The sequence below is a fragment of the Humulus lupulus genome, chromosome 2 (assembly GCF_963169125.1).
Source record: "Humulus lupulus chromosome 2, drHumLupu1.1, whole genome shotgun sequence".
NCBI classification, from domain to species: Eukaryota; Viridiplantae; Streptophyta; class Magnoliopsida; order Rosales; family Cannabaceae; genus Humulus; species Humulus lupulus.
In genome coordinates, this window is record NC_084794.1 from 6,840,578 (window position 1) to 6,912,666 (window position 72,089).

The following is a 72,089-nucleotide window of genomic DNA, read 5'->3' on the forward strand; positions in this document are numbered from 1 at the left end:
GTGCAAGACATGGAGGGATAGAGCTGTACTCATCACTCAAGAATGTAAGCAGCTTACTCTTGACCAGACTGGCAGTAGGGAGGAGACGAAGAGACTCGAGGGACGGGTGCAGGAGCTTGAGGGGCGCATTCAGGAGTTTGAAGGGAGCGCCCAGGAGCTCGAGGAGGACGGGGCCAGAAATTTAAAGAAGTACAAGGAAGCCGCCTTCCTCTCTTTTTATGATTTCTGGAAGCACAACCAGGGGGCCAAATTTAACTATCTCTCCGAGCGGTTGCAAAGGACGCTGATGGCGCAGTGTGCTGCTTGGTTGGAGGCAGAAGAGAAAGCTAAGGCCAAGACCCCTGCTGCTGATGCTGAAGCTGGTCCTCCGGTTGATAAGAGCGCTCCTAATCCAAAAGACCCTCCTGCTCCCTAGTAATTCTCTTTTATATTTTTATCTTTCAGTTTTTATGGCCCACGGGCGTACTTGTAAAGACAATTTATCTTTAATTGCTGCGAAAGCAGCTTTTTTACTTGCACTTGAACAATTACATCCGAGCAGTACTGCTTGCGGTGTAAAGGCTTTTTCCTTTTAATTTCATATTTACATCCGAGCACTAATGCTCGCAGTGTAAACGATTGCCTCATTGATATTATAATGTTTCTTTTATTATAATACCTGTTCGCATGACCGAACTTAGCATAGTACTTTGGCTTGATTTAACAAACATAAATTTTGAAAAATACTCTAAGTACCGTAGCATGCTTTCACTTATTTTGTTCATGTGTTTACATACCTCATGACATGCTTTGCTATCGATGTACCTTATATGCCCCCCAAGTGATCGAGGAGCTTTAGGTCCTTGGTCACTTGCCTTGACCACGACCTGTTCGAACATTGGTGCTCGTTATGACATTCAACACTTGTAATGCAGCAAAACAACACACGTAATGAACAAATACTTGTAAAAATAAATTTACAAAGGTCGGCAAGAATGACTGGCTGCGCATAGTCCCTTATAATCTCGTATTAAAATGGACTAAACATTTCTGTACGAGGGATCTTAAAAAAATCTTACACTTATAAGCGATTAGCCATACAACGTGGCTAACCCTTTTTCGAAACTTGTAAAAAGTAAGAATTAATACAAGCTAGTCCTTTAAGAAGGACTGTTCATTGGTAGTACTTGCGCAGGTGTTCTCCATTCTAGTAGCGTGGAACGAGATCTCCATTTAAGCGTGCAAGTTTGTAGGTGCCTGGGTGAAGGAATTCTTCGATCTTGTACGGTCATTCCTAGTTTGGTCCGAGTACTCCAGCAGTAGGGTCGCGGGTATTCAAGAAAACTCGTCGTAGCACTAGATCTCCGACGTTGAATTTTCTTTCCTTCACTTTTGAATTAAAGTATCGGGCGACCTTTTGCTGGTATGCAGCTACTCGGAGTTGGGCTTTTTCTCGTTTTTCTTCCAGCGAGTCTAGGGACTCCATCATCAGTTGGCTGTTCTGGTCCTGGTCGTATGTGATTCGTCGATGCGAGGGCGGATCTAACTCGACGGGCAACATGGCCTCATACCCGTATCTTAAAGAAAACGGAGTATGAGCTGTCGCTGTTCAGTGAGAAGTTCTATATGACCAGAGGACTTCAGGCAGCTGTTCTGGCCATGCTCCTTTTGCGTCTTCTAGTCTTTTCTTCAACGTGGACTTGAGCGTTTTATTCACGGCTTCTACTTGCCCATTTGCTTGCGGATGCACGACTGAAGAAAAGCTTTTAATAATTCCGTGTGTCTTTCGCAGAAGTCTGTGAATAAGTCACTGTCAAACTGGGTTCCGTTGTCTGAGACAATCTTACGAGGCAAACCATATCGACAAATAATGTTCTTGATGACAAAGTCAAGAACTTTCTTTGTCGTTATGGTAGCGAGTGGTTCAACTTTGGCCCACTTGGTGAAGTAGTCGACTGCTACAATTGCGTACTTTACCCCACATTTTCATGTTGGCAGTGATCCAATCAAATCTATGCCCCATACTGCGAAAGGCCACGGACTCTGCATCTGTGTCAACTCGTTTGGAGCTGCGCATGGAATTTTGGAAAATCTTTGACACTTATCGCATTTCTGCACGTACTCCGTAGAGTCTTCGTTCATAGTTGCCCAGAAATATCCCTGCCTCATAATCTTCTTTGCCAAAATTTGCCCCCCAGCATGATCTCCGCAAAAGCTTTCATGTACCTCCTTCATCAGCTCCTTAGCTTTCTCTGGTGTAATGCATCTGAGGAGCGGCATGGAATATCCCCTTCGGTATAAAACACCGTCGACCAGTATATATCTCGCAGCTTGCCTTTGTAGAGTTCTAGCTTTGTTCCCGGCAGTGTACCACTGTTCAGATATTCCAAGTAGGGTGCCATCCATGTATCTTCCATCCGGACTTCCATGCTAGTCACATCTGCTCGTATGCTTGGCTCGCTCAATCTTTCTACTGGCATAATATTCAAAGTGTCAGCATCTTTCGCGCTTGCGAGTTTGGCTAAGGCATCAACGCTTGAATTCTGATATCGAGGTATTTGCTGGAGGGTATACTTCTGGAACTGTGCCAACATATCTCTAGTTTTGCTCAAGTAGGCTCCCATCTTGAGACCCCGTGCTTGATATTCCCCTAGAACCTGATTCACCACCAGCTGTGAATCACTGTAAATATCGAGCACTTTTATATTCATGTCTTTTGCCAATCGTAATCCAGCGAGGAGGGCCTTGTATTCTGCTTCATTGTTCGAGGCTACGAAGTCAAACCTAATGGCGCAGTGAAATCGATGCCCTTCTGGCGTTATCAATATCACTCCTGCTCCCGCGTGAGACTCGTTTGACGACCCATCCGTAAACAACTTCCATGAGGGAGCTTGATCATGAGGCTCAGGCGCATTAGGTTTTTCGCATTGCTCGTCGTCTGGGAGTTCGGTAAACTCTGCAATGAGATCGGCCAAGACTTGTCCCTTTACTGCTGCTCGCAGTGAATATGTAATATCGAACTGCCCTAGTTCGACTGCCCATTTTAATAAACGCCCAGCCGCTTTTGGTTTTTGGAGGACTTGCCGAAGGGGCTGGTCAGTTAAAATTGTGATAGGGTGGGCTTGGAAGTAAGGACGTAACTTCCTTGAGGCCAAGATTAAGCAATATGCTAACCTTTCGATGGGTGGATATCTTAGCTATGCTCCGATTAGCCGTTTGCTTATGTAGTAAACCGCTTTTTGTACGCCTTCTTCCTCTCGTACCAGTACCACACTAGCAGCAACTTCAGTGATCGCCAGGTAAATGAACAAAGTTTCTCCTTCGACTGGCTTTGATAAAATGGGAGGCTGTGCCATATGGGCTTTCAAGGCCTGAAAAGCTTGCTCCCAGTCTTCTGTCCATTCAAATTTCTTATTGCCTCTAAGTAGATTAAAGAAAGGGACGCACTTGTCTGTTGATTTGGAAATAAATCTACTTAGGGCTGCAATTCTCCCAGTCAAACTTTATACATCCTTAATCTTTTCTGGCGATTTCATATCGATCAGGGCTTTTATCTTGTCGAGGTTGGCCTCGATTCTTCTTGAATTAACAATAAACCCCAAAAACTTCCCTGATCCAACTCCAAAGGAACATTTGAGAGGGTTTAGTATCATCTGGTACTTGTTCAATACGTTGAAACACTCTTGTAAATCATTCACATGTCCTTCTGCCTTTTTAGATTTTACCAGCATGTCGTCCACGTACACCTCCATGTTTACTCCGATTAACTCTTTAAACATGTGGTTAACTAGTCGCTGGTAAGTCGCACCTGCGTTTTTCAGTCAGAAGAGCATTACTTTATAACAGTATAATCCCATATCGGTCCGAAAGCTGGTGTGATCCTCGTCAGGGGGATGCATGCGGATCTGATTGTAGCCTGAACATGCATCCTTGAAGGAGAGGATCTCGTGTCCTGCAGTAGCATCGGCCAGCTGGTCGATCCTTGGGAGTGGGAAGCAATCCTTTGGGCAAGCCTTATTGAGATATGTAAAATCCACGCAGGTTCGCCATTTGCTGTTAGGCTTAGGGACCAACACTGGATTAGAGACCCACGATGGATAGAACGCTACCCGGATGAATCCATTCTCCTTTAGTCTCTCGACTTCTTCATTTAAGGCTTTCGATCTATCCTTATCGAGCAGCCTTCTCTTTTGTTGCACTGGTGGAAAACTTTTGTCTATGTTCAGGACATGGCTGATAACTGCAGGATCTATTCCAACCATGTCTTTATGTGACCAGGCGAAGACTTCCTGGTTCTGCCGCAAAAATTCCACCAGTGTATGCTTCGTGATTGCTTCCAAATTTTTCCCAACCTTTACTACTCTGGTCGGGTCTTTTTCATTGAGTTGGACCTCTTCCAGGTCCTCAACGGGTCCAACAGTATTTTCAAAATCCCCAAAGCGAGGATCTAAATCTCTATCCTCACTTTGGGCAATACCCTATTTGGTGACTTCTTCACCGGATTGGGCTTGTGTATCAACTGCCATTTGCAACCTATCAGGGGGAGTGCTTTTTGACGTTCCTTTCTTTGCCTTCGTGACCGAGGCGTTGTAGCACTCCCTGGCTTCTCTTTGGTTTCCTAACACGCGTCCTACCCCTGCGTCTGTCGGGAACTTCATGGCTAAGTGCCATATGGAGGTGACGGCCCGTAGGTCAACCAGTATGGGCCTTCCAATGACCGCGTTGTACGCCGAGGGACAATCGACCACTATGAAAGTGGTGAGTAATGTCCTGGTAGCAGGCGCTGTTCCTGCTGTCACTGGAAGTCTGATTGACTCTGCAGGGGAGAGTCCCTCGCCAGAGAAGCCGTATATTGTTTGGTTGCAAGGCTCCAAGTCCTTGACGGACAACTTCATGCATTCTAGAGAAGAATTGTACAGGATGTTCACTGAACTTCCTGTGTCGACCAGCACTCTCTTCACCATCATGTTGGCCATTTGGATGTCCACGACCAGCGGATCGGAATGTGGGAACCGGACATGCTGGGCATCGCTATCAGAGAAGTTTATCTCACCTTCTTCTGATCGAGCCTTTTTTGGCGCGCGGTCCTCCATAGTCATCATCTCGATGTCCTGGTCGTGGCGCAGGGTCCGAGCGTATCGTTCCTTGGCCTTGACGCTGTTTCCCGCGAGGTGCGGGCCTCCGCAGATGGTTAATAAGGTGCCGGCTACGGGATCAGGCTGCAAAGGTGGTGAGCGTTGGCGTGTGGGCGCTTGCTCGTTGCCACCTGAAGCTTCTCATTGGGAATTTCCCGAGGCCCATACATATCTTCTCAAGTGTCCTTGTCTGATAAGGAACTCGATTTCATCCTTCAACTGGTTGCATTCATTGGTGTCATGTCTGTAGTCGTTATGATAACGACAGAACTTGGTAGTGTCTCTTCTCGAAATATCCTTTCGAATGGGGGCAGGCTTCTTGTAAGGCACGCTGGAACTCATGGCCTGATATACCTTTCCCCGAGACTCAATAAGGGCAGTATAGTTAGTGAACCGAGGTTCATAACGATTACCCTTAGTCCTTTTGTTGTCAGAGGTGGAAGGCTCGTTGTGTGGCCATTTTCCACCATTCTTGCCATTGCCATTGCCGTTGCTGTTGGGTTTGGACCCATTGGCAGCTTTGGCGGGCTCGGCTATCCCCTTATCTTTGCCTGGGGGCTTTCCTGCATTGGCAATGGCGTCTTCGAGCTTGATATAAGGATCAACTCGATCTAGAAATTCCTGGGTTGTCCTAACCCCATGCTTTCTGAGGCTTTCCCAGAAAGGGGTACGACGCTTAACCCCTGCTGTTATGGCCATCATCTTTCCTTCATCTCCCACCATTTTTGCTCCGACGGCTGCTCGCATAAAACGCTGAACGTAGTCTTTTAGCGATTCTCCATTTTGCTGGCGTATCTCGACCAGCTGATTTGCCTCAGTAGGGTGCACACGACCCGCATAGAACTGTCCGTAAAAATCATTCACGAACATTTCCCAGGAAATTATACTTGCAGGAGGGAATTTGAAAAACCACTCCTGTGCAGCGTCAGAAAGTGTTGCAGGGAAGATCCTGCACCGAGCGTCTTCGGACACTTTCTGAATGTCCATTTGTATCTCAAACTTGTTGACATGAGATATTGGGTCACCATACCCATCAAAGTTCGGAAGCGTAGGCATTTTAAACTTGCTGGGAGTTTCTGCCATGGCTATCCTCTGGATGAAAGGAGTACCCTTTCTCCTATCATGGTTGATATAAGACGTTCTTCCCCCGACCAGCTGCTGCACTGCCTGGTTGGGGGCATCTATCTGGGCATGTACGGCGCTAGGAATCGCCGGGGCCTCTGCTGTTGCTGGGGGGACATATTCGTCGTGTCGCTCCCGGCGATCGTTGAGTATGTCTCGCAGATCTTCGTCTCTTCTCCTCTGCTTGCTAGCTCCGAGCCGATCAAAGACATTGTTTTTGGGCTGCCCCCCAGCATCGCGTCTTTCAAGGTAGTCATCCTTAAGTGGTGGGCTTCTGCCCCCTCCTCTTTGTTCGTTCCTCCGACCGGCCTCTGCTTGAGTCGGCTTCGTTATAATCGTGACCATCCCTAAATCTCGAGTGGTCACGATGGGATCGACCATTCCCACGATTGCCTTCTCGAGCTGGTACCTCCCGAGCGTTAGAGGGTGGCCTGCGCTGGTCGATAGGTCCCCGTGCATTATCATGCCGTGGGGGGGCTTGAACCGCAGAGCCGGACTCTGAGTTCCTTCTGTTACCAGAAGGATGCTGTCCTCTGCTCGGGGGATTTGGTTCATCACCCCTATGGCGTCTAGGACTACGGGGCTGCTGCCCGGCCCTATTCTGCCTTGACTGTGGAGGATTGCCACGACCAGCCTGCGAGACAGACTGTGCTTCAGTATCCCTTGGTGGGAGATCTTCCTGAGGCACCATCGGATGCTCGGGCCTTTGTGGGCTCGAGGGTTGGATAGGCGGGCTAGGATTGGGACCCATCGGGGGTGGCCCATCCGCGGGTTGATCAGGCTGCGAGGTAGGTGCAGCCTGATTCCTAGCCAACTGTAGGGCTTCTTCGAGGGCTGACATGGCCTCCCTCTGACGGCGATCCATTTCCGCCTGCCTCTCATTCAGCTCCAGGAGTTGTCGCTCAATTTCTTGTTGCTGTCGTGCCATGATTTCGGCAGCACTTTCCTGGCTTGCCCTCAGATTGGGCAATTCCTCATGTAAGGCTCCCAGGGTATTCTTCAGCGTTGCGTCGTCCATTTCTTCCTCATCAAAATCCAAATGTGGCTCATCCTCAGCCACGTTTGCAGGAGGAGGAGGAGGAGGATGAGATGGCGCAGCCCCAGCCGCCTGTCCAGTTTTCTTGGTAGTTTTCGCCATTGATCTTTCAACGATTACGTATCAAGCTCTCAATGAAAGCACCAGAATGTTGACCCAGATTTTGGCCAACTGACACGGAGTCAGAATGTGCTTGACGTGGACAATTATGTTGAAATAAATGTGATGACGAAAATAACAAGAACACAAGAGTTTATAGTGGTTCGGCCCCAAGATCTGGTAATGACCTACGTCCACTTGAATTGTTATTGAAATGAGATTCAAATGGGTGATCAAAGAACTAGGGTTCAATGAGTATCACTGACCTTCGAATAAGAAAATACAAATATTCTAGTGTAATTTCTCTCTAATCTCAGAAGATTTTCTAGCCTCAAGGAAAAGAAAGGATCGAATACCCTTCCTTGAGCTCTCCTCTTCTATTTATAAGCTCAGGGAAGATTTATATTGATTTGTTACAGATATCATTTCCTAAATAATCGGATACTCAGGAAATCATGGGAGATAATATCGGATTCCATCATAATTGTCTAAGATTTCCTCCGCGTATAATGTTCGTACGACCAGCCTGGTCGTATGAAGAAACTGATCGCATGACACTAGATGTCTTCCTGGTCGATAGTCGAGCATAGATTCTGCCGGGTGTCAGCCACGTGTAATTAATTCCTGCCATGTCATTCACTTCTGCTTTTTTTGGATAACACATATATAATAATTATATTAATATAAATTCAAATGTTATAAAATATCATTATTATAATAATATATAATACAAAACTAGATATTTAATAATTATATATTAATATAAATTTTAAGATTATAAAATATTTCGATAAAACACATGGACTAAATGAACATTTACCCTTCAATAAAATACGTAAATTGCAAGTTGCTTGTATCTAGTTTATATATATGTGAAGGTCAATACCTAATAAGGACGTGTTAGGAAGTAACTGTGTAATTACTAAGTCATGTCATTATTAGGGTAATGATTACATATCCTAGTAATAACACTAATATTTAAAATACAATGTGCCATTGGATATCAAGTGATAATTACTTATAAATTTTTATTGTCGTGTTTGGTAAAATAGTTAGTAATTACCTAGAAAAAAGTATTATATGATAAATACTATTTGAAATTGATAGTTTTTAGTAATTACATAGTGTAATTACACTCAATTTTTAGGGGCTATGAGAATTGGAGAGTGTAATTGAGACTCCTCAATTACCTCCAATTACAAAGTTCTAACATGGTTAGAAAAACACACAAATTTGAGTAATTACTCCAAATTACACTAAATTTCAATTACAGAGTGACTTCCTAAACGTAAATGTGTAATGGAGGAGTTAAATTGTTACAAAAATTAAGCTAGGGACCAATCTCGAAAATATATTACTTTCAATCTAGTACAAATAATTAACTTAATATAAAATAAAAGACGAGTATGTGAAAAGAATTATCTCCTAATCTGACCGTACATTGCACATATGGACCACGTATATATCTCTTCTATATATAATAAGTGTGTAGGTAACAAATTTTTTTGGTTTTAACAGTTTTTTATGTTAATTTTAACGGAATATTCTTATATTTAACATAATATTCTTATATTTAAAATAAAATAAAATAAAATAAATAATTAAACAAATTAAAATATGATATTTTTTAGATATTTTACAATAATAATTATTTAAAAATAATAAATAATTAAACAAATTAAAATATGATATTTTTGAGATATTTTACAATGATAATTATTTAAAAATAATAAAATTATACGTTTTATGACTTAAATAAAATTTAATTAAACTTAAACTCACTTATTAGAATAATATCATATTAAACATATAATATAATCTATTTTCAATTAGCAACAAATTACTTTTTTAAAACACATAATATAAAATTTCTTGTTGTCACTCCCAAATTAAAAAACTAAAACAAATATAAATTTAATAAAAATAATTTATAAATTCTATAAATAAAATTAAGCAAACGTGTATATTGCACGTTATTTATATCTAGTATATCTTCTATATAATAAGTGTGTAGATAACGGGAATTCTTGGTTTTAATTTTTTTTTTTTTAAGGTTAATTTTAACAGAATATTCTTATATTTAATAGAATATTCTTATATTTAACGGTAATTTGTAAATACTTACACTTAAATAAAATAAAATAAATAATTAAAAAATTAAAATGAGATATTTTGAGATATTATACAATAATAATTATTTAAAAATAATAAATAATTAAAAAAATTAAAATATAATATTTTTAAGATATTTTACAATGATAATTATTTAAAAATAATAAGATCATATGTTTTATAACTTAATTTAATTAAACTTAAACTCACTTATTAGAATAAGATCATATTAAATATATAATATAATCTACTGTGAATTAGCAAGAAATTGTTTTTTTTTTAAAAGTAGCAAGAAACTTAAATTTAAATTACACGCATAATATTTAATATTACAGTAAACATATAATATATGATATCTTCTTGTCTCTCTCAAATTCAAAAATTAGAACAAACATAAACATAAACAAAAATAAATAAATTATTTAATTAAAATATGATATTTATTTGAAATTTATATGACATTAATATAAATTTAATAAAAATAATTAATAAATTCTATAAATAAAATTAAGCAAATGTATATATTGCACGTTGCTTTTATCTAATATATATATATATATATATTTATATGCTTTCATTTCATTTTAATTATCAATGTAAACCTATGTGGAGTTAATATAACGAGTAAAACCAAGAATTACCATATAAATAATAAAAAGCATTATTCCAGCAACCAAAGGAAAAAAAATGGGGCATATTACTTATAATTATGATGATAATTAAGTTACATTATAATTAATAATCTATATTTGATATATGAAATCCTTCTAAGTTGTTTTTTTTTTATTATAACCAAAATGAAAATATATTAATTATTATATAATCTTATAGGGGCACTTTAGAGCTGGTCTCTATATCAAAGAGTGATAACTTAACCATATATATATATTATATGATCAAAATCATCAATTATATTGTATAATCAAGATTAAGATGGTCACCAACGAGTAACCCAAGAAAAACATTGGAATATAGGGCAACTTGGGTGGTTTAATTAACATATATATAATTATAATTATATAGTTAAGGACCATCACATCTGTCCTACTCAGACTGTACTAATCGAGAATATTAAATATTAAGGAGCTACTTAAAAATTCTCATTTGATTAGTAAAATATATATATTCACATTCACAGCCAATGACTCTAAGATGCCACACCATAACCCTAGAAAGTCACATATATACGTACCATTGGTTAATTAAAGTCTTCTTTTTCAGACTTCTTTTGTCCCTTAATTATTCTATTACATTATTTTAAACTCTTATTAATTATTCAGGTTTATGTCTTTTCAGTACTGATTACTGATTAGTGGTGGTGGATTTCCCTTTATTTATATTTCTTTTTTTTTTTCTTTTCTTTTGAAGGTGAGAGAGTTTATATATATATATTTGGTCAAGCTAGCTAGCTATTTTAATTCATAGCTAAACCTTAATAATTAGATTTTACACGAGGATTAAAGTTATATATGCATGGAGATTTATATAGCTAGGGCACAGCCTAAGATAATTAACCCTACCTACCTAAGATATCTCATACTATAACCTTAATATGATGAAAAAAAGATAGTGTTATATATATATATATAAATGGTAGGTAATCATTCGGTACTTTGTGTTTACAATAATGCTCATTTGATATTCTGTATTTTGAAATCGTACATATTTAGTACCATAAACTTAAATTTAATTAATAAAATTTTACTAATTTAATCAACTGCTCTTAATTATATGAGTTTCAAATTCAAATTTAATTGCTTAATTACATCTAACTAATGAATTTGAGTCTAGGATACTAACTATGTATAATTTTAAAATGCAGAATATCACATAAGTATTATTGAAAAAAAATGTACCAAAGCAATATTTTACAAAAATACCAAATAAGTAAATTCTCTCCTATGCAATTTATTTTTATAGGGCACATCTTAAATTAAGATTATTATTATTATTATTATTATTATTATAGCCCTAATCAGCTTTCAGAAAAAGAAGAGTGGTAATGTGTAGGACACCTAAACCTAACTACGAATATCAATACATTAATTATTCTCTTAATTGGTTCACAGCTTTTTAATTTATTTAAAATAAAAAATAAACATTGTAATGGAGATCAATATATTAAACAAACATTTATAAAAGGTTTATTTGCCTAAACTTTGTTGCTCTTTTTGGGGATGCTCACGTGTCATCAAGTGCCCCGAGAATGGGATTTTTATTTAGTAATAATAATTTAATTAAGTGAATAATTAAATAATATAATCTCTATTTTGCCTTTGAATAAATGATAGTGCTTTTGAGTGTCATTATACTATTACTTCCATCTTTTCGAGCAGTATATACCTCACCAACTCAATACTTTTTTTTTTTTACTTGAATTTGTTTGAAAGTAACAGTTTGATTTTTTTAAGCTTTGTTATATATTATATATTTATCTTTTGTTTTTAATATATGTGTATGACTTTTTAGAAGGACCAACAATATCAATTCACTAGCCAATAAAACATTTTTTTTAATCACAAAAAAGTTCCTTAATTTATGTGATTTTTTCTTTGTATATAATGATAACTTTTTTGTTATAATAAATATATTTGTTTATATATAATGATAAAATCTTGTCATAATTAAAAATATATATTATATTTGCAACATATATTTTTTATACGCAACATATATTTTTTATATTTTGTGATTAAATTTTTCAGATATGGATTTTTTTAAAAACAACAAAATGGTAATGTACCTGTCAAAACTTTATTTTATTTACTCTCTTGTAAGATTGAGCTCTGTTTAACGCCTAAAACGTGCATTTATTAAGCGGTGGTTGTAGTATAGATCGGACGCTCAATTTCATAATGAGGTAAAGAAATAAAGTTAATCAATAAATAAAGTTTAGAGATAAATAATATGGGAAAAATAGAACAAGTGACATTTTTCTTGTTTTTTAGATTTAAATATTAAAAATAAAGATAGACTAAAGTGTGATGTAACAATAGGTAACAAGAAGGAAGGATCAAGAGTCACATATATGCATACTTATTTATTTTGATATTTGATTCATAAAAATTACACAAATGAGTAGTTCACATCCCAACTATTCATTTGGAATATTTAACATTGAAGCACAAATATGTTTCACAAAAAATGTATTCAAGTGATTATTATTCTTTACCATGGAAAGATGAGATAAATCTTATGAGAAATCTAAAAATGACATTATACCATTGACAATAATGCAATAAAAGATTTGACATAAAACCTAACACATATATTACTTTTGACTATTTATAAAGTACATAGAAAAAGCATGACTAATTCTATATAGATTTTAACAAAAGTAAATATATATGAATGAGATGGAGAAAATAATAAAGATATTATCTATATTATTTTCACTAATTTGATAATACATAAAAAGTGCATGATAAAATCTATATACTATTAGTAAAGATAAATATAGATAACAAGATGAAGAAGTAGAGATGAAAGAAAATAAATCACTACAATATATAAACTTTAAGCACATGGTGAATCAAAAATACCAAACAAAGTTATAGTGCATATAGGATCATCATAACTTTCCTAAGAAGGTTAGCCTATTATGCTAGACATTCTCACGAAATTCTAAAGAGAAAATATGAGAAATGAGACTAAAGTTCAGTAAGTTTTGCTACCTAAAAATTTCATAGAAATTGTGAAGGAAGGGTTCCTATTTATAGAGGGAGAAAATGACTAAAAAGAAATTAAACAACAATTTGGGGTTTACAAAATAAATCTGAAATATTAATAATAAAATATGATTTTGAAAAATCAAATCTTATTATTAATATTAACCTAACTATTTTGGTGTATGGTCAATATGCATTTTTCTAAAATACCACAAAATATGAGCTTTAAAGCTCAAAAGGGAAAGGTGCAAGGCTCAAAGTGCACAAAAAATTGGGCCAAAGGTGGCTGGTGGCAGCTGGTCCATTGACCAATTTCCAGCCAATGAAAAGTTGCCACGTGGGCGGCTGGCTGAAGGGAAGAGAGGCGCCGAACTGGGTCGGCAGGAGGGTCGGGATGGATTGCTCACGGGTCGAGGACCGGGTCACTAGGTGGGAGGCTGGGCTGAGGCGTGGACAGGTGGCACACGCTGGGCAGCAGCTGGGCACCATGGGCGACGCGTGGCGGCCTCTGGCGATGACACCTGGCAGCTGAGCAAGGAGTAAAAATGGTAGATGTTGCTGGGCTTGGGCCTTCGGGTTGAGCCTTTTCTTTTCAGTTTTACCAATTTTCTTTCATTTGTTTCAGATTTAATTATTTCTTTCTCTTTTCATTTCAAAGTGTCAAAATACAACTTTAATTCATACAAAAAAACAATAAATTAAATCATAATAAAATATTTTCATTCATAAAATATATCATATTAATTAAATAAAAATAATAATCAAAACTTAATTTATTTTTGCATTTAAGATCAATAAAGTTGCACTTTTCACCTCTAATCAAGTTCAAAGAAGAAAATTATTTAAGAATCGTTTAGTTGAAACCTGCAATGCAATATTATTCAATGGTACACTATTTTATAAAAATATATCTAAATTAATTTGGTCAAAACTATAAATATTGTTAAATTGCCAAGATATACACCTTGACACTTAACCCAAATACTATTAATTAGTTAGTTGGAAAAAATATATTTTAAGCCGTATGAGAATATTCTTTACCATTATAACACTATTTATATATAAAGGGAATTCTCTTACAGAAAGATATGACAAGAATTGTCATATATGTAGGATAATTTTTTTATAGGGGCTTCACTTTAAGTCTTATCGGTGGAACTCTCAGTGTTCTTGATCGGTGAACAATTTTCAGCGCGATTTTTTTTATGATCGTGTATATTGTAGCTATTTAGAGCATCCTGCAAATTTTCAGAAAATTTTGAATAGTTTAAAGTGCCGAAAACTAGGTTCAAACATGTTGCACTGGTGACTAATTTTTTTTATACGCGTGGAAAACAACATGTTTGAACCTAGTTTTCGGTAATATAAACTATTCCGAATTTTCTGAAAATTTGTAGGATGCTCTAAATAGCTACAATATATACGGTCATAAAAAAAATTACGCCGAAAATTGTTCACAGGTCGAGAACACTGAGAGCCCCACCAGTAGGGCTTAAAGTGAAGCCCCTATAGGAGAATTCCCCTATATATATATATTTTTCAGTATCAGTGTTTCTTGACCTGTGAGCAGTTTTCAGCGCGATTTTTTTTTTATGTCCGTCTATTTAGAGCATCGACGTAATTTTTAGAAAATTCTGAATAGTTTACAGTACCAAAAACTAGGTTCAAACTTGTTGTTGCACACGTGACTAATTTTTTTTTATGCGTGTGAAAAATAACATGTTTGAACCTAGTTTTCGGTACTGTAAACTATTCGGAATTTTCTGAAAATTTGCAGGATGCTCTAAACAACTACAATATATACGGTCATACAAAAAAATTGCGCCGAAAACTGTTCACGAGTCGAGAACAGTGAAGAGTGCCACTGGTAGGCTTAAAGTGAAGCTCATATAAGAGAATTCTTCTATATATAAGAAGTGACTACAATATATCAACTTTTTTTATAACACCAGTGTATCATTTTTCTATTTTTCGGCACCTAGATAGATATAATTCCCAAAAAATGTATATAACGGTGTAGTTATTTAAAACATTCCGCAAATTTTAAAAAAAAATTATGAATAGTCTACGAAGCCAAAAACATGATTCAAACTGTCAAATTTTACATGCGTACACAAAAAATCAGGCACGCGTGCAACAAAGTAACAGACAGTTTGAACCTGACCTAGTTTTACTATCATAATTTATATATAGTGTATGTACCGGTGTTGTTAAAAAAGTAGATGCATTGTAATCGCTCCCTATATATAATTTTACAATATTTTAATATCTATTAAATTTTACTTTGAGAAATTACATGGATGTGTTTTCATTTATAAGTTTAAAAAAGGTTTATTATTTTTAGATAATCTGCATAAAATTATATATCATTATTACAAAGTTTATATACCATAAAAATATTCATATTTAAAAAAAACATAAAAAATATTAATATTTTATTTAATGATTCTTTCAATTCTATTACATCAAAATTAAAAAAAAAAATACACCATAAAAATTTATATAGTATTTACATCAAAATTTATATGCACCAAAATCTATATATTAGTATAGCTTAAATACCAAAATTGTAATTACATATATAAAAAAAATACCGAAACTCACACACACAGACAGAAATATATATACCACTACAATTCAAATAATTTATACCAATCAACTAAAATACAAAAATATATACACTTATATACGAATCTTATACATATCAACTATGATTATAATATTGCTAAAAAAAACTATGATTATAATAATTATATCTTTAACAAAATGACGTATATATATTTATATATTTAGAAGATCAGCATGAAATATGCAAGTAATATATATTATGACACACATGCACTAAAAAAATTTCTCAAAAACAAAAAACATATGCATTAAAAATTAATGCATGCAATGAAAAACATGTTGCCAAAAGAAACATGACGTGTTTCTATAATTAAATTAAATTAAGAAAAATATATATTTATTATCCCATGAACTATAACGTGTGACGTGTCTATTCCCACCTAATTCTTAAATTAATGTCTTTGAGAGAACAACTATTAATTTTCCTGATATTCACAAAATTTTAGTAAATGATGTTTAATTAACTATATTTTATATACTAATGATGTTCATCTTAACAAGTGTCAATTGGCTGCTAAAGTTAATTAATGATGAATAAAAAAACATGATTAGATTAATTAATGACTATATTAAAACGGAAAACCATATATAATTATATATATATATTTATTTATATAGGTCCACAATAACATATATATATATATTGGGAAGAATTATATTTGATTCCAACTGTCGACATTTGCTAAATGCAAGGCACCATAATACATTTATTTAAACAACATGACGTGTTAGCATCATTAACTTAACTAGCAAATATATTAATTATTGTTCATCCCTTTCTTATTAAATTTATATATATATATATATTTATACAATTTTTTTTCCAAAATCATCAAATTATTATACACTCAACTTCATTATTCTCCAATTGGTTGGGGTGTCTTTTTCTATTTTGTTATTTAAAGAATTGTAAATTTGGATGCATTAACGGTTGTTGAAGCTCGGTTTGTGTTTTAGAGGTTGGTCAATTTTATTTGAGTTATATTATTATTGTAACAAAAAAAAAAAAAGAGTATCAAGAATTTGGATTTAGATTTGAATTTGGGACCACATATTTTTTTATAACTATATTATCAACTAAGTTTTTTTTTTTGGTTCAAATTACTTCTATATATGTTTATTATAACCGAATAGTAACATTAATATGAAGAGTCTTAATAAGCTCAATCGGATCATATTCAATAAACATGCATTTTGTCTAGAATTCGTATCAAGAGTTGTTGACCTAATCAAATTATCAAGTCTTGTTTATTTATATGGATTTAATGAAATTGACTTGACTTTAGAGAAATATCTATTTATATTCAAAGTTTGAATTGACTTATAGTAAATAATCTCTAATATTTTTCGATAGTGATCAATTTTTTATATAAAAAAATATGTTTAATATTTTATTATAATATATAGTGATGGAAAAAATATATATTGGAAAAAATATGTTTGAAAAGAATAATTGGATTGAATAAGATTGGATTATAAAATATATAAAAGAATGAATGAGTTGATAATTTATTAATAGTAAATTATGAAAAAATAAGTTAGATACAATGTTATAATTTTGTTTTTTATCATTGGTATAGATTAATTAAGTTAATAATAATAATTATTATTATTTCAATAATCATTTATAATTTCATAACAAAAAATAACATGACAAAAATTGGCTAATATTATGCAATCGAATACAATTTTCATGTATTACAAGAGAAAAATTAGAAGAAAATAAAAAAAAAATTATTTAACAAGAAAGAAAAACGAGGAGAAACATAATGAGAGTAGAGTCTACTAAGAGAAAAGGTTACAAAAATAAATAAAGGAGAATACTAAATTAATTTTTTGAATAAAAAATTAAAAATAATTTTATAATAAACCAATTTATTTTGCTTAACCCATCTGCCGAACAAATAGAATTTTCTTTTTTTTGTTTGTTTTTGAAATCAATATAATTCAATTTTCTATATCCCCAAGCTGATTGAAAACGACATGTCATTCATTAGTTTCAAGAAACTACTACATCTCTTTCCTCTTAATTTAGTGTCGTTTTGTGCTTTTTTTGGATAAAAGGTGTCGTTTTCTACATTTTTTTGGGGTGGGGGGTTAAAAGGTGTCGTTTTTTGCTCGACAATACAAACGACATGTATTTAATTTCTTCATTCTATTTTGTTGACTAAACAGAGTCGGGTCAGTTTAGACCCGTACCCGTCTTATTAGAAGACCCACGACCCAATCCAATCCAATCCTATCCCAAAAAAGAAAAAGAAAAAACGAAATGGATAAAACCGAAACCAGAACGAGTGAGTGACAGACACAGCATTGGCCAAATCATCCATGGCTGCCTCATCCCCACTCAGTAACTTCTTCTCCTTTCTCTTACCCACAAAGCCACCGCCACAGCCCAAACTACCACCATTCCAAGTTCCTGTAACCTCTTCTCCAGCTGAATCCCAGGCCCAGAAGGCCAGAGATGGAAGGGTCTCGTTCGTGGCACAAGAGTCTCACTCTGCTTCGTCTTCACTGTCCTCTGTAATATGCCCCTCTTTGGCTTATTCGAACACCCTTTTCTTCAGATCGGCGTACAATGTGCAGGTGGTAGTGGACGACAACGAGTCTGAGGAGAGACTCCTCAACAGGTTTCGCAGAGAGGTCATGAGGGCTGGCGTCATTCAAGAGTGTAAGAGGAGGAGGTACCATGAGAACACCCAGGAGAAGAAGAAGCGCAAGAATCGTGAGGCTGCCAAGCGTAATCGCAAAAGGTTTCTCCTTTTCTTCTTTACAATTCTGTATTTGTTTGGTTTGTCTGAAAATTTAGTGAAAAATACGAGTAAATAGAAGATACAATTGTTGGTTGTTCTTGCTTTGTTTTTAATGGTTGTTATGTCAGTCAAGCTCAGAGCATTCTTAAATTAAGTTTAAAAACAAAAGCTTTATACTTGTTAGAGTTGAGCTTAATATTAGCTGAAATTTATGTGTTATTGTGTGATTTTGCTTTAGATGAGAACACTAGGGTCAAAAATGAAGTGCAAGAGGCTAAAACACTTTTCAATTATGAACCTTATTAGTAGCTCAAATGGTCTGGTTTGCTATGCTTCTACAAGGTTTGAGGGTTGAGTCCATGAGGGTACCTACATAGCAATTACCATAGTGGGGACTCAAGTTTTGTTAAAAAAATTCTATATGTATGTGTATAAATGTACAAGCACACATATATATGGATATAGACAGACACAAATAGAAAATGTCTGGTCGACATTGGTGATCACTGATAACAGGTGCTAAAAATATGTGTTTGATTAGTATTTCTCTAGCAAAAGGATAAACTTTGGTCCATTTGACATGACGAGACTCCTTAGAAGGGGTCGGGCATACTATTTTCCTCATGACTTAATATGATCATAGAAGAGTCTTTGAGTAGTGCAATTTGGTTGGTTCTCTCGAAAATGCTTGTTGATCTTGTTCAATTTTTGTGCTTTGTTAATAGGCGAGGTCCCCCACCGAGATTTTTAGAAAGAAATAAAACAGAAGCACCTACAAACAAGAGGGACGCTGACGATGAAGACAATTGGGATCTACCTGCAGGAGACATTCCCTACTGATGGCATGTTCTCTAGAGTTTTTCAACTTGTAGAAAAGAAAATTCATCCTTGATTTTAAGAGGCTTTTTGTTTGTGTAAGTTCAATTTAAGTTAATCCTCTTCTTTGGCTAATTCGGTGCATAATTTCACCTATGTTTGTCTTCATAGAAAGATAAAAGTAATGAATTTCATTATTGAATCAATTTGGGTGCATCAATGCAATGCTTATCTGTCATATCATGAAAGCTAGTTCTGTGTCTGAAAAAGTAATGCACCTTATGGTGATCGCTTTTAGATAATTTTGTTATCAATCTTCACACTTATGAATGAAACAGGAGTAGGTAATATAATAAACAAACTCTTATGCTATGCATTTGGTTGGTGCTCTCCAAGAGGGTACCATCCCTGACCTGAAATTAGATGGTTGTGCAGTGAAGTTTCTCCAACCATCAAGAACAAGCCTGAGATCATAGACCTTGTTCTCCACATCTTGACAGCAATTTGCATGCATGGTATAAACCATGTTCATGTCCTTGCTTCCTCCCCTGCAAAAACCACCAAAATAGGCTGTGTCCAGGTAATGTATGTGGACACCAAGCATTTCAATGTACTCCTGGTGCTCTTTCAAATTTTCACATAGAGATTCCACATGAAAAGTTTGGTATAGAATCCCCAAAACCTTCCAGTATCTGAATAGCTCGATCGCTCGTTCAGTTGATTTAACATAGAATAGTCCTCTGCCCGGTCTGTTGCTTTCACTTTCAGATTCATAAGAGGCTATATCACATGGGATTGTGATTTCTTTCATTGGGTTTATGTTTAAAACTGGAGTCCTAAACCACATGACATCTACTTCCTGCAATACAGATCAATTTGTCATCAACATATATAAACCAACATGGTATAGGTAAAGAGTTTCAACCATCCATTGTAATCTAATGACCAAGGAATTTGAAGAACCTACTGTGAAAAAGAAACTGTAACCTAGTTTGAGCACTTCCAGCAGTAAATTGTTGATGGAACCAAGTGGGGTGAGCTCCAAGCAATGTGGATGTAAGGAGTTGCAATGTTGCAATGTTTCGTTTCCAACAGTGACGATCAACAGGTGATTCAAGAGCATTTGGGTCCCTTGTCCTAGTCGAAAGCTTTCCAGAAAGAGGTCGAGGACAGAGCCGGGACTTGTCCAGGCTTCATCAACAATACCGGTTAGTATGACTGTTCTATCTTCCATGGATATTCTCCTCAGTACATGGAGCAATTCATTTCTTTCCAAGTTCTTCTGACAACAAAATGCACCAATATATTATTAGCTTCAAAAAAAGCTTGTATGTGTTTTGTTGTAACGCAACATAAAATGATATGAAAGCATATGCTTTTTTTACAAACTGAGTTTTGAGAAGCAATGCTTGTTGTTCCACAAGCCCCATCTGAGGATGATGACTTTGTTGAGCTGATCAAAACGATGCAGCAAGTGATGAGGATAATAAAAAATGCCAATAGAGGAACAAACTGAGACTTTATCAGTCTCAAAGGCTTATCTTTTCTCATTTTGGCCCTGGAAAAATCAAGATTTTAAGAGTTATCAGAAGAGGTCAGCCTACTCAAAGAGAAACTTTCTAATATGAAAGAATATGGTAAAGTTGTATAAACAATGATTTTGGTTTGAAAACATGTTCTTTGTCCTGGGAAATCAAAACCATAATGTTGGTGATTGATTCCATGCCTGGATGGATTTTTACATGAGATACTGCCATTATGTCTCATTAAATTTTGTCATTATTTGCTTGGATTATTTACTTGTATTATCGGACACGTTGACCATTGTCCCCTAAACTAGGAAACAGTCTCATTTTGGTCTATTTTAAATCTTCATTTTGGTCATTATTTTTTTTACTAGTTCACCGTTTCGTTTTTGCCTTAAATTTAAAATGTTCAAAATGGAATATGTGAGAATGTCAACACTCTTAAGGGTACAAATAATAATTAGAGGTATATTTTAGTAAATAATTAAAGATATTGCCACTAATTATTCTATATAAAAACATCCCACTTTTCATTAACGAAATTTGACATCACACTTTTCTACTATTATGTATGAACAACGCTATGTGTCCCGATTGAAAAATTAGCACAGGCCTACTAGCATTTATACATTGGTTTATTGAATTATTTTCAGATTTTTAGAAAGAAAATAATTATTTAGTTTTCAGGTGGCCCAGTCAAAAGAAGACAATGAAACGAGCAATTTTGTCAATCAGAATCAAAATTATGTGTACTTTTTTCCCCATTTTATTTGTTTTTAAATAGATGAAAAAAATTAATGATGAACATAGATAAAAAAAAAGATTTGTATATTTATTGCAATCATCCAGGAAAGAAATTAACACAAAGAATGGAATGAAAGTTAAAAAATTCATTAAATAAAATTAATACTTGATGGATATTCCTTGTTTGGCCAAATATGTCATGTCACAATTCACCAAGAGAAACCTTTGTTCGGCGTTTTTCTTAAGTCTACATTGGGCTTTTTTTATCATCTCAGCACTTTATTTTTTATCGATTGGAATTTTTTTCTAGATTTTAGAAACTTGTCCGCACTTTATTTATTTTTTCCTTGTTTGAACATCTTGATAATAATGGTGTTCATAAACTAGGCAAATATTCACTTACCATACAAAATGAATTAGGATAATGATCTTTTTACTTATGATTATTATCAATGAGATTTGTTCTATCCTTTAAAAAAAATTAAACGTTCTCTTTTATTTAGTAAAATACAAAACTTGAAAAAGAACTAAACATCTGTGTGGCTGCTGGGATTCGAGCCCAGGTCTCCACGGCCACAACGTGGAATTCTTACCACTAAACTACAGCCACTATTTGACAAATTCTTAGCAAAAACAATATTTATTAATGTTTTTTATACCATAGTTTTTTTTATTTCTTTCAATAATTAGCATCATCACATGTTCCTACCATATCCTAAAGTCAAAACCAAATTAATTAAAGAAATTTAGTTTTGGATAGGAACAAAAAAAAAAAAAAAACTTCAAAATAATAGATTTGTAAAATTGAAGCTCCAAAATAATATTGGTTACTTCTAGGGTGTTCCCCCTCCTGTTTTTTTATACTGTGATTATTTTCGGTGAATTTTTTTATGACCGTGTATATTATAATTATTTAGAGCACCATATAAATTTTCAGAAAATTCTGAATAGTTTACAATGCCGAAAACAATGTTCAAATAGTGTATTGCACCCGTGGCTGTTTTTTCTTATGTGCGTGGAAGATAATTTGTTTGAATCATATTTTCGATATTGTAAATTATTTAGGAATTCTTAAAAATTTACAGAATGCTCTAAATAACTACAGTATACACGATCATAAAAGAAATTATACCGAAAAATTATTTCAGTACTAAAAACAAGAAAGGAAATGCACTGGTGCTCCCAAAAACATAGAGTGCACTCTAAAATTTTCATATTATTTATTGGATGATACTAAAAAGTAAAAATAGATGAATGGTTGGGTCTTGGGTGTGCAGTCTTTTATTGTCGTTTATAAACTCTAAATATGATCCACTCTCTTCAACCTAACCAATCAATTGTAGTAATTACTATTTAAGTATTGTAATTCACATTGGTTTTAGTTGGAAAAAGCCAATACACACCTTATTGCGTACAATCTAAGTTTTCTCAAATATATGCTACGGAAACTAAGTTTAAAAATTATTGAACATTTTAATATTCTTTTTAAAATTAATTATGGATTAAAATAAGAAACCATACAAAAATAAATTAATAAAAAATCTATTTTCAATTCTCTTGTGTGAGGCATTGTAAAGGAAATATTTTTTTTTTTATTTTATAAAATACATGTGAAGGAAAGACTTTTAATTAATGATGAAGTGCATGATACAACAACTTAATATACCAAAACATTTTATTTCTTTTGCGTAAAGTTTCCTTAAAGATATGGCCATTGACATTTCATACATTTTTAAAAATTATATATTATAAATTATCATAAATAATTTTAGTTGAAAATTAATGACACATGTGAGGCACAATTAATAATTGAAATAAATGGTGCATACATATGACACATAATTTATTATGCTTGATTTTTTTAGTTTTTTTTTAAGTATAGTTATGAAAAATTATAGGATTTCTTACGTTCAAAAAATCTCACACTTGACCAAGAAAATAAAATTTTGCAATTTCTCACATATTTAATTTTATTAGTTTATGTATTGAGTATAAATAATAGAGAAAGATTATGCACTTCATAGTGTTTTGTTAATATTGGTGTTGACAAAAGTTGGTCTTGGTATGTGTATAGTTATAAATTCTAATTTTTTATTATCACAATGTATATTATAGTCACTTAGAACAATCTACAAATTTTAAAGAAATTTCGAATAATTTATAGTGTCAAAAATAATATTTAAACAATCGAATTTTTCATACGTGCTTGTGTTTGAGTATACGTGTGCAACAAACTATTTGAAATTAATTTTTGACACCATAAATTATTCAAAATTTTTTAAAATTTTGTCTAATGTTCTAAATAATTACAATATATACTATAATAATAAAAAATTAAAATTTATAACTCTCTACCTACACGTGGAAACCAACTTTTGTTGTTGAGAGTTAATTGTTCCATAAATAATAATAATAATAATAATATCCTTGATTTCTATTTTCCCATCTGTCTTTTTATTATCTATATTATTTTATTCTCTCCGTTTTTAACGTGTTGTGTTTTTTTTCTAAGTTTGAGCCGAAATTAATAATAATAATAATAATAATTAATTAATTAATTAATAATTGGCGTTGATCACTCTTTAAATTTCTAATTACGATTCTAGAGGTTAAGACTACAAACATTCCACGTGGTTGTCCTGATCCGGAGAAGAAGACCCCACAATCTGGACGGTGTACCACATATCCGTGGACACATCCCAGCCGTCGATATACTCCTCGTTTTGCCACGTGTCATCATCTTATACACATGTCACTCTCGCAGTGGCTGGTCAAACTAAATTTTATTAAAAGAGAATTGTGGGGCCCAATACTAAGGCCCATCACGGTGGTGGCAAATCCGAACAAGTCGGACATATATGTTGTTCTAATTTCAATCCAAATTGGAAACTTAATAATTGACAATATATTATAAAAATAATGGATAAGGTGGCTTATGAACAACCTGAAAAGCCAATTAATAAGAGCCGTTGGATGGGAGAGATTAGATGATCAGATACTGGACACGTGTCAGTGCGGATCTGGCGTGCTTATCTGGCAGAGTAGCGAATGGGGTGAGAGAGAGAGAAAGAGAGAGGTCATACAAGACAAGATGGAGCCAGCTAGCCAACGACGTGCGACCAATCAAATAATTTAAAATAGTAAAAAATGATGACGTGGAATTGTCTTTGTATGCCCAATTGGGGGGCTCAAAATTTGTAACCCTAATGATTGAACCAAATTTTAATGTAATTAATATCAATTTAATCATAAGATTAGAATAGGATACTATACTAATCTCCATTAACATGTTCATCATCGATGTTTTTGCTTAATATAAATACTTTCTGAATTTTTCGATATTTGGCAATTCAGTCTTTTTTTTGTTTCAATTAAGTACCTAAATTAGAAAAAAAAACAATAGTAATTACTTTTTTTTAATAAAATTCTAATATTTTTATAGATAATTTTACTATTTTTCTCACATAATTTTTTTTTGAAATTGTTAATGTTTATAAAATTCAAGAATTAGTATAAATACTTTCTGAATTTTTCGATATTTGGCAATTCAGTCTTTTTTTTTGTTTCAATTAAGTACCTAAATTAGAAAAAAAAAACAATAGTAATTAATTTTTTTTAATAAAATTCTAATATTTTTAAAGATAATTTTACTATTTTTCTCACATAATTTTTTTTCTTAAGGAACATTTACCCTAAAATTCTTGCAAATTTTTTGTTAATGTAGTTATTTAGAGCATCCTGCAAATTTTTAGAAAATTCCGAATAATTTACCGTGCAAAAAATTAGTTTAAAAACAGGTTGTTGCACGCGTGACTAATTTTTTTATGCACGTGGAAAATAACATGTTATAACCTAGTTTTCGGCACTATAAATTATTCGGAATTTTCTGAAAATTTACAAGAATCTCTAAATAATTATAATATACATGATCATAAAAAAAAAATCGCGCCGAAAATTGTTCATAGGTCAGAAATACAAAAGAACTCCACCGATGAGACTCTTTTTGAAGCCCCTACCCTAGAATTATCCAAAATTCCTTAGGTAATTTTTTATTATATTAGTAAGAGTGATGCCAGATAATTTTTTTTTATTTATATAAAATTTTTTTCCTTCTTAAAGGGAGACCATGTGATTTTTAATATTTTTATGAAGTATTTAGCTAACTGTTTGGAACTCTCTAGCTTGCTGTATTTGCTAGAAAATGTCCAGTTTGGCAAGTTTGTTTTATTTGTTCACTTGTTTATAATTTTTCTGTTTTTGCTTGTATTTATTTTTGTTTGCTATATGTGCATAATTGTAGTAAGTTTGAAAAAATTATTTGAAATTAGCATCATCAATATAAAAATGTTCACATATATACTACTTTTTATTTATTATTTTTTTTTTTTTTTAACTTTTCCTCTTTTACCAATTATAAGGTTCTTTGCTTTTGCTTTTATGCATTTTTAAGGAGGAAGAATAGGCTTGATTTTTTTTTTTTTTTTTTATGGTTTTATAAAATTATTATATTTTAAAAATAGTAATTGTAAACAATTAATTAAAATTTTACTTCATTTTTTTATGAAGATTAGGTAAGTTAGTTAGAAAATAAACAACTAGTCAATATTTTAATGGGTCTCACATATAATATTTGATTTTTTTTTTATATAAAAAAATGATTACTTGATAACTTCCCACTAAAGAAATGTTCAAATATATAATGCAAGTGCTAGAAATCATAGTGGGAAAGTGATAGGGATAATATGTTATTAGTTTGCTTATAATCTCAATAGTTGAGGATTGTTTAAGCCCTGTCCTTTTACATGTATAGGTAATTTTATTTTGTATTTATATACATAATATCTCTCAAGAATGATAGTGATATGTACTCATAAAATGCATGTGGCATAAATTAAAAGCAATTAGGTTTTTGATATATTTATATACACACACATATTTTTCTTTTTTCTTCTGTGGTCCCAAATCCCAATTTCTAAATTATTGTTGGTTTTTGTTGGAATGAATCAATGGTGGGGTTTTTTTTTTTGTTAAATTTTTGTGACATTATGATTTTTCAAAGTTGAATATGGTACACAAAAACCACGTGAATAATGGTAGATACATATCAAATGAAAAAAAGAGATCTCATAATTCATTGAGAAGATTTTTTTTTTTTTTTTGCATAAGTTGTCCTAACTTTTTAAATACAAAGATAAAATAATAATTAAAATTAAAATAAAAGGTACATAGCCCATTTTACTATGATTATTTTAATGTGATGTTCATATTTATTGTCGAATTTCCGCTTCACAAAAAATATATAGATTTTCTAAAAAAATCCACAACTATAAATTAGTTGTGATCATGGATTACATGTGTCATGCTCCTCTTTTCTCTCTTAAAACAAAGACTTTTCTTCTTTCCTTAAAATTGAAAAATAGAACAAGATAAGTGGAAATTTATATATTGTTTTTTATTTTCTTTCTTTCTAATTATGATACTTTGATTCCTCAAAATGAAAATGATAGAAAGATATATGAATTAAAAAAATAATAATAATTGTTTATTGCTAATGTTGTGAGCATAATCAATACACAATAATGCTCATATATTTAAATCAAAAGTAAAATCCACCTTAGCAAGAATAATCTATAATTAATTAGCCTTGTCTCTCGGGTCTATCAAAGGATTTTGTTACAATTCGACTTTTTGTAACAGTAATTTACCATAAATAAATAACACCCTCTTAAGTAATATATATTATTTACATGGCATGATTGCTCAAATAAATAAATACAAATAAAAAAGAAAAAGACACAATCAAACAAATGAAACAAGTGGTTAAGTTGAGTATAAATAAGAAGAGAGATTTATGATAACTGTTCTTCTATTTTGAGGAGTTTTGTCTGAACAGAAAAAAGTTGAACTCTTTTTGATTCCAAATCCAAACCAAGAGGGAGGAGACACAGAGAAGAAACTGTAGTCTCTGGTATTGTAATGGAACAAGATTCAAGGCTCCATGGAGAATCAACAGAAGGTGATTTGGAAGCTAGAGACCCAGAAACCAACCCTCTAAGGCAGACTCTGCTCAAGCGAAACACAACACTTTCTTCCAACCATTTAGCCATTGTTGGCACCAAAGTCTCCCATATAGAGAGTTTGGATTATGAGTAAGTGATATCACTATAAATATATATATGTATAGTAAAAAAAAATCAAATCTTTTCAATAACCCAGTTCATTTCAGTGAGTTCTCTTTTGATTTTTGATTTTTTTTTTTCTAGAATCAATGAAAATGATCTCTTCAAGCAAGACTGGAGAACCAGATCCAGAGTACAAGTTCTTCAGTACATATTCTTGAAATGGACATTGGCTTGCCTTGTGGGGCTCCTCACTGGAATAATCGCCACTCTTATCAACCTTGCTGTTGAGAACATTGCCGGTTATAAGCTTCTAGCTGTATTTGCTTATATAGAACAAGACAGGTGTTTATTGATCACTATTCCTGAATATGTATTATGGGAACTAATTGATCATTCATCACCCATAATTGAAAATTGTGTTATGTATGTAGGTACTTCATGGGGCTTCTGTATTTCACAGCAGCCAATTTTTTTCTGACCATGGTTGCTGCTGTTCTGTGTGTGTGGTTTGCTCCCACGGCGGCTGGTCCTGGTATTCCTGAGATCAAGGCTTATCTCAATGGAGTTGACACTCCCAACATGTTTGGTGCAACCACATTGATTGTCAAGGTCTGTTATTGGCTTCTGAACTAGAATGAACTTGTAGTGTAACTTTGGAGCTTTGAGGCATAAGTATAAGTAGTAAACTTCTAAGACTCAAATAAAATAGTTCTACTAAGAAATCCCAGATCCTGCATATACAATAGTTCAAATCAATGTATGTGTATGATCACTTGAGCAACCTTTTTTTCTCGGATTAAAGCTTTATTGTCTATCTTTTTGGGCATCTCTAACTCATATTGGTCGCAATGATATTAAAACAGCCCATAAATTAGCCCAACATGCCTTTTGCTAGACAAAAATAAAAATGCATGATCAGTAAAAGATAGTTAATTTCACTTTGAAACAGTTGAGTTCAATGAAATGAAGCATTTTTTTATTTTGTTCCTTGTAGATAGTTGGAAGCATTGGAGCTGTTTCAGCTGGCCTGGATCTTGGAAAGGAAGGACCTCTTGTGCACATTGGCAGTTGCATAGCTTCTTTGTTAGGACAAGGGGGCCCTGATAACTACCGGATTAGATGGCGATGGCTTAGGTATTTCAATAATGACCGCGACCGACGGGATCTCATCACCTGTGGTTCTTCCTCAGGGGTTTGTGCAGCCTTCCGTTCGCCTGTTGGTGGCGTTCTTTTCTCCCTCGAAGAGGTGGCTACATGGTGGAGAAGCGCCCTGCTATGGAGAACTTTCTTCAGCACAGCAGTTGTGGTGGTGGTTCTCAGGGCATTCATTGAGATATGCAATAGTGGACAATGTGGGCTGTTTGGAAGGGGAGGACTGATCATGTTTGATGTAAGCAGTGTTCCTGTTACGTACCATGCAATGGACATTATCCCTGTTGTTTTAATTGGTGTCATTGGTGGACTTCTGGGAGCCCTTTACAACCATGTTCTTCACAAGGTCCTTAGGCTGTACAATCTCATTAATCAGTAAGCACCCTATCTGAGCTTCTATAGGTTTTGTTTTGAAACAACTAACATAAGAATAGTGTAGTAGAAGTTTGGCATAAACAACCCAACTTCATACTCGTTTCTCACAATGCTAGATTTTTATCCTAGTGTTTAAAAAACCTAATGCAATGTGATTAGGGATGACAAAGGCACCGTTGTAATCCACTCCCAATGGCATAATTTTTTTAGGCAGGGCAGTGATGATATTACTTGCCCACCACCAAACGAGTTGGTATTTCAAAAACCAACAGTTTTCCTTTCTAAAAAAGTAATAGTTTTGGTGTGGGAATGATATTTCAAAAACAGTAATATTAGACACTCGTAATATACATAATAATGTGGCACTCTAAATGCAATGTTAGGTAAAAAAAATTGGTAGGAATTTTATTATAGCATAATAGCAAGTACATTTCTTATATTTATTATTTTAAACAAAAAAGACAATGAATTTATCTTCTTGGCAGGAAGGGAAAAATCCCCAAGCTCCTCCTCAGTCTTGGTGTATCACTCTTTACTTCTGTGTGCCTATATGGTCTACCTTTCCTTGCCCCTTGTACAGCCTGTGATCCTTCTCTTGAAGAGTCTGCTTGCCCCACTAATGGACGATCAGGCAACTATAAGCAGTTCAACTGCCCCAAAGGATACTATAATGATCTAGCAACTCTACTCCTTACCACCAATGATGATGCAGTTCGCAACATCTTTTCGACGAACTCTGCAGGCGAATATAATCCTGTCTCCCTTCTAATCTTCTTTGCACTCTATTGCGTCTTAGGACTAATCACATTTGGTATCGCCGTGCCATCTGGGTTGTTCCTTCCTATTATCCTCATGGGATCAGCTTATGGCCGTCTGCTCGGTATGGCAATGGGATCTCACACAAGTATTGATCAGGGGCTCTACGCTGTTCTTGGTGCAGCCTCTCTCATGGCTGGTTCAATGAGGATGACTGTGTCGCTCTGTGTGATATTTCTTGAACTCACCAACAATCTTCTTTTACTACCCATAACCATGATTGTCCTCTTAATTTCCAAAACCGTGGGAGATAGTTTCAATCTAAGCATCTATGAGATTATACTGGAGTTGAAAGGCCTGCCTTTCTTGGATGCAAATCCAGAACCTTGGATGAGGAATCTCACTGTTGCAGAGCTTGCTGATGCCAAGCCGCCAGTCGTTACACTTAATGGAATTGAAAGGGTGTCTCGGGTTGTGGAAGTTCTCAGAAACACTACACATAATGGTTTCCCTGTTGTAGATGATGGGGTGTTACGGCCTGTGGGAGTGGGCGTTGAGGTAACCGAATTGCATGGAGTAATCCTCAGAACTCACCTGCTCCAAGTGCTAAAAAAGAAATGGTTTCTGACAGAGAAACGAAGAACAGAAGATTGGGAAGTGAGAGTGAAATTTACCTCAGTTGATTTGGCCGAAAGGGAAGGAAAAATTGAAGAGGTGACAGTGACAAGGGATGAAATGGAGATGTACATAGATCTGCATCCCCTGACAAATACAACACCTTACACGGTGGTAGAAAGTATGTCTGTGGCAAAAGCTATGGTTCTCTTCAGATCAGTGGGGCTCCGCCATATGCTCATTGTACCAAAGTATCAAGCAGCCGGGGTGAGTTTATATAACAATTTTCACTCACTTGAAGTGCACTGCAATCCCATTAAATAGTTCATGGCATTCTCCCTGTTTATTTTTAAAGCATTTCTACTCTTTTCTTATCTCAGTAATTGAAACAATAATAGAGTTATATATCTTAAGATTATATTAACAATCATGATGCACTTTGTACGATACATATAACTAACCTGAAGGTGTGTGCTATTTATAGGTGCCTCCGGTGGTTGGCATTTTGACAAGGCAGGACTTGCGGGCACACAACATTTTGTCTGCTTTTCCACATCTGGCAAGATCTAAGAGCAGAGAGAAGCCATGAACATCTATAATCAAAGAATGGCGGCATTGACTTTCTTGGCGCAAGATGTCTCATTCTTTATTCTTTAAAAAGTTTGATCAAGTTATACACATTCTCTCATCAGAGACTAAGAGGGTCCAATAAGATGCCAAAAAGATATGTAAAGCTTCATTCAAATTCTCAGAGAGCCACATAAGATGCCACGGTCCACAGGGACATAAAATCAAATTTCAATTATTCTTTTTACATGAATTTCAGTCAAAGGAGAACAAAATTTCATTTCTTCTACAGAAAAAAAAAAACCATCAAAAAAGGTGTGGAGGATTTTGGTCAGAGATTTTTGTTTTGCTTTTCATTCTTCTTCTTCTTCCAAGAACCGCACTATGAATATATATATATTTTTTGAGAGAGAGTAAAATAGACTTGTAATTTTCACTTGTCATTCTTCACACGTTTCTTCTTCTTCTTTGCTGATTTCTTTTTATTTTGGCTTACTCTTCCACCCCTCTTGAACACAGCCAACACCTCAATGCTGCAGCAATGATTTAGAATACAGACAAATTAATAAGAGCTTAACAAAGAAAATCTACATTGTCAGAATAGCATATATTATCGGAAATCACATACAAAATTAAATAGTTTGTGTTATGTAATATAGACCCCTACTCATTTCAGAGACATGAATTGAAGGAAGGATTAAATAATCAATACCGAATTGAAGGAATACCTTTGAGTGCCTGGGAAAAAGTTGTAACCGTGGGCTTTTTCCAAACGCCATGCCTTGTTAGACAAGAGGGACTTGCAATCCTGTTAGATAATATTTCCTTGATTAGCTTAAAAATGTAACCGGCTTCAAAAATTGAAAACAAGAAAGCCCAAACCAGAAAAATAGATGAACAAGAATAATCTAAAAGAAAATTTTGGCAGCAATCGCTTCAATCATATAATTACCTCTTTGAAGCTTTCCCAACCACAGCTTATATAGATGAGTGTTTGTGGCAGGGATTTCCGGTCTTCTAAAACCATTTTACTCCCTACCTGAACTGAATCTTCCTGTGCACGTAAAATCCAAGGTCTTTTTTCATCTTTGTCCTTTACACTTGGGCTGATGTTCACATTTAAATTGCAATGAATTAATAACTTAACAACAAATGAGTTCCTGGATATAAATATAGTTAGACTAGAAAATGGTTGAACCTTTGAGAGGATGGCTCAGCTTTATGTTTTATAGATGATATGTTTTGTAATGTCTCAATAAGAGATGGATCTAGTCCTTTTCGGGGAGGATCGACAACAATTACATCTGAACCCCTTACCCAACAAAGAGGATCCTGTTAAATTTTGTAAAAACAAAGACATGAGATGTCCGTATCATGAGACATGAATTTTACAAGAAAATTGGTTTTCAAGGTAAAACTAACCTTTGATGTATCTGCATGATGCCAGCTGATGCTACCCTCTATGGAACTTGGTAGACGGTCAACTGTCTTCTCAAAAGATAACTTTGACTCTTTATTGATCTCCACGCATCTAACAGACCTATAAAGGAATGCACTATTGTGATAAGAATAATTTTCTATCATATCAACATTTGAGAGTTCGCATGCAAGTACGCATATAAAAAAATGTATTCCTACCTGCATTTTCTTGAGGCGGCCAAGGAAATTCCGATCACACCAGCTCCTGCATATAAATCAGTGACAGATGATTCATAAGGGACATATTTTTGAAGCTTCTGGAGGAGCAAGTTGAAAGCCTGGAGAAGAGTAGCATTGAACCAAGCAACATAAGTGGGATTTTCACAGGTCAGAGAAGGTAAATATGTTAACTTCAATTAAAAATTTACGAGTAATGATATGTGCACACACTTTTTACACCAAAACATTACACATACCTATGTGTCAAATTCTTTCAACCACCTACATTGATTTAAGATGGGTCCCACTAGATTAAAAAGTCTTGCCACATAAGTGTGTGTAGTGTTTTGGTGTAAAAGGTGTGTGCACACATCATTAATACACCTTTAATGAGAAAAATAAAGTCACCAATAAGACTTCTATCTTTCTCTGGTTTCTCATAAAACTGTATATTTGCATTTTGAATCAAATAAAAAGTTACCCGTGTGTTTGCTTGGCCAAAACTGGATGGAGCCAATGAAATATCAATTCCTCCAACATTTTCCCAAAAGTCTGCTTCTCCTACAAGATGTCTCCACCTATTGCCAAAAATTATCTGCATCACCAATTAAGCATAGTAGTTAGGCAGTAAAGTCTTGACTCATGGAGAATAACGAAAAACACAATTCAAAATTCTTAAACTATAATGAGTAATATTTTTTTTATAAGAACTATGATGTGAACATGTCACTTAGAGATAATCTCATATCTTACATTGTTAGTTGATGTCTGAAAGTTGGCCCATACAGAGTGAATCAAATGGTTATTGTTCCACCGTCCTCCTTTTTTCCATAAAAACTGCATGGCAACATATATGATTAACATTTACAAGTATTACTCCCGACACTAGAAAAATAAATAAATTAGGGAAGGAAAAGAACCCTCGTCACAACCTCTCAAAAAAAATCCACTTACATTGGTCAAGGCATGCAATTTTTGCGAATTATGGGAAGTTTCATTTCTTGAATTCCAAACTAAAGAAACCTGTACTTTACCTAGAAAAATATGAAACATTTATAAGTGAAAAAAGATGGCACCATTCTAAATATTAAGTTAATATAGAAAAAGAGTTCAGGCAAAAACCATTTAGATATCTTTTGGAGGCAGGAAGGGTGGTATCATGTGTCGTCACGGCCATCTGCAAATTTAATCAATTAAACTAATATCTATTTTTTTAGCTCAAATTACTAGCTAATGTAATGATAATCGTTCAGTCACCTGTACGTATCGAAGATCACCAGTTCCCTCATCTTCATCATATGGCTCAATGCTTAATTCAGTAATACCTGATACTCAAGCAAAAAAAAAAAAAAAAAAAAAAACATTTTAACCCCTAAAATAACCAAAAGAAAACCACCCCATATAACCATATTGCAGTTGTAGCTACTGTACACATACATACAAACACACCTTGTTTCAACAGCTCTACAGCCGCATTTATGTTTGGATGATGAGCTGAAATAACAAAGCATTAATTAATATGTATAAAAATGGTTACTTCAAAGGGAAAAATCTGAATTGAAATATAAACTGGAACCTTTGCAATCGGGAATATCTACAGCATTATGAGTGCCCTCCTGGTACAATCCCACCACGGGATTCACCGAAGAGCCACGAACCGCTAATTTTGCACGACACCTCCATCCCCACTATCCAGCACAATTTAAAATGAGAACCAGAAAATTCAACAGTAGAATCATTCTAAAAACAAAGATTTTTGTGTAAACAAGTACCAGTTTACAACTGTCGAAAGTGAAGTCGTCGACACCGAGAGTGTGGAAGAACTCGGTGGCCTCGTCGACTATGCTAGGCCGGTGGAGATTGAACTCGTGCGTGCAACCGGAGCACCTGAAACATACCAAGCAAATTCATCATCATCAACCATTACTATGGTTCAGAGAAGAGAACAAAGAAAAAGTTCAGAACTTTAGAGAATGCGTACGATTGGAAGTGAGGGCAGTGGAGAGCGCAGGTTAGTGATGGCGATGGCGGTGGGGATGAGTTAGGGTTCAGTGAGAGAGAAGAGGGTGGTGGCGCCGGTGAGTGAGAAGGAGGCGTACGAGTATTGTGGGTGCGAACTAGGGTTGGGGAAGCGTGTACGTGGCAGCTGATGATTGGAGAAGGCGGACGAGCCGACGGGAGGCACAGAGCCATAGCTCCACCGGAACTTTTTCTTCTCTGTGGCGGGAAAGGATAATATTAATTTCTGTGTTCACCCAAAACGGTCTGAAACAAAATATCTTCACGGATTACCGGTTCGGGTCGGGTCGGGGATTTTATTCCGACTCCATCTCCATGAATTATCTCATGCTGTCAATGTCGTTTCAGTTGTTTTTTCGCTATTGGCTTTGTCGTTTCATGTGTTATTATTGACATTGTGAGGGACAATTTGATCCAAATCAGTTTCACAGGCATTATTTTCAAATTATTTGTAACTTTAGCATGGGTATTTTAAAGCATATAAATTCTAATTTGCCTTGGTATATGCTTTTTTTTTTGAGTTTAAGATATACTTTATATTTTAATTTTTTTCATACTTAAAATTACTCATTCAATTGTATAGATTTTTTTTTTAAATGCTACAATAAAAACAATAATCAATGCATTTTAATTCGAAACACACATTCTCAAAAACTTAAAATGCACAACAAAATGTCATCTTTAAACAGCAAAAGTATTGCATATTACACACCCAATCTACCTTTTCTCTTATAATTAAAAAAGAAAATATTATTCTCAATTAAATATAATTAAATAAATATATTATTTTAATTGATTTTTTTTTTGCTCAAGAAAATGGGAGGAGGGGGCTACCATTGTGGCTCCCCACTCTCAGCGTTGCTATGAGAGCTCTATTCCCGCCAACGAATGTTCACCAATACCCTACTCGATTGGTCGCCTTAACCTACGATGAGATGCGTCACCTGAGTCTCATCAACCAACTAGTACTAAAGGGATCCTAAGCTAGAGGACAAGAATAGCTGGCTCGCACAAATAGTGCTCATATCATTAGATACATAGACATTATATATTTCTTAAACAAACTATAATATATTAAGTGAAAGTACATTATTTTAATTGATTGGACACATAGAAAGTACATTATATATTTCTTAAATAAACTAGAATATATTAAGGGAAAGAAAAAGAAAACCATGAGGTGGATTAAATACAGAACTGAAAGTAGTGGAATTGCTCCCACTTAGCAACGAGAATGGAAAACTGCGAAATATCAAGCTTAAAGGAATGAACATAGGCAAGGAACATTAAGAGTTTCATGAGAAAAAGAAATACTTTATTTATTACTATTACTTAGAACCATACTTTGGATTACTTTTCAATCCCAAGGTTGTTTCTTTTTGACAAAAATTGGCCTAAACACAGCCAAAAATCTATTCTTTACTCTGTCTACATAATTAAAGTAGGAATTTCTCCAAGACTCTTGGATTAACAGAGTTCCACAAACTCCCCAAAATCCCATAATGATATCCATGACCATGTTGATAATAAACCTATCTTTTCTGTTACATTTAAATTTTGAGAATAAATAAACAGCCTTAAAATGTAGGCTCGTAATAAAGTATAAGCTCGAGATTAACAAGTGTCAACATTATACTTGTATAATTTGCCACAAAGTTCCAAAGCTATGTCATCAGTGCTCAAGTATGAGTAGCAAACTCGAAGGCAACAAGAGTCTTCCCCAAAAAGATCAATCAAGCAAGGAGGTAGCGACAACTGGAACGATGAGCTCGAAGCTATGGTGATCTCAAAAGCACGTTAGAGTAGTATTCAAGCTCGAAGACACATTAAATTAATGCACATATACTCTATCGAGAAATCCCTTCAATCAAGGGATTTAGCCCAAATCGTGTAAGTAACCTTATTGTTTAGGGATGTTTATTCACAATAAATGTGATTGATTGTGTTTATACTACGGGATTTTCTTATCCCGATTTAGACTTTATATGTATCTTATAATATCCCTAAGATTAAAGGAGAATTCGGGTAACTAGGCCTATAAATAGTCTAAGAATAGTCATTTGTAAACAGATGCCATTTTGCATTGAGAAACACAATGTGAAATTGCTCTTCCTTGAAGCTTTCACGTGAATTTTCAATAATAGTGACTTGTGGATGTAGAGAGATTTTAACTGTTAAACCTCGTTAAAATCTTTGTTCTTATTTTCTTGCTAAATCATATATTTGATTAATTGCTCTTATCTTTAAGGGAAATTTGAGAAATGATGCATTAAATGGGGTCCTATAACAAAATTATTCTAGCCACTCTATTCATGTCATATTGGTCCTATTGTTTCCCTTAGTTCCCAAAATACCCCTGGCATTTGTTTTCCACAGTCTCTCTGTTCTCTCGGTCTCTCTCTATTTTCTCTCTCACTTTCTTAGTCCCGAAGGAAAAAAACCCTCAAACCCAATTTAATTTGTCAGAACCCAAGCAAATTGGAGAAGCATTGTCTTCCACGACCACGACCAAGCATCTGTGGCTCGGATATTGTCGGAGTTGACGATCGGAGAAGGCAAAGGAGAAGAACGTCGAGCAAACAGGAGGAAACAACCCCAAAGAAAGTGAAGGTGAGGGATTTCCTTTTTAATTTGCAATACGTGTATGTGCTTGGTTTTTTTGTTAATTTTTGTTCATAGGATAGATCGGGGCTAGGGAATGAAGAAATCTGGGTTTTTTTTCAAGATTTTTATGCACCTCGATAGAAATCGATAGGACTCGATAATATATGTTAGGTTATGGATTTGATTGTGCCTCGATAGGCCTCGATGAGACTCGATAGGACTCGATGATATTTTAGGCATATAGCTGATTTTAGCATCTACCTCGATAGGATTCGATAAGACTCAATAGAACTCGATGATATTAGACTTATGGCTGATTTTAGCATCTGCCTCGATAGGACTCGATAGAACTCGATAGGACTCGATGATATTAGACTTATGGATGATTTTAGCATCTACATCGATAGGACTCGATAAAACTCGATAGAACTCGATGATATTAGACTTATGGCTGATTTTAGCATCTACCTCGATAGGACTCAATAGAACTCGAAGATATTAGACTTATGGATGATTTTAGGATCTACCTCGATAGGACTCGATAGAACTCGATGATATTAGACTTATGGCTGATTTTAGCATCTACCTCGATAAGACTCGATAGGACTCGATGATATTAGGCATATGACTGATTTTAGCACCTGTCTCGATAGGACTCGATAGTTACTAGATTGTTTAACATTTTTTTACATTTTTTTTGTGTTTTTTTTTTCAGATGCAATATCATCGAGTCCTATCGAGGCAAATGCTAAATTAGTCATATGCCAAATGTCATCGAGTCCTATCGAGACAGATGTCAAAATTCAACCATAAGTCTAATATCATTGAGTCTTATCGAGGCAGATGCTAAAATCAGCCATAAGTCTAATATCATCGAATCCTATCGAGGTAGATGCTAAAATTAGCTCCGATCTATCCTATGAACAAAAATCAACAAAAAAACCAGGCACATACACATATTGCAAATTAAAAAGGAAATCTCTCACCTTCACTTTCTTTGGGGTTGTTTCCTCTTGTTTGCTCGACGTTCTTCTCCTTTGCCTTCTCCGATCGTCAACTCTGACAATATTCGAGCCACAGATGCTTGGTCATGGTCGTGGAAGACAATACTTCTCCAATTTTCTTGGGTTCTGACGAATTAAATTAGGTTTGAGGGTTTTTTTCTTTCGAGACTAAGAAAGTGAGAGAGAGACCGAGAGAACAGAGAGACTGTGGGAAACAAATGCCAGGGGTATTTTGGGAACTAAGGGAAACAATAGGACCAATATGACATGAATAGAGTGGCTAGAATAATTTTGTTATAGGACCCCATTTAATGCATCATTTCTCAAATTTCCCATTTTTAATTGACGAAAAACGTCGTCAACAGTTAGGTGCTTTCATTGAGAGCATTAAGCAACTTTGTTCTTTCAAACCTTTCGTTGAACAAGCAATGATTGCACCCGTTGGAAACGTTACTAGGACTGGAAATTGTACACCATTACCCAGAATCCCTGAGGAGAACAATCCCCTAACGAAGGTACCTCCCCAACGGCTTGGCAAACAACCAATGAATGAGGAAAATCCTGTTGAAGGAAGTGTGCCATCAACTCCATGAGAACTTGGCCAGGGATCTAGGCCACCTAACAAGGATTATTATAATCTTGAGAGATACATGCCAATGGTGGAATTGGAGAATTGAAGGCTGGGAGAAAGTTTGGATGAGGCCACACAGATGAATGAAGAAATGATGATGAGGGCCACAAAATCGCCAGCGCCCCCACGTCTAAGGGACGTCCTCGAGGTAGCATTGCGGCAATGGCGGCCGAGCAAAGGGCAACCCAGCAAAATCAAATACCAAGAGCTGGAGAGAGTGCTGGAATTAATTAGTCTGGGGTGCCCATCTCGAAACCCCTCGCGAACCAACCAGCCAAGAGAAGTTCTGGTCTCCACTGGGAACAATCAAGCTACCCCACAAGTAGCCCGGAATCATATCCCCAGAACCACCAAGGCCGATCACGAATAATGACAGACCACCTTTATCTCCAATTAGTCATCTTCCATCACCTATTAGACATTTGTCTCCGGCTCGAGACGTACCCCAGTGAGCTCCTAGTGGAAGTCGAGCTGGAGGAAAGGCACCTCAAGGGCCTGCCCAAAGTGCAAGGAGTGGAAGTCGGGGCAGAAGCCATTAGGCTTGGCCCGAACAAAGGAATGATCGTGAGGTCCACTGGGAGCTCATCAAGGACATGGACAGGCTAGGCCGCCCCAGCCGTCAGGAAGCCATGTGTCAAGGTCACGTGGTACCAGAGTTAGGGTGCACGTTAATAATCCACCTAGAAGAGATGCCCTGTAACGCCAGCCACAAAGGATTGTTAGCTTCCTCGAGGAAAGCCAGGAATATAGGAGGAGTTCCTAAGATAACCAGCTCCGGTGGTACAGCCCCTCTGGTGGAATCAGTCAAAGAAAGAATTAACCAACTCGAGGAAGCGTTTAGGCTTCTTCGAGAAAGGAAAAAGAATGAGGAGGCTTATGACTCAAAGGAGGAGCTTGAACCCTTCGCTCTGTTAGATAATATATGTTATTGCTCAATGGAAATGGTAAACCAAATACAATTCTATGCAAAAATACAATAGACAATATAATATTGATTAAATAAATATTACAACTCAATTGCTTAAAATACAAGCAAATAGAAATAAGGGAAAGAAGAAAATGATAATAACTAAAACTCTAAAACAAAAGATACCAATAAATATGTAAATAGAAATAGAAGAAGATGATTACAAACTCAATACAATAATAATACAAGTAAATAAGATCAACAAGATCAAAAGAATGAAAATAAAACCAATAAAAAAAACAAACTCTCACACAACCAAAGTGTAAAGTAGTGGGGATCACCAACTTGAACAAGGTTAAAAATCTTTGTCCAAAAACTTATTTCCCCTATTTTCTAAGCACTAAGGGATCTCTTTAGGAAATAACTCCCTGGAATTATCAAGCCTCTATGGTGTATTTTCCAGGCAAGTGCTTTGTGGATGAAAAATGGTGTGTCTTACAAGTGAGCATTAGGCTCCTATTTATAGAGTTTGAGATACCCTTTGAATTTCAAATTCCACTAACCCCCATGGTTGTTACCAATGTTTAATTGGATGTTTGTGAAATTAAAATGAAGATTTAGGAGTTATTTGGGATGTTAGAACCATTCAAATTGAAAAAAACTGAAAAACCAAATTGCATGTCTGCCTCACTGCCCACGGTCAGGATTGCCGGCCAGGATTGCCCTTGTCCCCTAGGCCGCGGCCAGGGAATGTCAGTGGCCGCAACCACAAGCTATTTTCAACACAAAAAAGTCATTTTTCCAAAACGTTCCAAAACGTCCCAAATCCTTTCCCACATGATTTTGTAACCTCCAAACACCTAGTGGGAGTTAAAAACATGTCTCCAACAACCTTATTTCATCATGGCTTTGTGAAATCCAATCTCAAATGTGTAACATACAATCTACACACTATTGGATAATATTTGGAAGTTACAAATTTATAACTGAATTTGAAACACCAAATATGTTACATATTTGGATATTCACATATATCTAAATATTGTAACTCTCTATTATATGTTACAATATGTGAAATTCTTTGTCACGTTTATTTAATCAATAACATTATATTATAAAATAATATAATATTACATTATATTATATTATAAATAATATAACATTCCCCTATTAGATTAAATAATTATCTATTGTAACATTTATTTAATCAATAAAACATTATATTAAAAATATAATATTCTCCCACTTGATTAAATAATCAATCTCTATAGAAATATTTGCATTGGTGCATAAAGTAAAATGTCTTTCGACTTGAATTTTACCTTAGTGTAATTATCACAAAGATTGTTGAAATTTTGGTTGCCAAAGCATTGAACCACTATCCATTGATAACAAACCGGTGATAACACACACACATTTGCTATGTTCACTTGAGACTTAAATGTCTCGCTTTTGCACTGTTAATGGCTATGTGCACATTCCATTCATAGACTTTTCTTAAGAATGACTCCCAATTCACATGAGGGGCGGCACCACCCCTAGGTCTATATAGGTAGAACTCTTACATTATTTTGTTACCCTAAAATACTTGTCTTTTCAAGACTGAGTCCCTCATTTTGGTAACACACTAGTACTCATATGTCAGATGGGACAACATTTGAGTACTACTACTATTCACTTTATTGACTTGTTATTACCTATTGAACCCATTACTAGTTTGGTTACTAGTATTAAGATAGGTTACCATCAACCGTGAATTTCTTTAGGGAGTCTAAGTCCCACCCCTTGAGATGTAGAAATAATTCTATTTGAGTCATTTCTTTTCTCATGCATGCATACTTTAAACACTCTCTTTATTTTATTCAAACTTTGTTGCTGGCCATAGTTTGATTAAAATAGTTACCCCTTTAAAATAGTGATTTTGACCATAGTCAACACTCCCACTATTTTATAGTTTAATATCCAAGATAAATATTTGAATATTAATTCTAGAAACCTCTTTATTTCTAAAATTCCCCTTTATGTTTTAAATTGATTCATTCTTAAATCAAAATATTATAAACAATAACTTTAGACACCAAACATGTCTAGACTTGTTCATTGTATACACATATAGCTAATGTGATTTAGAATGTAGAATTCAAAATCACCTATTTGATAGGATAACCAAATTAATCAATTATTATCAATAAAATAAATTGATTAACTTTTGGAGAATCACCCCTACATTTCTCACATAGTGATAATCACTTTAAAATAGAAATCTCTTCATTTCTATTAAGTCATTTATCCTCCAAGATAAATATTGACTTATAATTCTCAAAGTTTATCATTAGTCCTCTAAGCCACATGATAAACTCTCAAGATAAAACCTCAATATTTTGTAGAAATACTTTAATATGAATTTAGCCATAATTAATTCAAGAGAATCAAACAATAAATAGCCAAAGATTAGCGGAAGCGTACCGGAGTCCATAGAATCGATTTTAGAGTGGTATGATCTTCCAAGTTTGCATCAAAACTTTCTCTGAAACTTTTGTCTCTTGATGATGGGGATTCAAGAGTGAAAAGATACGATGCAAAATGGGGACCAATACCCGTTTATTAATAACTGAATAAAAAATAGTAATTAATCATTTTTTACTATTTCTAATTTGGCCCCTCATCAAATCAGAAATTGTCTTTATGGTATCCACATATTAAAATCATGACAATCATGCCCTTAAGTCGTAAACTTTATTCCAAAATAGACCACATAATTTTGACTCATTTATATGATGACCCAACACACATTTTATATATACAAGTGTGACCCAAATAAATAAATTTCTAACATATTTATCTTGGTTTATTTACTTGCTAAAGCAAGACACACTTCTATGAAAGCAACTTTCACTTAGTTTCTTTCTTTTATATATTTCACAAAATAAAATCTATGAACACAAATGTCATGTGAAAATTTCTCAAACAAATAATCACCCATTTTCACTTTTAGTTGTCTAAATAATCTCAAAATCACTTAAACAACTTTTGTGTATTTTCTAAGAGTCTTTTAGATTATTTTGTGTAACGACCCAACTATTCTAGACCTTGGACCATTAATAACTACTATACTAATCTTACGAAAACATACATATGAAATAACCATAACTTTATTTAAAAACTATAAAGTAAAGGTTAAATACATAAAAATTCATTTAGGATATGGGATCCCATTGTTTTGAAAATAAAACAAAACATAACTTAAATAAATTGGTTACAAAATTAAGTGCGGAAAAATAATACATAGAAATCATAACTAAAAGACTTAAAAACTTCATCCTCGAATCGAACACGCAATCCACCGATTCCATCCTGCCTCAATACACATCCTCAAACTGCCAAGAATCTTTCCGCCGCCACAACTATTTCCTGCACATATAAACGTAAAGGAATGAGCCTAATGCCCAGCAAGGAAAAATACTAACCTCATAAACATACACATAAAATCATATCATAACATATGCTAAAAACATATCATAATATATACTATATAAGACTATACTAATAATGGCCATTATGACATTTGATAAACCATCTACGTCCCCTGTCTAATATTTGAGGTAGGTTAGATCACATGTAGTGTATGATAACCCATCTACGTCCCCTGTCTAATATTTGAGATAGGGTAAATCATAACATAACATATAAGAACATAAACTTATCATAACATATTGAACATGACATAACATAAAAACATAACATATCATACAAACATACAAGATCTAGCCTATTTTCCTTACCAAAAATACCGAGATATGAGAACAGTTTTGGGACTTTGGAACACTCCTAAAAACCATAAATGGAAGGGTGAGTATACTAAAGAGAATGAGATTAAAAGAATGGAAGAACTATACCATTAAGAATATACTTACCAAAAACCTTATGGTCAAGAACTTATAATTCCTATCCAAGAATAAAGAATAAAGTTAGGGGCTGAGTAGAAAACTATAAGAACTTGAAGAAAATAATACCAAATGAACTAGAGTTTTGGAATACCTTGAATGATTTATGACCAATTTAAACCTTGAACCGAAATGTGTTATAAACCTTACTTCCCAAGTGTTTGGTAAGCTTAAAAATGATTAAGCTTATAATCCCCAACCCAAGTGTTTACACTCTCACAATAACCTAGCAACTTGCAGCCTCTGAACTTAGCTTGATGAATGAATGAAAAATGCTTGGTGCTAGGTCCTATTTATAGAGTTCTAGGAATAAAAATCTTCTAATTATAATCCAAATTTAGATTTAAATTTAAAATAGAATCCTAAGGAATAAAAATCTTCTAATTATAATCCAAATTTAAATTCAAATTTAAAATAGAATCCTAAGGAATAAAAATCTTCTAATTATAATCCAAACTTAAATTCAAATTTGAAATAGAATCCTAAGGAATAAAAATCTTCTAACTTTTTAAATCTCGTAACTCTAAACTAACCTATAGTAAAATCAACATATCTGGAGCTGCAGGACTCCGATTTAGAATATCTTTATACCGTTAGAAATATAATTAAATTATCTACAACTTTTTAGAAATACTATTTTTCGAAATTCATAACATAACTGGGTCAAAAATAGGTCGGAAGTTACAGTACCCTAAAGTTACGAAAAATCTATTTAATTATCTAAATCACAAATAAATAAAATATCTAAATCACAAATAAATAAAATTGTGAGTCTAAATATCTAAATAAATATCATGCTCCTAACAGATTCTGGTGAAGACTAAGTCTTATATTTCCCTTATTAAAATAATGATTCCTTAATAATCATGCATATGACAAGTGTCATAATCCTATTGGTTCTATCCACTACTACAAAAACACCTTTTTAGAACGCATTTTTAGGACACTCACATAAATGCGAGTCCTAAAAAAGTCCCCTGGACCTTTTTGGACTCGCGTTGCGAGTCCTTAAAGAATTTGTTTTAGGACTCGCGGAGCAAGTCCTAAAAACTATGTGTGTCCTAAAAGTTTGAGTTTTTTTTTTTAAACAAACACCTCCTGGACTTTTTAGGACTCGCAATGTGAGTCCTAAAAGAATGTTTTTAGGACTCGCATTGCGAGTCCTAAAAACTTATGTGTATCATAAAAATTTGAATTTTAAAAAACTGGGGTTTTTTAGGAAGAATGTTTTTAGGACTCGCATTGCGAGTCCTAAAATCTATGTATGTCTTAAAAGTTTGAGTTTTTTTAAACAAAACACCTCCTAGAATTTTTAGGACTCGCGAAGAATGTTTTTAGGACTCGCATTGCGAGTCCTAAAAATTTATGTGTATCATAAAATTTTGAATTTTAAAAAAATTCGAATTCCCTCCAATTTTTTTAACAAAAGTTTTATTATTATATATTAAAAAAAAGCAAAAAAATCACACAGCCCATTTTCACTCTCTCTCCTTGGTCCCTCTCTCTGTCTCCCCAAAGTTCCTTCTCTCTCTCTCCCTCTCTCCCGAACTGCCAACGTCGAACGCCGCTGTCCCCTCTCCGACCATCGCCACGCGCCGAACCAGTGGAAGCGCCGCCCCCCGAAACCCCCGACCCCCGGAGATGGCGACCTCACGCATGGCCTAAGGCCCTCAACGGAGCACTTGAAGTTCGTGTTGGTTTGTATTGATCAAATCAGAGATTATGCGCAACGGAACAACAATCAAATTGTCAGATTAATCCCATAAGATTTCTAGATCTACTTCTTCACACTCATATATATATTGAATCAAGGACAAGAATAGAAACATTACCTCAGGTCCTTCCTTGCTGCTATCTTTTCGTATGGCTGAATCCTTGAGATCTCACACCAAGATCTTCCAAAATGTTCTCAGTCACCCAAAGAACGGGTGTGGGCTCGCTATACAAATAATAGACAATAACTATTTATCAGATATTCTCAACACATGAGATCTGATAAAGTTGGGACCTAGGTTTTGTGAAGAACAATGACCTTTGTTTTTGTCACTGATCTTTTTCTCTGAGAGAATCCTATATATTTTTCTATCCCTGAAAACTTACGTTCTGTGAAAACTGATATCCAATATTTAATAATATCCAATATATTAAAATATTTGTTTTTTTAAACAAATTCAAAATAACTTATTAGTTATCAGATTTTTGTTTAAATAATAATATTTAAATCAAATCAAAATATCTCATTATTTATTTAATATTTAAATAACTAAAATTGTGGAATCAAGAGACCAAGTCTATCTCTTATGCGTGTAGCACAATGCCTGTGCACTGTGCCACACGTGTACTACATGCATGTGCATGCATGTGATTTTTCCCAATTTTTATTATTATTTAAATACCAAAAATCCCAAAAATAAATTAATTCAAAATTAATTATATTTTTGTTAAATCAAATAATTAATTAATTCTTAATTAATTAATCACACATAATTAAACAATAATTATGTTTGATACATAGAAAAATATTTTACTTATCACAGAAGTCCTTTTTGCCCAATTTTTGTATTTGCCTTTGACTGTGATTGTTTGAGCCATTTTGGGGACCATGGACCTATAACATTAAGCTCCAATAAATTGAAACTAAATAATTAAACTCTTTAATTATAATAGTTAATTTATTAATTATGATATTACTCCACTATAAATTCATAATCGCACTCTTTATGTTGTAGATATACTTTTATAGAAATCTTTTTCTTAAGTCGTCCATTGATATAACCATCTTACAATAGTTCAACCCTCTAATTAATTAGTTCATAAATTAGAATGGAAGAATTACCATTTAACCTTTCTAATTTACTTCTTATTCCTTAAGTACCATTAATTCACTAGTGAATAATTAATCTATAATCTAATCATAGATTTGAGCTCAAAATCATTCAGTTCTAGAATTAACCCTTAAGGGAACTAATATACGATCCGTTAGGAAAGATTAGATTCCGTATTGTTGATACATGTTCCCAGCCATCCATGATATTAAATCTCCAAAACAAAATTCATTAGCCTCATTTTTTGAAGAGACCTTAACGAATGAATCAAAAGATTTAATAAACATGAACAGGAGTTCATGAACACTCAGGATTTAGGTTGATCTATAAATGATCATCAGTTATGATATGAATTACAAGTCTTTATTGTTAAATGGTTTTTGGATAAAGACTTTAATTCACATCGGTCCATGTCATATATAATCATATTATATAAAGCACATTTACCGAGATGTCTTACCACATCAATAATCCGAATCTAGATTATTTGTATCATTATGATGCTTAGTAAATCGTACTTACAACTCCAATTAAAGAATTCCATAACTTTAATTTGTTGTTGTTGACTATTTTTATTCATTCATGTGATCTTAATTCTCTCATACTAATACAAGATCACATCCTCAATAATGAATATGGAATTTTTCTGATATTTACAAAATTATTCAAACAATAATTTAACAATCTAAATATGACAATAATAATAAACCAATGTATTTATTTATTCACAGAAAAAACAAATGTCTTTTCATGCTTTTAGGACACACTCCTAACAGTTTGGCCGTTCATGGGTTTCTCCCAAACTTTCCGAGCATATTCCGGCCACCTCGAGCCACCACGAGCTGAACCACCACCACCACCACACTCCTTGCTTCTTGGGCTTTAAAACCCAATAGTTTGTTTTCCGAACCACCACCTTTTAATGGTGGTGCCGCCACCGTCGCCAGAACCCCGCCGCCGGATTCAAAACCCACCAATCAATTTTTTAAAAATAAAAAATAAAACTTTTCAGGACTCGCAATGCTAGTCCTAAAAATACATTGCGAGTCCTAAAAAACCCTAGTTTTTTAAGGCTCTCAAATAGAGGACTCACGCCCCGCGAGTCCTAAAAAGCCTTTTTTGTAGTAGTGAGTATTGTAAGAGTGAAAGGATCCAACAAGGTGGTAAAGACTCCAGCTGGAGTCAAATGTTGTTTGAAGAAAGAAGATATCAACCGTCATAAGAGGAGTGAGTCATTGAAGAATGTGAAGACAAATGCTTATGTGAAGTTCAATGAGTGTATGAATTCGATGCATGTTTACTCTTATTGGTGGCTTGAGTTGTGAGTTTAGAGAATTTGAGTCAATGTGGAGATTGTTGGGCATTGACTCAAATTAATTATGGTTTTTATTTATAGTGTTTTTAATTTTGGGTAATTACTAATTTGTGTGAATGAGTGTCTTATTGGGCAAGTTGTCTTGGTGCCCAAGCTTTACAACTCTATAAATATATATTATTTGAGTGTGTATGCGTGTGTAAGGGTGAGTTTTGAAGAGAGTGTGAGAGTGGGTTTTGAAGAGAAGTGAGAGTGAGTTTGAAGTATTGAGAGTGTGAGAGTGAGAAGCAAATGATATATTGAGTTTTAGGTAGATAGATTGAGAGAGTTTCAAATATGTAATATAGGGATGGCAAAAAAACCAGGCGGATCGGGGCTGGTCGGAGCCCCGACCCGACGGGGTGCCCCTGATCCGAATATAACCGGGGCATAAACGGGGCGGGTTGAGATCTGACCCGACCTGCTAGCAATTGAAGCGGGTCGGATCACGACTCGACCCAGTTGTTGTTGTTGTTTTTAAAAAAAAAAAAAACTAATTACTACTACTATTTAGGGTAATCCACGATCCAAATATATATATAAGACAAATTATATTTAAGAGAGATAGAGGAGAAAATTGATGTTTTGCTTTGAAGTATATTATTTATTTTTTATTTTAGTATGCAAGATCATTTATAAAAAAAAATTAGGCAACTCATTTATGTCTAGTATGGGAGTTTTTTTGCCATTTATTTTTATATTGTAACATATTTTAAAAAATTAGTCTTTCTTTTATTAAAGAAAAAAAAAAACTTACCGGGTCAGGTCTGACCTGCTCCATCACATCCGGGGCAAGTCTGACCCGACCTACATCAAATGCCTTAAAGGGGCAAGTCGGGTCGGGGTGGATCTTTAGCGGGATGGGGCCGACCCGCCCCATTTACATCCCTAATGTAATATTGAAATTTGAAGTGAAATAAATCTCTCTTTGTAGATTTGGTAATTTTATTAAACCGAGCAAATTTCTTTGCGTCTTTATTATTTCGCTACACTTGCGAAGTTTGTCTTAGTTTTTCCCAACAAGTTGCATTATTAAAATTCTATCTTACCGGAGTAGTTCATATATTTGTCAAGCAAAAAAACCATTAAAACTTGTAGAAGTGAATTTTTTTCTGACACTTTAAGGTTTGCATTAATAAAAATAATTTTTATGAAACTAAATTATATATAGCATCACTTTTTGGTGATGCTATTTTACATTGGTAGAAACTCAATAGTATTGCAAGAGACCAAATTAAGTGTAACATATGAACCAAATTAGAGATTTTTATTGCAAAACTCATTTCATTTATTTGTTTATTATATTGGTGTAATTGTTTGTACATATTATAAAATATAAATTTGACATCAATGAATATTTTATCTATTTAATAAGGTTTAATTTTATTAATTTGAAAATGTAAAACAATCTTGAGCGGATACACTACTTGTAAAAATTAATTATACAATCTCAATTATTAATAATGGGAAAACATTGTGTATTAAACATATATATACCAATAATTATCCCAAAATGATAATTTAATTTTTAAATACACACAACAAATGATCATGTCAACAACCATTGATGAACATAGCTAAAATCAACCATGCTTCTCAAAATACAGAATTTCAATATTATGATATTCAAACACCACAGAAGGCTTTGATTGGATCTTTGGTTTTCTTGGCCTCATCTGTGACATAAAATCGAATATATTTTAGATTATCAAATGGTTTATAGAGTATTGGATGTTCATCATCCACAAATTCTTCTGGCACTTTTATTTCTCCATCTGTGAATGTGAACATTCCCATTGAGTATCTCTCCTCATGTCCAGAAAGGCTAACCTGGTGGCAGCATGCTCTTATTCTATCATTGCTCCAAACCTGAGATTAATTAATTTAACCTAACTAAGAAAATGATTTACCAAATAGCCTTTGATATTCATTACAATTGAATTAAAATTAATTGGTGCTAAGTAGAGTAACCATTTCTTTTAATGGTTTCTCGTATGGTTTCCATGTAAGATTTTATTTCAAATACACTCCTACGTTTGAGCCCTAAAGTATCGAAATAATGAATGACCTTAGACACAACAAGATCGAACGTGATATTTGACAGACTATAATTGATTGAACACCACAAAATTGGTTGAAAAATTTGTGAGTATATACGTCATTGCTAATAGGTCAAAGAATCCAACACGACAAATTGACACACATCGACCTAAAGGCCTCAAATGGAGGCCAAGGGTGGAGTAAATCAAAAGTTTTGAAGTTAAACATCTTCTTGATACCATATTACAATTGAGAGAGAAATTTTATTTAGGAATAAGATTGGGGTCCTAACTTAAAATTGTTAAGTGGAGTAACTATTTCCTCTATAATGATATTATGTATCCTATACAATTCCTATGTCAGACTTATTTCTAATAATATATTCTATTATAAACTAGTAGGGCAAATATATTTACTAAGTAGAATAATATGTATTACCTTCATCATGTCGCCAGCCATGAGGAGAAAATGAGAAGGTTTTGGATGAACGCTGATCCAGGTGCCATCCTTGGCTTGAACTTGGAGACCACCAACCTGGGTTTGGTGAAGTATTGTTGTGAAGTTCTTATCTGTATGGGGAACAAACCTTAGAGTGGTATCAGAGTCTTGATCAGGTTCATCATATTTCAAAAATCGAAGAACATGACTGCGAACAGCCTCAACTGGCTTCCAATGTTTCTCCACTCCATAGCTTTCAAACACCATTTTTGTAGCCATCTCATCTAATAAGGCTATTTGCTTTGCATATGAATGGACAATATCACTATGTACCAACATATGAAATATGTCATGATCAAGTGTTATAGGAAAATTACAATTAAATGCTATATATATAGAGTTCATAAGAATATATTGATGGACATATTGGTGATGACTAGTTAAATCACATTTTCTCACTTAAAATAAATAAATTAGATTAATTTCTTCCTGTTTATTTTGACATATTTGAAACTCTATAATTTTCCAACACCTTCTCTACAAATGTCAAGACTTGTAATAATCGAATAATGATATGTGTATTAAAATTATGCATCAAAATATTACACAAACTGACATGGTAGTTTTATTAAACAAATTAAATTTATATTAGGCAGGATCCACTGTTTTAAAAATTAGTATCACGTTAATTGTAAGGATTTTTCTATATCCAATTTATTTTTGCATTTTATTAGTAATTTTAAGTACTATGTGTCTCCATATTTTTTATTTAATTTTTACATATAATATTGCTTCTTGCCATGTATTATATATTTATAGCAAAACATCCTTAATAATATAATTTTTTATAAATATATAATTTTTTGTATATACATGTGATATAATTATTTAAATTTTCACATTGTAGGAAATAAAATGCCGCCATTTTATAAGAGGAACACCTTTGATATTCATATCAAAGTTGTTTGAGAGAAAAAGTGCTTTTTTTAAGGTTTTAATTAAAGTTAATTAAATCAATTTAGAATAAAAAACGGCACTTGTGATTTGGAAACATATATATATTTTTAAAAACAAGTGACACCCTTTCTACTTGAAAACAATTTACCATTTGAAAGGTTTAAAAAAATTTGAATACGGAAGTGTCCCTTTCAAAGTAATAACAATAAGAAAAATAAATAAATTGGAAAAAATATTAATGTCAACTACGAACAACAATTAGAATAAGTTTTAACTAAATATAATTCTGTACAACACTGACTGTTTAGTTTATATAATAATACACTATTATAATATAATAATACAGTTTTAACTAAAAAAATGATAAGAGAGGTTTGATTCATTTTACTAAAGCTAAGTGACATTATATTTTTTAAGGTATAATATTATTTTAGAGTCTGTTTTTACTAAATACTTATTTTGATCGAAAAATATTTTTTTGCACTTCATGCATGTATTGTAAATTGGTTAAAAAAGTTCCTTGAACTCGGTTTTGAATAAAATACTTTCAATTGTGACTATGTTAAGATCGTTGCTCGGTAAAAATCTACGCAGTTATTAAGTTGATGAATATTTATATTTCAATATATTTTTGGCATCAAGTTTTATTTACAGGATTATCGACTTTGGAAAAACATGGATCTTTGACGAGCATCAATTTTCTACAAAGTTATATTAAAAAGATGAGTGTTACGGTCAACCTCTTAGTCAACCTCCGTCTTCAAAAACATATGTCAGAGTATTTTTTTCTAATTTTTTTTTCATGGCGGTATTCTTGTAGTTACGACATTTTTCTTGCAATGTTTTGAAAAATTTCGAATAGTTTACAGTACCAAGAATATAATTTCTAATATTTCTTGATATTCCGGTTACCAGGCATGTTCAAAAAAATACAAATCTATTTTTGGCACTGTAAACTATTCACAATTTTCCGAAAATTTATAGGAAAAATGTAGTAACTACAACGAACATCGCCATATATTTTTTAGAGGGGAGATTGACTAAGATGTTGAAATAGGAGGTTGTCGCAAGCACACATCTATTAAAAAACATGACTAAAATCGAGTTCGAGAAGCTATTTTCAACCGATTACGAAACATAAACACACAATCGGAACTAGTATTTAGTAAAAATAGAGAATCCAAATTATCATATTGGTCCTTAAAAGTACGTACCAAAAACGACGGTTGCCATTGATCCACATAAGATCGACGAACTTCCTCACTTCTTCAAGACTTGTTGCCCTATCAATGGCTAAACCTTCATAGAGTGGAACTTGAGGGTTCTTACCGAGATAGCCACAAAAGGGTTCCTCACTAATGTTCTTCATTTTCGTCTCAGTTGGGAGATCGAAAAGCTCCTTCGATTGGCAAAAGATTTGTGTATCATCTTCATTATTGTTAGACAATAGTTCATCATATTTGGCTACGAAACAACCATACTCTTCCAAAGCATATCGTATTTGGTCACACGTGTAAGACCACATGTGTGAGCCTGGCTTCAACTCTTTGTTAGAAAAATCTATAACTGGAATCTCATGCACATCAGCAGCTATGGAACCCATTTTTTTTTTCTTTCTTTGAAAACAAAAGTGATTGAAAAATTTGTGTGTGAGTTGAGGTTGTTTCTGATGCTATATTTATAGAGACTACTGAAAATGTGGAAAAAAAAACGTTTTATGTAATAGAATATATAATTTATTATTATTATTATTGAGACAACTAGAATTTAAAAAATAAATAAGTCCCTAATTATTGACTTTATAATTTTCAACTGACATATGTCAAATTTTCAATCAGCCTCAGCCGTCCTCAAGCTCTTTAGCACCTACTTCATCTTTTATAATAAAAAAAATTCTCTACTTTCCAAAAGATTTTTCTTTTGCAAAAAAATATGTATCACAAAATATTTTCTACAAAAGCTAATATAGCAAAAATTACGAAAGGAAAAAGAAAAAAAATGAAAGAAATTTCAGTAAGTTTAAGAAAGAGTAGAGAACTTTAGGGTTGTTTGGTACGAGTAATTTATAGTTTTTTTATTATTGGAAAAATTGAAGAGGTAATTTGATAATTTGTAAACTTATACTACTGTATTTAGTTGTGCACTATAATCCTATATATGATTTATGAGAATATCACTTTTTGTGTTTAGTTGTGCATTGAAATTACTCAAGTTTTTATATTTTTATAAAGTTAATTAAAAAATTACTAATTTTGTCATTAGATTATAATATATAGGGTAAATACTCGTTTGATACACAGAATTAAAATATATCATTTGGTACTTATTTATAAATAATTTTACTTATGAAATATTTTTTTTGACAAAATTACTAGTATAATTTTTAAAAATACAAAAATACCATTATTTTAATTTTAATAATATTTTAAACTAAAGTAATGATATAAATACTTTACATATTAATTTATTTAAATAAACAAACATTATTTCACATTTTATAGTTTGATATATGTATATTCGTTATTATATTACAAGCTTAAAAAATAAAATAAGTCATTAACTAAAAAGTTATTGGAAAAAAAATTGAAGTGTTGCACATTTCTAGGTATCTAAAACCCATATGTTAGAAGAATTTCACTTGAACCCAAAATCAGGTAAAGTTAAAACCCCTAGGTACAGTTTTATGGGTTAGAAAAATTCAAATGCAGTACCAAACATGAGAAAGTATTCAGATTATCATTCCCGTTTCCAGATTACTGTATACCAAACAACCCCTTAGAGTTTTATTATTATTATTATTTTAGAGATGGAACTTGAAAGGGATGGAAGACAATCTTTTTTTCAATATGTAAATGAAAAGAACTAAAGATATTTTTATAAGTAAAATTTTACTTTAAAAAAACCCACAAATTATATAGGTATTGAAAAGATTAGACAATGAAGTTAATTTTAATGTTCAAAAAAATAATTAAGGTTAAAATTTCTTTTAAAAAAATATGAGTTAAAAAATTAAATAGTGATAGAATGAGACCTTAGTCAAATTCTTATTGCCTCAAACTTAAGCCGGCCGCCCTTTTACTCCAATTGTATTTATTATAACTATATATTATATATGCTTCTAGATGCATTAATAATTAAGATTAGTTTATTAATGGAAATAAAGAATACGGGTAATTATTATTATTAGTGTTAGGCAGAGACTTCTAGATATATCAAACTAATTTTTTAATTTAATCGAGACTTTCTATTGGGATCTTTCTATGTAGGTTATGTACCATCATGTTCAATGACAATATAATGCAAATCAATTTTGATTTTTTTTTTCTAAAGTTAAGACAATCTATGGGTTATTTTCATTTGTATTTAATTAAAACATAAATTTTTATTGTTTGGTCAAATTTAGCACAAGCTTTGATATATGCAAAAAGGAAATAAGTTACCAAATATTTTGTCCTAGTTGTTGTAGTTTTATACTATATTTTTATGAAAAAATAGCGAATATCAATGATTTCATAATTTTTTAAACAAAATATAAAAATTAATTTTAACATAGAAAAAATATTTCAAAATAATAGCACGTGTATTTGTTATAGTTATACTATGCTTCTAGATGCATTAGTAATTAAAATGAGTTATAAAATGAGGCCAAAACCTTAAAGCATCGTAATTGTTATTTCTATAGTTCATAAAAAAAAAAAAGATTAATTCAAAAACAATTCAGATTTCAAATCCAAACAATAATTATATTCGCCAATCTCGTAGTAACTTAAGCAAAAAAAAAAAAAAATCCTAGATCTAAACACATAAAATAAATCTTAAAAACAAAGGGATTATAGAGCCAAAATCTTGTAAAAAAATGTTTTGTCTAAATTCCCAAAACTAGCTAGATAACATCAAGCAAAATTGAGAAAAAAAAATTAGATCTAGGAATTGGTTATTAGATCGAAAATGCTTGAGCCAAATCAAAATAAGGGTTAATTAACAAATCAAATTAACCAAAGAAAAAACTCAAAAAAAAAAAAAAACTCAAAAATACAAAGAAGCAACTCAGATTCTTGACCTCACCATTGAAAGTTTGTCGTCACCCATCCATTCTCGACCTCAACTTCGGTCTCACCCAGGTTATGTGTAACGCCCCAACTCCAGGGACCGCTACAGTGCACATTGCAAACAATGCTAAACTCGCTAATCGAGTCGTTTGGCCATAAACGTCTAACTAAGTATGACTAGCGGTTTAGGGGTTAAAAACTTTGGTTAAGGTATAACGTTTCACTAGAACGTTTACTGTATACATTGGGATCCCAAAAATATAATTTCAAAGTTTATTACAAGAAAGTGTTTACAACAGGCCGTTCTAAGCGGCAAAACAGGGTTCAGCCCTAGTTCCACTTTCAAACCTCGCCCAAGTATTGGTCGAGCAGCTGCATATGTACACGTCATCACCTAAGCTCTCCAACTCAAGGATGACCCAGCTTTCTTTTTCCTTTACCTGCACCACAAAGCACCCGTGAGCCGAAGCCCAGCAAGAAACTCATATGCTCATAAACAGTCATATCATGATATCAAATTATATCTGGCATGCCTAGCAATCATAGCTCTATTCAGCATGCAAATGAATTCCAACAAATGCTAGGGTATCCAGGTTAAGAAATCCTAGCCTTCTGACTAGAGGACTATCAAGTCAATCCTAATCAGATGAGTGTCGCAACACTTGAGGTTCCGATAAACCATGCTGAGTGACCGACAAGCGAGTCACTAATTCAAGTGGAAGGGTGGTTGTTGGGTAAGCCTCTAACCTTCAACAGGTTCTGGTAAACCATACTGAGTGACTGACAAGCAAGTCACTAATTCAAATGGAAGGCTGACTGTTGGGTAAGCCTCTAACCTTCAACAGGTTCTGGTAAACCATGCTGAGTGACCAACAAGCAAGTCACTGGGGCCTCAGTGCCCAAAGCCATGCATATGATGATCAAAGTGATCATACAGAGCTCATAGCTCTGATCAGATGAGTGAATATCACTTTGAGGTCCTGGTAAACCATACTGAGTGACTGACAACCAAGTCACTAGGGGCCCAGTGCCCATTTCCTGCAATGGCTCTACATGGCTAGCCCTTGGCTAGATAAATGCTTGTTTATATTAATCGAACTTGAGGTCGGTCCTGCATTAATGCTCTTTGAGTCATTCAATGCAGAGGGTCGATTAGGTCCAATCGACATAGCTTGCACTACACACTAGGGTTGTCATGACTAGTGAGTTAGCACAATGTGACCAGTGCCCAGTACTACTGCCGAACCTGACTAGTGAGTCACGGCTTCACAGTTGATACTAACACCTTTGCCAAATCTGACTAATTAGTCAGTGCGTGACCAGTGCCCAGCACCACTGCCGAACCTGACTAATAAGTCACAGCTTCACAGTTGATATTAGCACCTTTGCCAATTCTGACTAATTAGTCAGAGCCATGCATGAGTAAGCAATGCTATCAATGAGTATCATATGCCAATTATCCAAGAATAGGGCATTCAACATGCTTACTAAATAGTTGCTAGCATATTTATAATCACGCACAAACGCAGAGACTCAAGCTCTGACCAATCTCATATTAATCATTCATGGCATGCCCTAATCACATGTTTCTCGTGCATTACATGCATCACACTTAATCATCCATCATGCCTCAACAATAATCATATGCAAATGGGCAAGATTGCCAAGCATTCATTATGCTATCAATGTTTACATTTAAGCATCCAACATGCATCAAACATAACCATGCATGTCACATATAGGGTGCAGTTTTCTTACCTTGGGTCCAAGCACAGGTTACCAACAAACGAGCCACAAGAACGATCCCGATTCCAAGCCTCTAGTGATAACCTAGTCACAACCATAATATAAAACCTCATCAAAATGAGTAAATAAATACTTCCAAACCCAACCCAAGCCTCCGAGACATCGAATCCCACTCAACTAGGTAGTAGGATCGATCCTAGGCCCTTAGAGCTAAGTTTCCATCACAAAAACACACTTTTGGGCAATTTTTCCCTTAAGGGCCGCGGCCCTACATGGCCATGTCGTGGCCCGCCCCCTGGCAGAGCCTCCTACATCTTCTTCAAGCTAGGGCCGCAGTGCCCAAGAACAGGGCCGCGGCCCAACCTCGCACCAGCCACTTTTCTTCGTTTTTCCATTTTAAAACCTTCCAAAAACCTATCCAAACATTTCCAAATCATCAAATCAAAGTTCCCAAACTCCCCAATGATCTAAAACCACCAAAACCCGAGGTTCAAACAAACTAAAAACTCAACAATTAACAAAGTCCAATTCAAGCTTAAAAACTTTTAAAAACTTAAAACTTAAACTTGAATTACCTCCGATTGAGTTGTTTCCAACTAAATCCTCCGGATAATAAGCTTCTAATTCTCCTTAGGATTGCTATGCCTCGATCCTCGCTTGATTCCGAGTCCTAGAACCCAAGTTATCTTCGAAAATGCGATCGGGAGACGAAAAAGGAACTTTTGGGAGAGAGAACGTACAGAACGTTCTTTTTATTTTCTTAAAAAGGTTACTTCAAGCTTAAGTAGCTTCCAATAAAACCTCATGCTTGGGGTCCCGAAAACACCCCCGGGGACATTATAGTCAAAACTTCCAGAATTTCCCCATGATCTTACTAACTCCCAATTTATCACAAAATATTAATTCCCATTACTCAATAACCCGGTAATGATCTAAATACCCCCTGACTTACTCCAAGTCAAGCTTAAATCCTGTTGTGACTTTTCCCACTAGCTTACCTCCTAGGATCGTCTTGTGCTGGGTAACCCTGGCATAACCAAATAATAACAAAGCACCACGCCCATTCCACATATATGCCAAAAATGCCCGAAATGGCCAAAATATGAAAATCACCCAATTAAGCACAAATGGGTTCACATGCATATTTAATACACCTAAACATGCATATTATCATTAAATAGCATAATAAATCAATTATGGCCCTCCCGGCCTCCTAATAAAAGTCATAAACCTTATTAGGAAATTTGGGGCATTACATTATGCAAGCCCACAAGCTAGGGTTGTGTAGTTGTGTTATCCAAACAAATTACAATTGTTCGTCAAAAATTGAATATCCAATTATAATTAGATCGGATCAAATCAGATCAAATTTTTGAGCCAAATCAAAATAAGGGTTATTAACAAAAGAAAAAATAAAAAAAAAAATTCAAAAAATACAAAGAAGCAACTCAAATTAACAAGATAATAGTCCAAAATTAACTTATAAGGTAGCGTAACTGTCGTCACTGTTGAAAGTTTGTCGTCACTCCATTCTTGACCTCAACTTCAGTCTCACCCAGATTATGCAAGCCCGCAAGCTAGGACTGTGTAGAAATATTATCCAAACAAATTACAACTAATCATCAAAAATTGGATATCCAATTATAATTAGATCGGATCGGATCGAATTTTTGAAGATCCAAATTGGATTGGATTAGTGTTGGATGATAACCGAACCAGTCCAATTATATATATATTTAAAATATATTTATTTAATGAAAAAAATAATTTTTTTAAATATATATTTATTTATTTAATTATGATTATGCTTATAATTTATGGTGTTGTATCATTTTGAACAAATTAATGTTTCTATTTATAACATTATGAATTATTTAAACAAATTCAGCTTAATAAAGGCTCCAAAATATTGGATGTATCAAATCTGATCCAATACATAAGCAGGGGGAACACATCCAGTGGCTGGAACCGATCCAATCCAATAAAAAATTGGATCTGATCGAATAGGCCTAAAAACATTGGATGTGAACTAATAAACACTCCTACCGCCAGCCGCACCAAATCGTCGTCGCTCAACCTTCGAAACATCACCCAACTGTCAATAGCCATAGTCGTCACCTCCAGATGCTACCAACCACGTCTAGCCAACCAATCATTTAGATATTAGGAAAGGACGATGAGGATGAGAAAGAAGAATAAGAACTTAGGTATGATGCCCCACGTCACTATGACTGTTTCCTGGAATGACGACTGACCCTGCAAACTAATACGAGTCTTTCTAGCGTGTTTTGTCCTCACTCGCACGCTTCTTGGGAAAACTTCCAAGAGGTCACCCATCATGAGACCACTCTAGGTCAAACACGCTTAACTTTGGAGTTCTCAAGTGATGGGCTACCAAAAAGAAGATGCATCTTGTTGGCTTAGGTAGTATCCATCAATCCATTTAATCAATATTCAACTGTGTAGTCTCATACCTACACAATCTTAGAATCATCACACTTGACATTCCCCAAGCGATGTGAGATTGCACAACTTTTTACCTGGTCTTTTCTCCTGCAGGTTACGAGATTCTAACTGTCACATTAGGTGCTGATTGAATTTTCTTCGATACTTAATTCATGACAGAAATAATTGTGATCATTAATAAATAAAACAAGGAATGTTTATAGTACTTCGACCGCAAAATAAAGGTAGCCTACTTTTATTAGCATCTAGTTATTATTTATAATATTTGAGCTACAGTACTCACATCATTTTTGCATGGCTTATTTGTTTTATCGTGGCCACCTTATTTTTAAAGTGACCAGAGTTTAAATTATTTCTAATTTGTAGGCTTGACTAATGAGCATATATTACCGTCCTAATTTAGTAAAATGACAATAAAAAGTTTTTTATTAAAAAAAATCTATCTATACATAATTAGTTTATGCTTTATAGATTTAGTGATGGGATATTTCTATATATCAACTTGGACTTTTACTCATGTGACACATCTTTTTAAAAGAGTGGGCGTCTGAAATAAATGTAATTGATTAAAAGAAACTGACATGTTAATTTGTATAATATTTTTGTACATAATTTTAGTGTACATATCATTACTCTTATATTTGTGATATTTTTATTTTTACAATTTTATTTGTAGTAAACGATATTAACTTTTTAAAATTTAATTTTTAATAAATTTTATACATAATTACTTTCTGCTTTATAGATTTAGATATTTCTATATATCAACTTGGATTCTCACTGATGTGGCATTGCTTTTTAAAAGAGCGGTTCCCGTCTAAAATGAATGCAATTGATTAAAAGAAACTACCACATCAATTGGTATAATGTTTTGGTGCACATATCATTACTCTTATATTTGCGATATTTTTATTTTTACAATTTTATTTGTAGTAAATGATATTAACTTTTTAAAATTTAATTTTTAATAAATTTTAAAGTCAATACCCATTGGTATCACAATACTATAAAAAATACTCTTGATATTTTTTCTATCTATTTCATCAATTAAAAATAAATAGATTTTAATTGTTATAAAAAATGATTTTTTTATTTTATATATTTGTATATCTCTTGTAGTAGAAATCCTAAATTAAATAGGATATATATATATATATCTCACAACTTCGTTAAATATATGGTTTATTTTTTGCTTGGTTGATAAATAATTAAATAATTATTCAAGAATTATTTATTTCATTTAACTAATCAAATTTATTTCAGGTAAGAACTATTGTTTTAAAAAACACTACCTATTACGTCAGTTGAAGTAATATTTTAGTGCACATATTGTTATTATATTTATGGTTTATACTTTTTTGGATCCTGTATTTTGTCCTATTATCTGTTTGAACCCTGTGTTTTGACAAATTACTTTTTGAACCCTATATTTTGTAAAATTGTTGAAATAGAATCTTAAACTTAATTTTGATGAAGAAAAAATTGAATATAACAACACAGTTTTTAAGCAGAATGATTTTATTTTTGTTCTAAATTGTTAGTTTGGTAAATTATTTGTAATTTTAGTTAAGAAATCATTGACCAAAATCGAGTTTAGGGTTCTATTTTAACTATTTTATAAAATATAGAGTCTAAAAAATAATTTATCAAAATACATGATTCAAATAAATAATAGTACAAAACACATGGTAAAATAATATAAACCCTTGAATTTATATATGTATTTATATATATAATATCCTCGTAACCTTAAATTGATTGTCTTAGGTTAAACGAGTGGCAGTCAAATTTGACATTCACTACTATGAAACGAAGATAATTTTAGTAAAAGAAAGTCTAACTTCAACAACCGGTACAAGTCTCAATGATACAACGTACTAGTCAAACTTTGACTTTTTCTAGTCTTCACTTATCAGCTGCACAAAAATATTTAGGAAAATTTACATAATATTCTTAAAAAATAAATAAAAAAAAATAAAATATACAGTACTATTAATACAATATTGACAATACACGTAAATTTTTATTTGATTTTAAAATATATAGTAGTAAGATAGTGTACTTGTATCTAATCCATATTTTAATTAAGGAAAAATTACATATAGTAATGTAAATTTTTAATAAAAATTAAAAAATACATAATTTTACAAAAATTACAAAAATACGAATAATAATTTATAACAGTTTTATAATCACATATTACAATTTTTTATTTAGTATGTAAATGTTGTTTATAAAATTGTAACATATAGTTACAAAATTGTAAATTTTGGTTACAAAAAAATTATATTGTTACAAATTTGTAAACTTTATTTACAAAAAGAAAGTTCCATATTTACGATTGTTTACCGAGATTTTCGGAAACTATATTAATGAAAGTTAAGGGAGATTAATGATAAGGGGTTTAGAAGATGTAAATGAGATTTTTACGTGGTTAGGGCGTTAACGAGCCTTAGTCCACGAGACAGTCGTATTAGATCTTAGAAAGTCTATAACAATGGGGTTTTCTCTTCGTTTCAGCAGAGTAACTGTATACATGCCAAAACGATCCTTCATTCCCAGTGCTCTGTCACATGTATTTATAGGTTCACAGGAGCACTGGGCTTGGGCCGGGCTGACCCGGGCCCAATAAATGTATAAATATTACTGGCTTCTCTATCGGAAGCTTAATATAAAGGATAAAAACATAAAAGACAACCAATGACCAGAGCCCACTGGGGCAGCCCAAAGCCTATCTATAACCCGACAAAATGGGGCTTTTAGTCTGGGCATTCCGAGTTACGAGGCAGATTCAGGGAACAAGATCAGTTAGAGTAGTGGCGGCACAAGTCTGAACCAGCGGCCTACAATCTCGAGGTGGCCTTTTCCGTAGGTGAAACGTGGGGACAACTCCCACGCTTCATGGGGCGGAGTCAGGGTCACGGATGCTTTATCCTGCCAACCCTGAGGGCTCGACTCGGGTTCGTTTACTTCTTCCCCTCTTCGTTTATCGTAAGCCCAGATCACCCACCAGGGGCCCGGATCGTTTACCAGGCCACTGGACCGTTTGCATACATCCCGACTGTAACCCCAAGCAGTTGTACCTCTCCCGGACGAAGGTCCTGGATCATTCTTCCCGGACACCTTCCGGGCCTGGGCCCACACTTGGGCTACCGAAATCAATCACTCCCTGCCAAACGGGCCTGGGCTGGGCCCAACCTCATTTGCCCGGCTAGCGGGCCTAGATCGCGGTTCCGGGCCCAAGGCAGGAAATGGGGATAACATTTACCCCCCAAGCCTTCATTTGGGTCTGCGAGGTGGAGGCTTGCCTTGCTCCCTGATACTCACAGTTATCTCCCTGTCATATCTGAATGAGACCAGGCCAGGATATCCTAGTTCTCCTTTATTTGGGCGATTATGGCGGCTCGGACCTCTGCCGGCAGATTTTTTCCGACTTGGATTATCCTAGTTAGATCGGTGTCGCTAATGCACACCTCTTCAATCTCGTCCATGAACTCCAGGACGCGGTCGTCTCCTATCCTCGGGTCCAGCTCTTCTTCCTCCCGGACCACTCTTCCTGCGGAGGGAGGGAGAACCGGGCCGACGATTCCTCGAAGGGTTCCTCCCGGACCATGTAGATTGGTCGGGCGGATATGTGGTAGCACTTCTGGGCGCTTTTCTGATCCCCCCGGACTGTCCCCACCCCTCCGTTGTCGTAAGGGAACTTCATGCAGAGATGTCGGATGGAGGTGATCGCCCCAAACTCGACCAATGCGGGCTGCCCGAAAATGACATTGTAAGCAGTGGAGCAATCCACCACCACGAAAGTGCAGAATTTGAACAGGTGCTGCAACTCGCTCCCCAATGTTACGGGCAACTGGATCTTTCCCATGGGGAGCAACGCGTCTCCGTTGAAGCCGTATATCTGGGTTGGGCATGATGCCAGATTCGCTTCGGTCAAGCCAATCGCGGCAAAGGCGGGCTTGAACAAGATGTTAACGGAGCTTCAGTCGTCCACCAGCACCCGGGACACCAGCTTGTTGGCGATCTGGGCATCTATGACCAGGAGGTCATGGTGCGAGAAATAGACGTTACGGGCGTCGTCCGCTGTGAAGGTGATAAGGAGGTTCCTCAGTTTCGAGCGCTGAGCAAGGGCCTGGATCAGAGTGCACACCTCCTGATCGTGGTCGAGCTCGCTCAGGTAGCGTTTATGATCATTCCTGGATGGTCCTCCTAGGTGAGGCCCGCCTGAAATGGTGGCCACATGTCCGTCAACGCGAGGGGGTGCCGCTTTGGATGGATAGGGCATCCCAGGGCCGGGTGCTTGTGCGAGGGGGACCCCCTGAGGGGTTTGCGCCGCCGGGCCTTGTGCATATCCTCCCGAAGGTGGATATGCTCCGGGGCCACCCGGGACCGCGGGTTGTCCGGGACCTGCTGATAGGCCCGGGACTCCCACGGGCATCCTGACCCACTGGTGGAGATGCCCCAGCTTGATCATATTTTCGATCTCATCCTTGAGCTGTTGGCACTCTTCAGTCGTGTGGCCCATGTCCTTGTGGTAAGCTTTCAGTATCTCTCGAGTTCCTCCTTCCTTTGAGCATGGGGGCAAGCTTCCGGTAGTGAACTGCCCTTTCTGTGGCCAGGAAGATGTTCTCCCTGGTGTCCACCAGATTGGTGTATTCTGAATATTGGGGCTCGTAGCCCCTTTTGCCTTTCTTAGCCAGCTCAGACCGATTTTGGCCTTTGCCGGATCTCTTCCCCTGGGAGGGGTTTACACTTGCCTCCGTTCCCCCCGCATGCGACTGTTGGGCCCCGACGGGGGTAGCGCTGTGACCCACTGGCACAGCTCCATATCCGAAAAAGGGGGCGGATTGGACCAGGGAATACCCTGAAGAGGTAGGATCGTACACCGTAGGGGTGTAGGTAACCCCGGGCGTAACCGCCGAACCTAGGGAAATCGTGGGAGTGACATAGGGCTGCGCTGGGAATTGCACCCCGTACCCCGGGAACGCGTGGGTACAGGGCTGACGCACCGGAGGCCATCCGAACGCCTGGATCTGTGCCTCCTCCCAGTTGATAAAACCCTGGGCCCTCCTTATGAATTCCTCTAAAGTAGCCGTCTTGCTACGCTGCATGTCATCCCAGAGGAGGGACCCGGCCCAAATCCCGGATTGCAATGCCACTAGGTGCTGCCCATCGTCCACCTTGGTTTTGGAGGCCTCCTCGGTAAAACGTTGGATGTAGGCCCTCAGTGTCTCCGCAGGGAGCTGTTTAAGGTTGTAGAGGGCACTGATTTGCATGTCCATCCTCATGGCGGCCACGAACTGTTTGCGAAAAGTCGACTGTAGCCCTCACCAGGATTGGATGGATCCGGGCTTAAGTCTTTTCCACCATTCCTCGGCGGGACCGCCTAGAGTGATCGAAAAACAGAGGCACTTGCTGTACCAAGACAGATGATCCCTGGGGTCGGTGTTCCCGGTATAGGCAGTGAGGCTCGGCCTCTTGAACCCCTTGGGAAGCACAACATCCAGGATGTGCCTCGCACATGGCTCTTTGTCCTCTTCATTGGAGTCGGTATCCGCTCCTTCATGCTTGCGGACCAAACGGTCCGTGACCTTTTTCAAAGCGGCCAGCTGCTCAATGAGCTGCCTGGCCATGCCATCCTCCAGGGGGATTCTGTCGTTCCTCCTGTCGTTGATGTTGTTCCTAAAGTCGCCACCCCGGGGGAGGATCTTCTCCTTACGGGCCCGCTCTTTTCGAGCGTTCAGTCCGTCGCGCAGGTCTACCCGGGATGTGTCGTCCCCGAAACTAAGGGTGTGATGCTCCCCGCTATGTGGGCATTCTCGGTGATTTTTGTTCACTGAGGCACTGGGGTGCCAAGACCTTTCCCATCCGGCTTGATCTGGGGCATACCGGGGCCTAGCATCCTGCGAACACGTCCTTTGCGGATTGTTCGGATGACCCGGTTCTGGGACGGGGTGCACCTTCCCTTTCCTAGGGAGCGGCCGGGGACGGGTCCATGTCTTCGGGACGGGGGTATGTTTCTCTCGGGTCTTTCCCCCGGCCTTCTTTTTCTCCCGGTCCGGGTTTCCTGGGACTGGCTCAGGAAATTTCTCCAGGGGAGGGGCCGACCTCACATCTTCGGGGGCTCCGGTTCTGGCTTGCGAAGCAGGCTGTTGCGCTCTCGGAGGCGGGCCAGCTGGGAGATTGGTCATCGGACCCTGCGCGACTATGAATGCCTGCAAGGCTTGGAGGGACTCCTGCATCCGCCGAGATGCCTCTGCCTGCTCAACAATTCTGGCCTCCTGGTCCAAGACTTGCTGCCTCAGTCTAGTCACCTCCAGATCCTCCTGGTTGGGGTCCACTCCTGGGATCTCGGGATCCGCAACTTCCTTGTGGTATTCCCCCTCATTCCCCTCCTCTTCTTCGTAATAGTCCTCCTCGTACTCTGTTCCACCTTCATAGTCTTGTGACTCGTCAGGGTGGGATGTCTGATGAGGAGCGTCCTCAGGTGGACTTTGAGGAAGAGGTTGGGAGGGTAGTGGCTCTCCATTGCCCTATTCTGGGTTAGTAGGGTCGAAAGTGGTGTGTCTTGTATTCACCATTGTTGTAGAGGTTTGACGTCAACACTAGCTTTCTCAGGCTCTCAATGAAAGCACCAAAATTTTTACCGAGATTTTCGGAAACTATATTAATGAAAGTTAAGGGAGATTAATGATAAGGAGTTTAGAAGATGTAAACGAGATTTTTACGTGGTTAGGGCATTAACGAGCCTTAGTCCACGAGACAGTCGTATTAGATCTTAGAAAGTCTATAACAATGGGGTTTTCTCTTCGTTTCAGCAGAGTAACTGTATACATGCCAAAGCGATCCTTCCTCCCCAGTGCTCTGTCACATGTATTTATAGGTTCACAGGAGCACTGGGCTTGGGCCGGGCTGACCCGGGCCCAATAAAGGTATAAATATTACTGGCTTCTCTATCGGAAGCTTAATACAAAGGATAAAAACATAAAAGACAACCAATGACCAGAGCCCACTGGGGCAGCCCAAAGCCTATCTATAACCCGACAAAATGGGGCTTTTAGTCTGGGCATTCCGAGTTACGAGGCAGATTCAGGGAACAAGATCAGTTAGAGTAGTGGCGGCACAGGTCTGAACCAGTGGCATACAATCTCGAGGTGGCCTTTTTCGTAGGTGAAACGTGGGGACAACTCCCACGCTTCATGGGGCGGAGTCAGGGTCACGGATGCTTTATCCTGCCAACCCTGAGGGCTCGACTCGGGTTCGTTTACTTCTTCCCCTCTTCGTTTACCGTAAGCCCAGATCACCCACCAGGGGCCCAGATCATTTACCAGGCCACTGGACCGTTTGCATACATCTCGACTGTAACCCCAAGCAGTTGTACCTCTCCCGGACGAAGGTCCTGGATCATTCTTCCCGAACACCTTCCGGGCCTGGGCCCACACTTGGGCTACCGAAATCAATCACTCCCTGCCAAACGGGCCTGGGCCCAAGGCAGGAAATGGGGATAACAACGATTATGTCACTCCATATTTTTGTAATTTTATATTTTAAATCCAATCAGTAATAATGTAAATTAGATTGATTATTTTATATTTGTTAAATTTTAAATGTTAAATTATTTATTAATTTAAAAAATTTATCATCAATTTTTTTATATATATATATTTTTCATTAACAAAATCAAGAAACATAGCCTAATATGATATATACATCGCTGTTCACAAAAAGGATGTGCCAATTTGCATGGTGGAATTCTAACCCTCTCATAAAAAAAATTAATGAGGGCTTATACTTTTTTGGACTTTATATTTTTTCTGATAACCTATTTGGACATGTGTTTTAAAAAATTTATTTTTGGATCCTATATTTTGTAAAATGGTTCAAATATACCCCTAAACTCAATTCTGATGAAGAAAAAATTGAATATAACAACACAGTTTTTAAGCAAAATGATTTTATTTTTGTTCAAAATTGTTATTTTTGTGAATTATTTGTGATTTCAGTTGAGAAAACTTTGACCAAAATCGGGTTTAAGGTTCTATTTGTACAATTTTACAAAAAATATGGTCAAAAAAATAATTTGTCAAAACACAAGATCTAAACAGGTAATAAAATAAAACACAAAGTCCAAAAAGATATGAACTCAATTAATAAATCACTTAAATATTAAAATGAAAGATATCATCTAAATCTTAGGTTATAATAACCATCATATTAATAATCAGCAATATTAATCAAACCTTATGTTATAATTAATATTCTTAAACTTATAAAATTCATAACTATTGCTAGGAGTTTCCAACTAAATCTCGGCTTAAACCAAAATCCACAGTAATAAACATACTATAACTACTACTAGCTATTACTATTACTACTATTATCTAACTAGCTAAGTATAGTTCTTGGACTCTACAATTCTCCCCTACTAAAAAGAATTTCGTCCTCGAAATTTACTTACCAAATAATTCCGGATACCGGCCTTGCATGTCCTCCTCCAACTTCCACGTTGCCTGCTGTTCAGAACTATTACTCCATAGGACTTTGACTATTGGAATACTCTAGGACCGTAATTATTTCATCCCTCTATCTAGGATGCTAACTGGCCGTTCCTCGTAACTCAAGTCTTTCTGGAGTGCTATCGTATCGTACTTGAGGACATGAGATGGGTCTGACACATATCTATGCAGAATCGAGATGTGAAATACATTATGACTATCTGCTAAAGCTGGCGGTTGATAACTCTATAAAATAGAGTTATTTTACCACTTTTTATGTGCTAATTGTTGCTTAATTCTTGAGTTTTTAAGTAATTTATTAAGTTTTAAAGTAATTTTGAATTTATTAGGTTTATTTTAATTTTATAGATTGTTGTGTGTTTTTATAGTTATTTTGTTGTAAAATGTTGTAGTTAATTATTTGAATTATTATTATTTAGTTTGAGGTAAAAAAATGTTGTATTCTTGAATTTAAATGTTAAATATAAATTAAGTTATAATTAATATTTTCAAAGAATTAACTTGATTTATTTTATAGTGGAAATATTTTATTATGATTTAGTTATGTTTATTTTGTCAGGGAATTTGGTGTATTTTTGCTATTGAAAAGTAAGAAAAATGAAGGAGAAGAAATGACATTTTCAAAGAAAAGAAATGAAAAGCTTGGCATTTTTGAAAATGCCATAAGCCTTGATAAAGGCCCACCTCCAAGACCCAACTGAAGACATCAATCTTCTTTCAGCAGCTCCCATCTCACGTTTGAAGCTCCAGCAAAGTCAATCGAAGTCACCAAGACCAACCTCCAAGCTGCAGCCTCCAGCTTTCACGCCAGCATTTCCTCTTCAGCACCTTCAGCATATAGCCATCACCAAACCGCCTCTAGCTTCACTGCACCAACTTGGGCCCAGCTCCAAAAAGGCCCAACATGCAGCTGCACACAAAGCAGCCCCAAGGCCCAATCACACTCCAATGCCCAGCTGAAACCCACATTGCCACAGCCACAAAAAGACCAAAAAAATATGTTTTTATTCCCAATATTTTTCACTCAAATATCAATTCACTCTTCCCTATTTTTCTTACCTAAATAAACATTCCTAATTTATTTTTTTACCCTAGCTTTTCACTAATCTTTTACCCAACCAAACATTTCATATTTCCAATACTCTTACACTTACTCTATTTATCCTACCACTTCCTAACACAATTAAATTAATTAATTTATTTATTTTAATTTGATTAATTTAATCTCCATAAATAGAGTCTTGTAAGACCATTTGAGGAGCTCTTCTTCTTCTCCATCTTTTCAACCTCTTCTACACATATTTCTCTCTTCTTTTCACTATTTTCTCTACCATTTTCATCTTTTGAAGAGCATGTCAAGTATGTTATTTTGTAATTTTTATTTCAATCTAGTTATGAGCTTCTAATCTTTTTCAAAGGCTATTAAGATGATGATGAAGCAAAATGTAACTAGATAGTATTTTTTGTTGTATGTTGATTTCCCATTTGTACAACATTGTTTATGGATTTTTCTATCAAAGATATGCATTTTTCATCTATTATTTATTGTTAAAGCATATTACACTTAGTTCTTCATTATGCAAAAATATGATATTCTTTGATTAAATGCTTTTCATTAAATTGTTCACATCTAATTCTTAGAGCATAAGTATCATATTTTGCCTAAACATAATCTCTTTGATTTTTTATAGTTTCATTAGGTTGTAACACAACTAATGCTTAGAAATTATATCTTATATAAGTGAAGAAAAATCCTACATTTTTGAAAGAGTAACTTGTGCTTGAATAGAAAATAGATTTAAAAAAAAATATATAGTGTGATTTATTTCAACTATATCAAAACTTGGGAATCAATATACTTATAAATACTATTGAACTAGCATTTTGTGGATTCTAACATCTTAATAATCTTATTTTACATATATCATTTGAAAACCATTTTTCTATTTAATCTTAAATCTTTTTATTACTTGTCTTTTATTTTTCTAAAACAAAATCTCATCAAATATTTGGAACTAGGTTAGAATATTATTGCTTTGTTTGAAATAGTTTCTTTTGATGTTAGTCAACTCTCATGGGTTCGACCTCATACTTACATGAATATTATATTCCGAAACGATTCGTGCACTTGCGAGTTTAAATATTAAAACACCATCTTTTGGGATCAACAGCGGTAGGGCTAATCTACATGCAACTGCTCCCACTTTGTCCAATATCTCAAAAGGACCTATAAATCAGGGACTAAGTTTGCCTTTCTTCCAAAACCGCTTCACACCTTTCATAGGAGATATTCTTAAGAAAACTTGATCTCCGACTTTGAATTCCACATCACGCCGCTTGGCATCCGCATAACTTTTCTAACGGCTTTGAGCAGCGAGCATACGCTTTCTAATCAGTGCTACTACATCCTGAGCTCCTCTAACAGCTTCAGGTCCAAGTAGTTGTCTTTCTCCTACCTCGTCCTAATGCAACGACGATCGACCCTTCTTCCATAAAGTAGCTTGTAGGGTGCCATCCCGATTGTTGACTGGTAGCTATTGTTGTAGGAGAATTCTATCAACAACAAATACTCACTCCAAGATCTCGATGTAAACACCGATCCTCCATCGAATACTATTGTCTTAGAGATTCTATGCAGTCGTACTATTTCTTGGACTTAAACATTTGTGTATTGATTCGCTGTGTATGAAGTCTTAATAGGAAGGAAATGAGCTGACTTGGTTAATCTATCTATTACTATCCAAGCCAAATCATGCTGCTTACTTGTTCGTGGCAAACCCGTCATGAAATCTATGGCTATATCATCTCATTTCCATTTTGGAATGCTAAGTGGTTGCAATAAGCCTGTAGGCCACTGATGTTCTGCTTTCACTTGCTGGCATACTAGACACTTAGACACAAATTCTGCTATGTTCTTCTTCATCCTTGGCCACCAATACATTGCCTTGATGTCGTGTGCCATCTTAGTCGACCCTGGGTGAACTGGGTACGAGGTACTGTGCGCTTATTCTAGAATCGTCATCTTAATCCTTTGGTCATTTGGCATGCATACCCGATCCTTATATCTCAATAATCCTTGACTTGATATTGAGAAATCTGTGGCCTTGCCTTCTCTGATTGCATCCATTTGTGCCACTAGTGTGTCGTCATGCCCTTGCCCAATCCGTATATCTTCTAACAGATTTGACTGGACAGACAAATTAGCCAGCTTACCAACAACTATTTCTATTCCGGCACTGATTAGCTCCTGCTGTAGCGACTTTTCTATTCCTGCTAGCGCTGCTAAACTTCCATAACTTTTCATACTTAGCGCATCGGCAACTACGCTTGCCTTTCTTGGGTGGTATATGATTTCGCAGTCGTAATCCTGCACTAGCTCTAACCACTTGCGCTGCCTCATGTTGACCTCCTTCTGTGTGAAGAAGTACTTTAAACTCTTGTGGTCCGTATAAATCTCGCACCGTTCTAAGTAAAAATAATGGCGCCAGATTTTCAACGCGAAGACTACTGCTGCAAACTCCATATCATGCATTGGATAGCATTGCTTGTACTCCTTTAGCTGCCGTGAGGCGTAGGCTATCACCTTATCATTATGCATCAGCACGCAACTCAACCCTTGCTTCGATGCATTGCAGTAGACTACAAACTTATCGTTGGTTGTCGGTACACAGAGTACTGGTGTTGAGCACAACTTGTCCTTAAGCAACTGGAAGCTTTCTTCACATCTATCATTCCAGTTGAAT

The 72,089-nt window shown here is 35.0% G+C and overlaps 5 protein-coding genes and 1 non-coding gene across 6 annotated transcripts; 2 read left to right on the forward strand and 4 right to left on the reverse strand.

Moving 5' to 3' along the window:
* Positions 1-18,054: 18,054 nt before the first annotated feature.
* LOC133817085 (small ribosomal subunit protein bS21c) lies at positions 18,055-19,586 on the forward strand. Its single transcript, XM_062249475.1, has 2 exons — positions 18,055-18,532; positions 19,258-19,586. The coding sequence occupies exons 1-2, from the start codon at positions 18,108-18,110 to the stop codon at positions 19,370-19,372; spliced, it is 540 nt and encodes a 179-aa protein (XP_062105459.1). The 5' UTR covers positions 18,055-18,107; the 3' UTR covers positions 19,373-19,586.
* Positions 19,587-19,705: 119 nt separating this feature from the next.
* Positions 19,706-21,105, reverse strand: LOC133813861 (uncharacterized protein At4g15970-like). The gene is made up of 4 exons (XM_062246897.1): positions 21,002-21,105; positions 20,738-20,906; positions 20,316-20,630; positions 19,706-20,207 (listed from the first exon to the last, which is right to left on the reverse strand). Exons 1-4 carry the CDS (start codon positions 21,103-21,105, stop codon positions 19,713-19,715), a joined length of 1,083 nt encoding a protein of 360 aa, XP_062102881.1. The 3' UTR covers positions 19,706-19,712.
* A 1,051-nt stretch (positions 21,106-22,156) lies between these two features.
* Positions 22,157-22,228, reverse strand: TRNAH-GUG (transfer RNA histidin (anticodon GUG)). The gene has a single exon. It is a non-coding gene; the product is annotated as a tRNA-His (tRNA).
* A 5,239-nt stretch (positions 22,229-27,467) lies between these two features.
* LOC133817086 (chloride channel protein CLC-a-like) lies at positions 27,468-31,648 on the forward strand. The gene is made up of 6 exons (XM_062249476.1): positions 27,468-27,767; positions 27,882-28,082; positions 28,172-28,349; positions 28,735-29,267; positions 29,753-30,905; positions 31,123-31,648. The coding sequence occupies exons 1-6, from the start codon at positions 27,595-27,597 to the stop codon at positions 31,225-31,227; spliced, it is 2,343 nt and encodes a 780-aa protein (XP_062105460.1). The 5' UTR covers positions 27,468-27,594; the 3' UTR covers positions 31,228-31,648.
* On the reverse strand, positions 31,348-35,091 carry LOC133817087 (uncharacterized). Its single transcript, XM_062249477.1, has 15 exons — positions 34,825-35,091; positions 34,616-34,730; positions 34,420-34,531; positions 34,293-34,337; positions 34,101-34,168; positions 33,966-34,020; positions 33,798-33,877; positions 33,597-33,680; positions 33,325-33,438; positions 32,844-32,962; positions 32,628-32,745; positions 32,404-32,537; positions 32,158-32,311; positions 31,934-32,013; positions 31,348-31,738 (listed from the first exon to the last, which is right to left on the reverse strand). Exons 1-15 carry the CDS (start codon positions 35,034-35,036, stop codon positions 31,639-31,641), a joined length of 1,590 nt encoding a protein of 529 aa, XP_062105461.1. The 5' UTR covers positions 35,037-35,091; the 3' UTR covers positions 31,348-31,638.
* Positions 35,092-49,699: 14,608 nt separating this feature from the next.
* Positions 49,700-53,191, reverse strand: LOC133815805 (probable 2-oxoglutarate-dependent dioxygenase AOP1). Its single transcript, XM_062248601.1, has 3 exons — positions 52,781-53,191; positions 50,610-50,934; positions 49,700-50,000 (listed from the first exon to the last, which is right to left on the reverse strand). Exons 1-3 carry the CDS (start codon positions 53,167-53,169, stop codon positions 49,758-49,760), a joined length of 957 nt encoding a protein of 318 aa, XP_062104585.1. The 5' UTR covers positions 53,170-53,191; the 3' UTR covers positions 49,700-49,757.
* Between the last annotated feature and the right edge of the window lie 18,898 nt (positions 53,192-72,089).

Bases quoted from the DNA above. Each gene is read 5' to 3' on its own strand.
- LOC133815805 (XM_062248601.1), bottom strand. From the start codon at position 53,169: ATGGGTTCCATAGCTGCTGATGTGCATGAGATTCCAGTTATAGATTTT. The intron at 50,935-52,780 runs GTACGTACTTTT...GTTGGTACATAG, and splicing joins AATGGCAACCGTCGTTTTTG to TGATATTGTCCATTCATATG. The intron at 50,001-50,609 runs GTAATACATATT...AATTAATCTCAG, and splicing joins TGGCTGGCGACATGATGAAG to GTTTGGAGCAATGATAGAAT.
- LOC133817087 (XM_062249477.1), bottom strand. From the start codon at position 35,036: ATGGCTCTGTGCCTCCCGTCGGCTCGTCCGCCTTCTCCAATCATCAGC. The intron at 33,681-33,797 runs GTAAGTGGATTT...GTTGCCATGCAG, and splicing joins AATTGCATGCCTTGACCAAT to TTTTTATGGAAAAAAGGAGG. The intron at 32,312-32,403 runs GTTCAACCATTT...TGTGAACATCAG, and splicing joins GCTGAGCCATCCTCTCAAAG to CCCAAGTGTAAAGGACAAAG.
- LOC133813861 (XM_062246897.1), bottom strand. From the start codon at position 21,105: ATGGCAGTATCTCATGTAAAAATCCATCCAGGCATGGAATCAATCACC. The intron at 20,631-20,737 runs GTTTGTAAAAAA...TTTTGTTGTCAG, and splicing joins GCATTGCTTCTCAAAACTCA to AAGAACTTGGAAAGAAATGA. The intron at 20,208-20,315 runs GTAGGTTCTTCA...TCTGTATTGCAG, and splicing joins GTTACAGTTTCTTTTTCACA to GAAGTAGATGTCATGTGGTT.
- LOC133817086 (XM_062249476.1), top strand. From the start codon at position 27,595: ATGGAACAAGATTCAAGGCTCCATGGAGAATCAACAGAAGGTGATTTG. The intron at 27,768-27,881 runs GTAAGTGATATC...TTTTTTTTCTAG, and splicing joins ATAGAGAGTTTGGATTATGA to AATCAATGAAAATGATCTCT. The intron at 28,350-28,734 runs GTCTGTTATTGG...TGTTCCTTGTAG, and splicing joins CAACCACATTGATTGTCAAG to ATAGTTGGAAGCATTGGAGC.
- LOC133817085 (XM_062249475.1), top strand. From the start codon at position 18,108: ATGGCTGCCTCATCCCCACTCAGTAACTTCTTCTCCTTTCTCTTACCC. The intron at 18,533-19,257 runs GTTTCTCCTTTT...CTTTGTTAATAG, and splicing joins GCCAAGCGTAATCGCAAAAG to GCGAGGTCCCCCACCGAGAT.